Below are 68,552 nucleotides of genomic sequence, written 5' to 3'. Positions count from 1 at the left end.
GATCTTTTGGACACAAACAAAGTTGTAGAAGAATATTATATTAAACTAGAAAATTGTCAAAGACAATTTGGCGGGCTTGTTCACTATAATTAGTTTTTTCACAACACCGTCATTGCCAGGTAAGTTAAGAAGTAAGATAAATGCATGGGTTTTGAATTTGTAACCAATAAAAGACCTGTGTCTTTCAGCCCTGAATAAAAAGTGTTTTAGAGTGAAGATCTGCATGAAGTTTGATCAGCCGAAGAGAACTCTCATCTTAATCCAATATTTCCAAATTCGTTCGAGCAAATGATAACGAGATCGAATGCGCCTTAACGTCATTCTGACTTGCGTTGTTGTTAAGTATATTTAATACCCCGGTAATGTATAATTAAATTCTGGACCCCCTGTGACCTTTAACGTATGAAGACTCTTATCATTTAGGTTATTGGTTGAGTTCATTTAAAGATTTGAACATATTTATGACTCATGTGAACCTTGAATATGGGTCAAGGTCATTACATAGTATTCTGAACTTTTATAGAGCCCATCCCCTGGACCATATTTATATATGAAAATATGTAAGATCCTAGACCTTATAGAACATCAGGAGGAAAAGTTTACAATGTTAATTGTTAAAAACAGCACCTTTAACATTTGATACCTTACCGGAAAACACGGTAGAAAAAAAAAAGTGTGCCGATTTTTGTCGTAATCAAACATTGTAGAGAGAAAAAGTATTTACGCTTAAGATATATCTACAAAAAATATTTATTGGCAAGAAATCTGATGAAAAGAAACTGATTAGATTGAAGTTAGTAAAGCATTTTTGAATTTATAAGATATTGACGTCATAGCGGCCATTTGTTTTATTTGATGAAGATGAAAATCATATCTAACGTTAGAGAACATTAGAGGGGTCCTTTTCTATAGACAATTGCAGAATATATTAGTCATTCAGTTCGACAATATATAATGTTAAACATTTTGGCGGGAATTTAGCAAAGATCAAAGGATTGTTCAAAATGGCATACAGCATTAACCGGAAGTGCTACCGAAAAAAATAAAAGACACAACATTCATCAGAATGACATTCTGCATCGATAATATAAAAAGAAATTTCGCAAAAAACAAAAAAATAAAAAATTCGTGAACTTTGACCTCATTAGCGAACTTTTTTGTTTGACCTTTGACCTAATTGCTGTAATTAAAAATAAAAGTATAGTCTTTTATCTACGATCTACATAAAACAACAAAAATATTTGCTGTATCTTAAAACGGTTTTTGAGTTATGGCTGTTTTAAACTTTTTAGGTAATGACGTCATGGCGGCCATCTTGGTTTTTTTGACCTACTTAAAAATGTTGCGGTCACCCCTTCAACTCATGCCATTACATATAACAATATGGCCATTGGCATACCTCTAACCATTTTTTAAAGAGCTTTTGGACACAAAAAAATATTTGAAGAATATTAATTAATCATAAACTAGAAATTGTCATAGACAATTTGGTCTGGATGATTTTCCACTATATTTAGTTTACAATACCGTAATTGCCAGTGTTAACGTATAAAGGACAACAAAGTATTGCCTGGTGCATGATCTGCCATGTAGGTTTGATCATCCGAAGAGAGACACTCACCTAAAACCAATTCATATTTCCATATTCGTTCGGAAGCAAAATGATATCGTGATTCCGAATGTCTCCTTAACGTCATCTGACAGGCAGGTTTTGTTAAGTATATATACACCGTCATGTATATTTAAACTCGGGACCCCGGTGTCCTTGAACGTATGAAGAACTCTTGTTCAATTTTGGATATTGTTGAGCGGCATATCCGACTTGCTTACCAATATATGAACAAGGGTAATCACTTATAAAGAAATATTACTGTTACATAGGTTTTTAGGGAGAGTTATCTTTCTTTTGCGCATATTATTAAGTTTGATCAGCCGAAGAGGAAACTCCTCATCTTAATCCCAATTAATATTTCACAATATTCGTTCGAATAAATGATAACGAGAATCGAATGCGCCTTAACGTCATCTGATTTGCGGTGTTGTTAAGTATATATACCCCGGTATGTATATTTTAAACTCTGGACCCCTGTGACCTTGAACGTATGAAGACTCTTGTCATTTTGGTTATTGTTGATATCATTTAAAGATTTGAACATATATGAATCTCATGTGAGCCATCTTGAATATGGGTCAAGGTCATTCCTAATATTTTACTTCATAGCCCATCCCCTGGACATCTTATATATGAAATATGAAGATCATAGACCTTACAGAACTTCAGGAGAAAAGTTTTCAAGTTTATTGTTAAAAACAGGAACTTTAACATTTGACCCTTACCGAAAACCGGAAGTTGCAATTTTTGTAATAAACATGTAGAGAGAAAAAGTTTACGCTTAAGATTATCTGCAAAAAATATTATTGGATGAAATCTGTGAAAAGAACTGTTAGTGAGTTATAAGCATTTTTAAATTTTAAGATATGACGTCATAGCGGCCATTTTGTTTTTTTGATGAAGATGAAAATCATATCAAACGTTAGAGAACATTAGAGGGGTCTTTTCTATACCATTTGCAGACTATATTAGTCATTCAGTTCGACAATATATAATGTTAAACATTTTGGCGGGAAATTAGCAAAGATCAAAGGATTGTTCAAAATGGCATACAGCATTAACCGGAAGTGCTATCGAAAAAATAAAAGACACCAAATTCATCGGAATGACATTCTGCATCGATATGTAAAAAGAAATTTCGCAAAATCAAAAAAATAAAAATTCGTGAACTTTGACCTCATAGCGAACTTTTTAGTTTGACCTTTGACCTAATTGCTGTAATTGTATAAAAGTTAGTCTTTTATACGATCTACATAAAACATCAAAATATATTTGCTGTATCTTAAACGGTTTTTGAGTTATGACTTTTTTAAAACTTTTTAGGTATGACGTCATGGCGGCCATCTTGGATTTTTGACCTACTTAAAAATGTTGCGGTCACCCTTCAACTCATGCCATACAATATGACAATAAGGCCATTGGCATACCTCTTACCATTTTGAAGATCTTTTGGACACAAAAAAAAGTGTAGAATAATAATAATAATAATAATAAAAAACAGAACAAAAACAAATAGGTCTTTTCACCACATGGTGAAAAGCCCTAATAATAAAAAACAGAACAAAAAAACAATAGGTCTTTTCACCACATGGTGAAAAGCCCTAATAATAATAAAAAAACAGAACAAAAACAATAGGTCTTTTCACCACATGGTGAAAAGCCGTAATAAAAAACAGAACAAAAACAATAGGTCTTTTCACCACATGGTGAAAAGCCCTAATAACGGATCGATTTAACTGTGTCATGGAATAATAATTATTAACACTATGATAGTGTCAGAAGTATCTGTTGATTAGATCATTTAAGGGGCCATGTCGCAAACTTTGTAAATACAAAATGTATTTTATATCCTAACGTTAATGTATATCAAAGGAAAAGAGCACGTATTAACGGAGCGTAGTGGAGTTTAGACACTGGGTTTCCGAGGGTGAGGAAAAGTCTTCACTGGTTGAATTCGCCTTTGTAAAAGCATGGCTACTATGTAGCCTACAACGTACGCTGGAGACTGGGAAATGTATGGTCTAAATGCTGGTCAAGGGTCATGTTTCTGTTCGAACTGTAATTTCATGGACCGTTTTCGATTATACAGTTTGCTTGGTTGAACCTAATTGTTCATGATTTTGATAAAAAACATCACAAAATTAGGAAATATGATAAATAATGCTGAAACAATAAGATGAAATAACTGTAATGTTACAAAAGACTTTTTTCGGATTATGTGGCGATAAAAGCATCGATACTTAAGTTTTTTTCCACTGGTCCAAAGATTTTTAAACGAAAATATATAAATGAAAGATTTGTTATGGGTCCGAAGTGAAAGACACATCAACACAACATGATAGACATATCAATATATCCATTAAATATGTATGGGACAAGGAAGTAATTCCAACCGTGTGGAATTAAATATGTACATTTGTTTATCAGACGAACCTCAATATCCAAATGTGTAATACACAATTCTTTGTCGTTATGATAACGGAAGATCTTCAGTTAGCATTAAGCAAGCTGAATTAAAGGAGAACATAATGATAAATGAAAGGTTTGAACTTCAATCCATGCCTAGCTCCTTTCTATTGAGCTATATCTATTAATTATATCTATGTATGATCACATTGCCATGTTTGTAATCGAACTGCACCAGTTCATGGTATGGTTAACAAGGTACAAGGCTGACTTATTAATTGTTAGCCTTTGTGCACGAAAACGTTCGTGAAGGCAATGTCATATATCCAATCAAAACATTCATTCGTGTAGATTTTCTAATCTGTAAGATTGAAAAACGAGTGATACATTTGCTATTGTAATATGTTGTCAGGTTTTCGACAACACGTAATGTACTTTTATCCCAGCAAGCAGTATTTCCAGATAGCCCGTATACATCATTGGAGGACTAAGCAACGTATGGTCTTAATAGTGGCCATGTATCAGGTTTGTGTTAAAACTGCAGGTCATGGTGTGTGGTCATGGGGGCAAGAAGGATTAACTATTCAAAACATCAGGATGGCTGTGTGGTCAAAGCCTACATACTACCAAGGTGTATGGCCTTCCCCGCTGAGTCATTTAGAAAGCCTTTGATGTTATTATGAAAAAACAATCACCAGAAACTCATTTATCCATTTCCCCCCCAATGGCAAATGTAAAAAACACTATTGTCAGAAAAGGTATTCGAACCTACGCCCACATACGAGGACCAGAACACTCAGTTGGGGAGGCTATACACATTGAGTCAGGCGCCTAAGACTGCTCGGCCATCCTGACTTCTTACTACATTGTCTAAATCTGTCAAAACCCCCCCCCACTTTTTTCTACGATTATGTACCATAATTGACTGACATTACAACAATTACTTATACTTTCTCCATACTTAAAACATTGAGTGCAACAGGTATGGCGATAGCCTCAAACGGTACAATGTATGTGTGGCAGATAACATGTGTTCCTACAAATGCACCTTTGTTTACCTTAAAATTATATTCAAGACGTAGACTAACTCCAATAGGAAGAATCAACATAATTAAATCTTTACTTATTTCTCAGCTTAATTACTTATGAATCACCTTACCAAACCCATCAGACAAGCTTCTTTCAAATTTAAACTCTCTCTTATTTGAATTTCTATGGGACAGTAAATCTCATAAAATTCAAAAAGATGTTATTATTCAAAACTATAAGGAAGGGGGACTGAAAATGATAGATGTGAAAACCGTCATAGACTCTCTAAAACTAGGTTGAATAAGGAGAACTTTATACTCTACAGAAAAGTGGAAATCACTTTTACATTATTGTATAAATATGGATAAAATGTGGAAATGTGGAAATGAATACATCAAACATTGCCTATCCAACTGCCAAAAACATGTTGGAAAGATGTTCTCCAAAGTGTTTCTAAGTTAAATAATTCCCCAATATCAATCCAATCTAGATATAAACAAGAAACTATATTGTAAACAACATTATGGGGTAATGCAGATTTTATCAACACTGGTTCAATGCTGGTGTAGTTACCCTCAATGACCTTTTTCACGTTCAATGAGTTTTCAAATATTTTTTAACATTAATACTAATTTTCTCCAGTTTCAATGTCTTGTGTATGCAGCCAAGAATTTTCCTTCGAAAAAAAAAAAAGATTTTCAATTGCATTTGGAGACACTCTCTCTGTTTGATTACTCCTACTGTTACATCAACAGGTACAAGAAAGTGGAACCTTGAATTTGATTATGATAAAGAGAAATGGGAAAAATCTATAAACTCCCCTTCGCCGTCACAAAAAAGTTTTAAACTACAGTGGTTTCAAGTGAGAATTATTCATGATATTCTAGCGACTAATACTTTTCTCTATAAAGATTAATTTGCATCCTAGTCCAATTTGTACATTATGTAACAGGGAAAGAGAAACAATAGTACATTGTCTTTGGGAATGTACTGAAGTCCAAACACTTTTTGAGAATTTCGATAATTTACTTGAAATCTTGTTTATCCCCTTCCTAATGAATAAAGACACACTTCTCTTTGGAGTAAATCTCACCACATGCTAATATGGCTGATGATGAAATCTTACTTATTATTAAGCACTATATTTTACAAAACAAAATGTCTCCAAAAACGCTCAATATAAATGCACTTGTAAATGTTATAAAAGATCACTACAGTGTCCCAGAAATATATAGTTTGTAATAAAAGCGATACTCTTCAAAGGAAATTTGAAAATGATTGGAAAAAATGGTTACCATTGTTAGGAATATGATATTTTAAGTTTTTTAGTTAAATTCCTCATATCCATAGTTTATATATCCATACCCCGGCAAAGCACCAAATATTTTGGGAGGTCTCTGATCATACATTATCTTCTTTCTCTTTTTTTCCATTAGTTATGAAATCCCTCTATTATATCGCAAGTTTTATATTAAGATATAATACTCGTTGTACTATATATAATTACAGTACACAATGGATTCTAGTACAGTAAAATATTCAAATCATGCAAGGCATGTAAAGCTAAATATCCCCTTTAATTTAGCGTCCCGTCTAATCACAATCGTAAGTGATAAAAACTATTTTAGCTAAACACTTAGATAACTTAGTTTTTGATCTGCGCAAACAGCATAATCCACAAGAAGTTATAGATTATGGAGTTGAAAGAGCAAAAAAAGAAGGACGTATTCATTTAAGGAAACCGAATAAAGTGGAATCCAAAAGCAATATAATACCTTTTGTCAGTACTTTTAATCCAAACAACTGCAATATTTTTCCAATTGTAAAAGGTTGTGAAGATTACATGAAAAATAGCGACAGAATGAAATGGATTTTATCTAACAAGAAAATAATAAATTACAAGCGTCAACCTAAAAACCTTAAAACGTATTTTATGTGCGACAAAATTTGATTCGAAAATTCAAGATTCTTCTGTCACTAAATGTATGCAAAAAGCGTTGCAAAACATGTGATATTATTATAGAGTGTAAAAAATTATACATTCAAAAATGGTTTTAATTTCAAAATTAAAAACTAATATGAATTGTACATCCAAAAATGTCATATACTGCACTTATTTGTAGCAAATGCTCAGATTTTTATATTGGTCAGACAGGAATGGAATTGAGAAAGAGAGTTACATTACAACCGACAACAAACCAAAACAGACCATCTCAGATACTTAACAGTAAATGAACATTGTCATATGTGTGCTAATGATAACTTTTTTATTTTACCAATATATCAAATGTCTAACTAAGATCTTTTAAAAAGAGAATATAAAAGAAATGTATTTCATTCAACTTATGAAACCTATGCTAAATTCAGAACGGGACAAAGGAACTTCATATTAGTTTTTATTTTGTCCTCATGTTTTTGTTAGTTTCTTCCAGAACCATTCACAATATCTTTATGTACCATGTCATGACGTAATCTTACTATGACGACATTGTACTATGACGTCTTATCGCACATCGGACAGAAATGTCCCCCAAATGATTGGCGGAGAGCCGTCACGTGGTGACCCCCTATCACTTTATAGGGGGTCAGTAAATTTTATTATGGTGCAATATGGCGGCTCTCGCCCTCGATTCAAAATTTTAACACATTCTCTTCAACTAAATATACCATTTCTTTACCGTAAAAATATATTTTACTTATTTTATTTTTTTTGTAAGATTCATTTAAAATCGTTTTAATACTTCAAATTAAATGAAACGCATTTTTTAAATACGAGTTGCTTCCCCTACGTCAGTTCGAAAGTTGATGACGCGCTGAAAGTCAAACGAAAGAATTCAAGCGTTTTCTTGACTGCGACCATAAACACAAATGGAGGGGTTCGTATTATTCATTATTCTTCTGCAGGTTCCTTATACAGTATATTTGAAAATTCTTGAAAGAAATACACAGATAAATATGTAACCTAGGCCAATTATTTTAAAAGTGGCGATTGTTTGTTATCATTCGCGCCAGTATGATTTAAGTTTGATTTCAGATTCTTGACCAAACAGATACAGTAGGAAACAAAGAATTAATGAATCAAATAAATGGTCCTCAATGCGATAAATTCGTTATATAGTCAGTTAATGACCCCTATAAAGGCATAGAGGGTCAGTAAGAAGTATAGGAGGCTCGGGCTACGCCCTCGCCCCCTATAAATCTTACTGACCCTCTATGCCTTTATAGAGGGTCAGTTACTGACTATATAACTAATAATGTTTTACAAATAAAAGAATTCAAACCCCTGAAGACCGGCATGAGCCGAGAAAGCGCTAGGGAGGAAAAAACTGTTTTATAGTAGTGTTTTCTTTTTATGTATATGGAAACCATCACATGGACATGTTTAGCTATCGAATTACATGTGTAATAGTAAAAGTGCTAATAAAGTGGAAATTGAATTGAATTGTAATAATACCCACTCGACAAATGATTACTTAGCCGCTAAAACTTGGTGTGGTGGATGTTTTTTGTCTCGGGGAGTTTTTTTCACCCTTCTCGTGTACAGGTAGAACATGAACTTCACTGATTTTTTTTTTATTCTAGAACCCTAAGACCTCGAAAAATGGTCTGTGGACACTCGGGTGGTCCAAATTGATATAAACTGTAACTTATTCTCGGACCCCTGTGCTCCCACCGCCTCAGACCAAACACGTGTTAAATTTGTTTTGAACATCGGTTTCTCTGTAATATTCAGCAGTTTGATAAATCAACAAGAGGTTTCCAATTAAGGATTGATTGTCAATTTTGTTGCTTGCATTGACTGATGAAGAAAGTTAATCTCGTGCAAATGAAGTGAACTGCGAAGCAGTTCATGTAACATTTGCACGAGATTAACTTTCTTCATCAGTCAATGCAAGCAACAAAATTGATAATCAATCCTTATATTTACGTTAACCAATTTAAATATCCCGCTTTTGAAAAAAAAGTCAAATTATATGTATTCGGTATAAGATTATTATACAATTTGCAACATTGTATCAGTATTTATCGTACATGTATGTACAGCTACGGAACAGCCGCCAGTCAGTTCTTTTCGTCACCAAGGCAACATAAAATGTAGTTCCGAAAATAACTTCATTCTTTGCGCGTTGTTACAATTAAAAAACGGCGATTTTGAAATATAGTTTTTATGTACAGGAATTTAATGGCTTAAATTGTATCATAAAAACATGATCATGTAGCTTCAAATGAAAAAAATACTGCGCAGAGTACTAGCAGTGCAGTCAACGTGTAAATCCGGTTGCTCGATTTAGCAGGGTCCGGTTTTTGAAGAAAATGACGATTGTGGTGAAAATGCTGAATAGTTGGTATCTAAACATAATCAAATCTTTTTAAAAATCAATTGCGATTGTTATGGAATGTACCTGAATGTTGTATTTCCGTCTGGTAATTGTTTGTAGCTGGCAGTTAAATGTTTATTAACTAAACCTGTTGTGAAATCCAACCCCTGTGTCTATGGTATGCGATGCGGTCCAAGAACCATGCTTCAGGGGCTCAATAAAACGTGTTAAAATGTGGGATTTAGTCGCAGATCACTGGAAGACTTGTGTGTTATTCTTGAAATGTGATAACTTCTCTGTCAACTGGGAGTTTTAGGATTAAAATTCTGTATAAAGTAAGTAGAGAAGCATTTATTTGAAATGTTGGTGGTTTCCAACGACCCTCGAATGCCGTGGGTTTTGACACTCGCAGAATCGTTTCGTTAGGCTTATGTCACTGAAATCAGCCTGTTTGGTATTTGAGCGTATTTTTATGGAATCTATCGTTTCTAAGCTTACATGTATGTCACCGTTTCACATATAGTATCTATAATATTGTACATATTATCCTAACTATTTGCGTTCGATTATGCCTACTTCGATGAGTGATGAACATCGCTGCGCTCAGTAGCCTATGTTCAGCATTTTCCGGGGCTTGAGCTTAAGTCATCGTTTCTTCAAAATACGTGTAAAATATCTGTAATATCATATTACCAACAATTTCTAATATCACTTTATCAAACAATTTTCTGTCTGTGTTTCTAAATGTACAGCGATAGGCCACATCCCAGAAAGTTCATTCAAAACTGAAGCGGCGTAAAACTAGGTTAAAATGTAAACAATGTACAAAATGTATTCTCACGCCGGTCAGAGGTCAGCGCGTGACCAAGCATCTTCATTGGGAAATGAAGTGATCGGAGTTTACTAGTTTCATTGAGGCGGAGCGAATGTGAAAATGTAAATATTAAAACATATTTTGTTTTCTCTTCGTGCGCACTTAGGTTAAGCACGACAGTTGTGTAGACTAACTGCCAATATAGGCAATGCACATCTACATGTACGCACATTCGCACGTGAAGTTGTCAATTCAGTTTAATTGCTATTAAAAACTATATAATCTAGAACTGAATGATAATAAGGTCACGCTTAAGCAAAGTACCAAAACGACCCTCGAATGGATATAGCGTTTTGTTTGATAATAACAGTCAAACCTACGTATATGGCTACCTGTGTATAAGGACCATCTGTGTATAACGACCGATTTGTATATAGGTCATCTTTTTTGAGACTGCCTGACTAATGTATACATTGTATGTAGCTAGCGACAGATGCTTTTGGAGCGGCGGTCACTAGTTTCTGTGCTGTTTTTAACGGATATACTTTTGCTTTAGATATAGGCAGTGGAAATACATGTATTCTGTTATGTACATATATTGCAGTTATATGAGTTTGTGGGGGATAGTACCATCTGAAACCCAATGTTTATACTCCACTACGCTCTGTAGGCTGATTAACGTGGATAACCGACTATGGGGGATAGACTATTTGTACGATTCTATATACAGTTTCAGACGCATATCTTGGACCCACTTTTTGACATTCTGATCCTCGACATAACTTTCTGGACCAGACAGACTTCAGAAAAGTGCTCATTCCGCAAATGGCATCTTCTTTCGAAGAATCCCGTGGATATATTCTTCTTTACTCCTAGAAGTTTCTGTATTTGTTTGTTGTTGTTGTTGTTTTTTGTGGTTATTTTTTTACCTTAAATGCGTTGTTAAAGTATTTCCATTTGTTGCCAAATGATTTTTATCATGGTTTTCAACGAATTAAGTTACCAAACAATGCAATACTTTCTGATCATACATACTATTACGATTAAGCGATAGACGTAATAAATATAAAACTAGTTGTTTGATTAGGTTTTATGTCATATTGATTAAAAGGTTTTTTCGTGCAATGTCTCTTTGCTATAGTGGAATCTCTTGTCAATTTATAGTGCTATCTCACTGAAACATGTCGGCTGAGACACATCCCCTCGGTCCATTATACTGACAGAGTGAACTGAATATGCATACCATATTTCATATGACGCCGGTACCGTTTGGCAGTTTCACATTAATATGTCAAAATTTCTTTGGTCTGTAGTCAGATATCATATTCTGTGGACAGTCAATTAAACTTATTTCTTATTGTTATATCCAAGTGAAACGTATATTACCTTAAACTTCATAAAACATAATTATGTACAAAAATGACATGGACATGCAGTATTGTAATACTTTTATGTGATTTTTATTTACCGAAATATTGACTGGTATATATAGTGAATGTATGCCGTTAACGCTATGGAGAATCCATATAATACATGTACTGAGGAATAAGTGTGTTAAGGCCGCGAATTATTAGTTTGTTGTACTGTGACCAAATAAAGCTGAGAATACCTTTTTATTTGCAAAAAAAACACCTTTTAAAAATCATTATATGACAGACCCATGTTTCGGTGCGATCCCCGGTCGTCTTGTAAATATGTCCTCCTATGTCGTTTTATTGGAGAGATGACTAGGAGAATAAAATATAATGCTAGTCTATGTATATATACAGGATAAAAGAGCACCATAGTGTACAGTATATTGATTAGAATATAGTGATATAACATTAATGAAATTGTCTCTCTTATTCTGTTTAATGCATATGAAACTGAATGAAAAACAAGTAATAAGGCTTAAAAACCTGTGGAAATGTCTGGATCAATATGCCGTCTATCCTTTGTAAATGACGTCATGCTACGTCATATTTGACGTCATAAAATGACGTCGGTTGAAAATTTGGAGGATATTTATTTACGATCATTTTACGTTAATTCAGTCACATATAAGGAAATATCAAAATAAAGCAAAATGGAGTCTGGTATTTTTGAGATCGGCCAATCGGCCCTCTGGCACTCACTGGAAACCCGAAGATCGGCCCGATCGGCCCTATGGCATCTCTGGAAACCAGAAGATCGGCCCAAATCGGCCCTACGGCACTATAAGGGTTAATATATGTAAACAAAAAAACCCTTTGAAAAATAAAACAATTAAAAAATTATATTCAATGAGGTCACAGCTACTACAACAGTACAATTTTAGTAGAACACCTTTACATCAAAGATCTATTACGACAAAGCCATCTCGATTATGTCCCTTTAACCATAGCTGCATAAGAACAAACAAGATGGCCGACATGACGAAGAAAGTTCTCACAAAATACAAGTTAAGTGCACGTGGCATGCACGGAGGTGAAACCATAATTAAGATGATACCTTTACAGAGGACAATCGTCTTTGAATATAAATAATTTGAAACTCAAAACGTTGTTTTATATCTTATAATTTAGATGAGCTGAATGTCAACAAAGTTTACAAGTACTCTTATTTGGAAGTCACAAACTTTCTGTAGACCAATTTTTAAACCATGTACATAGATTAAGTAAGGTCTAGAATTAGATTTTGATTTTATGTAAACTAAACTAGACTCAAAATTGTAATATCACATCCTTTATCTCTAAATCTCTTTTCACAGCGCGCGCTCTCTCTCTCTCTCCTTCCTCCTCTCTCTCTCCCTCTCCTAAAAAATATTTTATTATACATTTTGTTTTTTTTGTCGTATTTTGTTGTTATCATATGATGTTTGTGTATTATATTATTTTGTATTATTAAGGTGATAAAACTCGTGTCCAATCCTTTTGTTATTTGACAATGAAAATATGTTTCAATTAAATAATCTAGTACAGCATTGCTATGTACATGTATTTACACTATAATTGAAAATAACCAAGTTTAAATCAATAAGAAACTATAAAATGGGACAATTTTACTATAGATGTTTTACACAGTCAATATTAATTTAAATCTGAAAAACTAAAGCAAGTTGTATTATTTCTTTTAAATATTTACACTTATAAAGTTGAAAAAATAGCACAAAAATTTATTCTTTAGCAGCTTGAAAATAATTAGCAGTTACTGATTACCTACCAGGTGAGTTGATTTACCCGAGTCTAGCGCCTTAGACCGCTCGGCCATCCTGACTTGCTAATTTCATCGCGAAATTACGATATCAAATCTTCTTTATTTTAATGGCAATTATTACCTTGAAGTGTTTCTTCCAAAAATTAATTTTGTTTCATTGTGGCTCATTAAGTCATATCTCTCAAATCGAATACAAAACGTTCCATTCTTCTAGAAATTCATTTATGGTGTTCCTTAGGGTTTCGTTCTAGGCCTCTGTTTTTCTTACTGTTTATACATGATTTGCCCCTTGGATTGCACGCATCCGCAGTATGCTCTAGTAACTGTCTCTAAGCGTTCAAGATCAATCATAATATGATCTATTAATATGCCTCATGTTTATAATACTGCCTGTGATTTGTTGAAATACATCCCATGGCAGGGAAACAAAACGTCGTATTTCCCCCGAGGGAAATAAAAATCGTATTTCCCTGGGCCGCGTGCCCCTATGACGAACGCCCGTCATCCACAAGGAGTTATCTCCCCTTCGGATTGTATGTACGACAAAGACGGATGAAGCGTAAACCGTCATGTTTTACTCCTCGCGGATTAAGGTTGTATTTAACCCTAGAGTAGCGAATCACAAGTTTTCGGTATAATAAGAAATGTATGGCCACGTTGGCAGTGTGATATGGAGTTCTATTTTCCCTCAGATGTAATATTTCCCTCGAGCAATCCCTCGGGAAATATTACACTTTCGGGTATATAAACCTTCATATCACACTGCCACTGGGGCCATAAATGTATAATATAACTACTGTACAGAACAGAAACATATATTAGATCAACCACTCAATCAGAAATATTTCATTTTAGTGTCGCATGTTAATATATACATAAAACGATCAAGCATATTATATACAAATGCAAAAAAAACTAATATCAGCATCCAACATTATAAGACTTACGAGACACTAATAAGCTTAAAACTGATTCTATATCAAAAATGCAAATATTTATATACCATCACGATAAAAAAATACTTTACATCAAATAATCAAAATAGATTGGCGGGAAAAGTATGAATGTTGTTAAGAGCGATCCCTACCGACGATTCACACCATCCCTAATCTTGGAATGAAAAAATAAGAATTGAAGTACTCATTATGATGAATGAGTTTTCAGGAATAGATTTTCAATTTGTTGAGGGTTATGAGGGAATAATGATAATGGAGCACGTGTAAATTATGTAACCCCGGCGAAGCCGGGCTACATAAAATCTACACGGGCTCCATTATCGTTATATACCCTCATATTCTCAACAAAATAAAAAAATATATCCTTATATTTACAGTTTTCACGTAAAGAATATTATTTATTCTTCGGGCAATTGTGCATATTTTTTATTTAAAATATCACTATCATCAACGAATTCGATTGAACAGCTGATTGAATCGAGTCATTCATATGTTCCCACCAAAAGTGGGGTCATTTGCTAAGACCATCGACTATTCCACGTAAAACAATAGAATCGTCCCGCGTGTTGTGCTATCATTATGATATCATTACGAAACGGCTTTCGGCGAACACCTGATCTATACAGTAAATTTTTTATTCGAATCATCGCGTGTTAGTTACATTAAAGGGCCACTTTTAATTAAAATAGGAATGTAAAACGAGATCAATAATTTTGTAGAGTCGCAGAAGTTATTAACTATACATTTACTAGCACACTTATCATCACCTTCAGAACTGTTTAATTAGAATAAATGAAATGTTAATTTTCATAACGCGGGTCGTTTTATGTTTCCCGCCGTCGTCCTAAATGCCGCGCGGTAGTTGACTATCACTGCGCCAGACGGCAAAACAGCGAAATGAATCTCCACTGTTATCGTACATTAGACAGGAAATCTTGCATATGTTTGGTGTTGTAACCTCATCTTAAGCCATCGATATATATTTTCTTTTGTAATTAATGTTTTTAAGAAACCTTTAAATTTTGCTCCGGAAAGGTAGTGGGCCTTTAATTTATTTAAGTAATTTAAATTTATTTTATTACTCATTGGAACAGCAAGGAAGAAAAAATTCCGTGCGAATCGTCGGCCTGCCGAACGACCGAAATGAGACTGCAGAAGCCCTGCATAGACAAGTGTGTGCGAAATTCTTCAGAGATTATCTGAATGTTGGATATTGAATCCACAGATATAGACATTGCACACAGACTTGGCCCACAATCCACCATATGTAAGTTCACAAGAAGGATAAAAAAAGTTCGAAGTTCTGAAGGCGCGAAGAAAACTGAAAGGAAAGAAGATATATATTTTTCGAGGGACCTAACACAGGAAAACCAGAGAATCCTTAAAACGTGCATACGACCTAGACTGTGTGGAAAATACTTGGTCTGTAGATGGTAAACTTTTCGCAAAACTTAAAGGAAAAGAGGCTATACGCAGGATCTCGATGAACACGGTTCTAACGGACCAGTACCTATTAGACGACGGGAACTTTGTTTCGCGTTCGGGCAACGAGAATTAGTGTGAGTAATAAAGGACTCAAACAATCATCTTTACGTGAGTAATACATGTACTTCACGATACACGAACTGTAAATTCATTCAAAGAACTTTTTCGTCTTCTATTTAGCTGCGAAGGCTTACTAAATATAAGTCACTATCAATATAATATGCACAAAAACTTTGATTATGCTTATGTTCCATGTATATATTTTAGTATGTAAACATGTGGTTATATTGTATGTATACAGGTGTATGAAATAATCTAAAGCAGAAAATTGGTGCAGAGATTTAATAAATAACAAAACTGTAGCCGGCACTACGTGTATGAAAACTATGTGGGATTTAAATTCAAATTAATTATATCAATACTTATGGCAAGCAATTAAAATTAATTATAATTAACTAAAAAATTTAAGAAGATTAAAACTTAATTAATAGTCCTCAAAATGAACCGATTTGTAAAATGAGAAGCCAGACCAATGTAAGAAAATATCAGAACATTACTTACCATTTATGCCTAAAAATACGTCTATGTATGAATAGGCGTTATACATATGTAATGAAAGAAATATTTTAATTTACTTACCCACATAGAATTTATTGTCTCAGGTCATTAAATCTATAAAAACGAATCTGTATAAATAGTAATTTTATAGTAATGAAACAAAATTTGGCAAATGAAACTGACAGGAACACCGATGTATATATAAATAATGGGCGGAACAATAGCATTCGTGTACTCAGAATATTTAATTATCATATATGGTTTTTAACACAATGGCATGTATATGCCTTGTGTTTATACAAGCACGTATGGCTGACCTACATTTGTACTCATTTAAATACGGTTGACCTCTCATTTAAATGCGATTTTTTCTTTATCTTACTCTTATTCATATCTAACCTCCATAACACATCTTTGAATTAACAAATATCTATAATGATGATTTAATTTGGGAATAATATACCAATGACTCATAAAAAAGTACGATAAAGTCGCTATTTTACGTAAAATGGTCAAGACAATTTGCATAAATTATGATGACCGGTGACCTTATTTCTGCCCGTCATTTGCATATGTGTACGTATCTGCGCAACTTCCAGTTGAAAGAAGGTCACACTAAAGACAAGATTTTGCTGATATTATTACGTAAATATGAAATAATGTTCAGCAATTATATATAAAAGCAATTGATATAAACAAAACAATCCTGAACGGCCATGAGCGAGGTCTTTGTAACACGTGTGTAAAGGTTGATAGCTTGGATCTGACGCAGTATTCCATACTCAATACATAGGCTACTCGCAGGGCCTACCACGATAAATACCGTACAGTAGGCCTATGTTGTACCGATATTATTTAAGCAATGATATAATGACAATCCTCATCAGACTTATGCCAAAAGAAGTGGAAGTTCTCTGTTATCTTTTAGAATCTCGATCGTTACTAGTAGTTTTCACGATATGCCGGAAAATGTTCTTTATACAATAGACAAAGTTGTCGTACAGGTCTGTGCTGTCGATCTAATATTATTTATATTACGTGAAGCATTATCCAAATAAAACAACATAATGCCTGATAACTGTTCACTAAACAGAGTATTAACAACAAAACTTTTCGGAAGCGACAGTTCTTTGTTTAGAGAGTGTGTCAACGCATTCTTTTGTGACACATATGTGTTAGTCACGTGATTATTCAGTGCGGGAAACACAGGCATGTGTGTTTGTTTACGTATGTCTGATTGCTGAATGTAAACAAATACGGACACAGACTGCTTGGCTTACAACCGATGTTGACCATGCTTATATTTTGATACACTTGAGAACATAGACTTCATGAGGACAGCAGAATAGTTCTTCAATACATCGATGTTTACAGTATAGATGGCTGTTTTAAATTACGACCGGTAGGCCTAGGTATGACATGCATATACGGCAAATTTCACAATAATATTTTGAGAGATGGAGTTATTCACCACGGCTGATTAATTTGTAATTATTGACCTTAGCTTAGATATTTGTGTTTATGATTGTGTCAATTTCCAAAAGAAATAATGTAACTTTAAATAAAATCTGTAATTGAAAGTTTAGTACCTGGTATTTAAACGTATTTAAAAGACATTATAGCATATTTTTTTAATTTTTAACCAGCAAATTAAAATTAAAACTGGGAAAATGTAGAGATAAAAAACAATAAGGCCTCCTACTGAAGTAGACTATATCAAATTCATTTTTATTTTGAAATATTTGTATACATGTATTAATTAGATTAATTTAGTTTTATTGCCATGCAATCTGAGTGAGATATATCCAATTTGATTATGTAGTGTATATCCTAATTATTAAACTACATAAGTATGTCATCATGCAGAATGAGAATACATTCATTCCAAATTTGTCTCATTAATCATGAATATAACAGAGCTACATGTCCTCTATTATGAAGTCATTCAAACAGGTATGACTGTAGTGTGATTCTCAATTGATCCATGTGGAAATTACAAAAAGTCATGATATATGTATATGATGACAAACAATGTTATTTATATTTTGTTTAAAAAAGCTAACTTTTATCAAGTGACATTTGATATTTTTTATCTGGAAATTATTCTGTGCAATTTGAAGTTCAGAGATTTGCTATTTCAAAATTTAATTTGCCTTGTATTTAGAATCTAAATATTTTTTTTTGTACCATGTTATCTTCTAGTCATTGATCATAATATTCCTAAAGGTTTTATTCTCGAAGAAATGAAGAGCTTCCTAAATGTATGTTTTATTGTTTTTGAAGAAATGTACAAGAAATGAAATCTGTATCGCCGGCCTAAAATGGAGACTGCTGGTACAAATATGTAGTCTAATCAACTCCTTAATTTATACTGGGTATAAACTTAGCTGTTATGAAGATGTTTTTTAATTAATAAAAAAATGGTCAGTATATTATAACTATAAGGCCTTCCATTTAGTAATTGATTAAAACCCCTACTTGGGAAATAGTGGCCTTATATATGGCTATATAAATTGAGTCGTCAAATTACCACCACCTGTGTTACAAGTTCAAAACCTGCATTGGGCAGTTGCTTGCAGGTATTAATAGTAGGTCAATGTTTTTTTAATACTCTTGACTCTCCTTCACCTCTCTTCCGACCTGGAAGGTCCGAAAATGAATAAAAAATAAATACCTTTCCCATACTGCCTCTCTACACCCCTTTTGTCAGAGGAATGCCGAGGACCATATTTGAGATATTCATTTTAAGATCAAAGTTGTATGAATTTACAGTCCTTTGAATATCAAATATTATTAGGATTGTTAATAAGAAATCTCAATTGAAAAAAAACCCAACAAATAGTGATGAATACATCTTGTACCGGTATACAAAAATACATCATTCTTCACACATGCAAGAAACTATTAATGTTTTGTTTTTTATAACATGCATTTCAGACACTGAAGTAGACTGCGATGACAGAAAGACATATGCTGTTCACAAAAAGACACTAAAAACAACATGTGAATTATTTTAAAGTTAATGTTAACAAAGAAGAAAGAAACCAAATGAAGAAAATGAAAACTTACGGATTTTGACCAAACTCATCAATTATAAAATATTATTGTGTCTCCTCATATAAAACCTATTCCATCTTTGGATATTACAGAATTACCTCCCTTTCGGGTAGGTACCATTATGATGTCATTATTTTGTGTGCGAAATTCTGGTAGATTTCTCTTAAAAGTATGATATTATGCCTGCAAACACATGACATCACAATCAATACCTACCCGCTAGGGCAGATAACTCTATAATATGCAAATACAGAATATCATTAGTCAATATCTATACTATAAAGTAATGACTGTGCTGTTATATTACAAAATATATATTTTAAATTGAGCATTTAGGGGATTATATGTAGATTGACATGCATGTTGTCCTGTAATTATGGTATTCATTTCTAATTTTTATGTGTACTACCATTCAATATTTTATTTATGAATGTATTTTAAAAAAGAAAGAAATTAGAATGTATATTGATTTGCTTAGATATTCAAACAACACCTGTTACAGCAGTTTATTTCTTTTATGCCAGAAGTTACCAACGATGATTTTAATGAAATAACTCTTGTTAAGCACCACTTGATTTTTAGACACTTTAAATCCCCTAAGTGAGACCCCATCAAATCCCCCTAAGGATACCACTTCAAATCCACTGGTGTCCTCATTAACATATTGTAGACGTTTTTAAAAAATCCCCTTTGTGTGACCGCTTCATATCCCCTTAGCTGGACCACTGCAAACCCCCTTAGTGGGGCCAATTCAAATGCCCTTATCGAAACCACTGGATAACCCCTTAAATGAACCACTGCAAATCCCCCTAGCAGAAACACTGGTAAATAATTTTAATATTTTAAATGCTTAAAATCCCCACTTCAAATCCACTTAAATTACCGTAATTACGTATGCAGCATACATTTTACATTTTTAGGTCACCTGACCATAGGTCATGATGACCTGTGATAGTCATTTGTCCATTCTTGTGAACACAGTGACTTGAGTAAATTTGAACCAACTTAATGAATAAATGAGTTTGAAAATCAGCTTGATTTGACTGTAAGTTACGGAGTTATTGCCCTTTGCACTAATGATTATTACTGGACTTTGTTTAGGAGAAATCCTTGGATGAGTATGAAAATCAGCAAACATTGTGAACACTATAACTTGAGTAAATATGCACCTAGTGTAATGAAACGTTGTGTGTAGACTAACATTGGAAAGATCTCATTGGAGTGTGAAAATCAGCATGATTCTACTCAAAGTTACAGAGTTATTGCCCTTTGCACTAATAATTATTTTTGAATCTTGTGAACATGATAACTTGAGTAATACATGTAGACCAACTTTGGAGAGATCTTTGACAAGTTCGAAAATCAGCGTGATTAGACATTAACTTACAGAGTTATTGCCCTTTGCAATAAAAATTAATAAACATAGTGAACACTTTTAATTGAGTAAATATGCACCGATCTTAATGAAACTTTAAAGGAGACTAACATTAGAAAGATCTCGGACGAGTTCGAAAATCAGCTTGATTCGACTGTAACTTACTAAGTTATTGCCCTTTGCAAAAATAATTGTTATTGGACTTTGTCTTTTTATAGAAACTATCCATTTATTTCTTATTTTCAACTTGTTATACCTACTTAAATGCTTTTTCTCTCTTTCTCAATAACTATTAGCATATGTATAAAAATTGTCTCTATCTAGAATGCAATAATTTTGTGCCAGTCTCGGAAAAGTACATACATTCATGAAAAAATTGTTATCGGCCAATTTACTCCTTTCATAACAATGGTAATGGTATTGCTATTAGAGAACCAACTTGATCAGATAGCCATTGTGTTTCAGTACTTTCAGTACTTTGATTATTTTACATGGCCTAATATCATGTTTTATTAATAATAGAGAAACTTTGTATTGTACTTTTATTGATTTTTCGAAGGCCTTTGATTATCTTGGGTTGGAGAAATACTCGGGTTTTGTTTAATGTTATATTGAAAAATTGGGGCGAAGTTCGTTAGATGCTGAGTGAAGTAGTCAAGTCAATGAATCAATCAGTTAAATGCTATGGTGAAAGTTAATAATAGAACTTCCTGGGAATTGAAGTTCATATGTTAACCGAGGGGAACAAACAATCCAGGAATAGTATCGTGAGTCCCACCTATTTTCCACTTTCTCTCTGCAAAGTATGAAAAATGATCGTAGAAGAAGATCTTATTTTAAAAGGAATTTGAAAGGGTTTCAATAAAATTTTTATGAAAATTATTTAAATTAACATTATTCAGCATGACAATCACTGTTGAATGGCCGTGCACAAGTACAGGATTCTAAAAAATGGGTCGTGTGAAATTCTGCACGGTTATAGTGGATAGATGGACAATTAAAAGTATATGTTGAGAAAACCAAGGTCATGATTTTCAGAAACGGTGGTCGATTACCAGAAGATTTAAAATTCTATTTGGGTGAGGATGAGGTGCAGATAGTTAAAAAGTTTTCTTTTTTGGGCTTAGTACTCTCATCCAGTGGGTCATTTTCCGATGCCCAATCAACTCTAGCAGGACAAGGAAATAAATCACTTTTTCAGCTGGAAAAACAATTGCAAAAATTTATTAACCTTTCACCTAAACATGCATATAATTTATTTGAAAAATTAGTATAGTTATGTCCCGTAATGAGTTATGGGTGTGAAGTGTGGGGTTTTCACTCTGGGTTGGCAGTAGAAAAGGTTCATTTAAGGTTTTGTAAAAGACTGCTTGGAGTGAAAACTTCGACACAGAACAACTTTATTTACGGAGAAATAGGATGTTTGCCACTAAAACTCAAGAGATATTTTAAGATAATTAAGTATTGGCTACAGATTGTCCATCATAAGAGAAAAATGTATTGGTGAAGTCAGTCTATGATGAACTTTACCAACAAGCTGAATCATATAGAATAATTAACTGGGCAAAATTAGTAAAACAATTATTATGTACGTATGGTTTTGGTTATGTTTGGTTAGAACAACAAGTTGGAAACGAAAAGGTTTTTTTTAGAGTTATTCCAAACTAGAGTTAAAGATATTTTTATACAAAACTGGCATAGTGAGCTGGTAGATTCGCCAAGGGCAAGATGTTATTTATTGTTTACAAATGAATTTGGATATAAGAGTTATCTCGATACTGTAAATATTGAAAAATATAGAAAAGCTCTAACAAAGATTAGAACATCATCACATAGATTGTACATAGAAACACTGGTCGGTGGCACAAGCCTAATCCAATTCCAGTCGATTTGAGATATTGTTTTAATTGTGCAAAAATTGAAGATGAATATCATTTTATCTTGGAATGTCCTATTTATGTAGATATTAGATCTATGGCATGTGAAACGTTGCAATATTCATTAAATTTATATTTTTGTTCTAAAAAATAAATATTTGTTCTTAAAAAAATAAATATTTGTTCAATAATACAAAATATATATTCAAAAAATAAATATATGTTCATAAAGAATAAATATTTATTCAAAAATTGAAATATATGTTCATAAAAAAATATATTTATTCAAAAAAATAAATATATGTTCATAAAAAATAAAAATATGTCCATAAAAAATAAATATTTATTCAAAAAATTAAATATATGTTCATAAAAATAAATATATGTTCATAAAAAATAAATATATGGTCAAAAAATAAATATATGTTCATAAAAAGTAAATATATGGTCAAGAAAAATAAAAATATTTGTTCAATCTGTATTTAGGATTATTGAACATATATTTATACATTCAATGTGCCAAAATAAATATATGTTCATAAATGTTGCATTGTGGGACAGTATGTAATGACACCAAGGGCTTTCGTTACGGCGTATTTGATTGGATAAATGAAAACGAAAGTAGTCTTGATCATGGAAGTGTTTGTTTTCAAATGAAGGCTGCAGACGATTTGACGATGGAAGTGGAAATGCTATTTGTTTTGGTGAGTAAACTAAGTAATACCTACGTGTACATCTCAATTAAATGTAACTGTGTGACAGGGCACATCGTTTGCAATTGGCGTCCGACCAGAAACATATATAACGTTACGTAACCTCCCGTCAAATAGTTCAATAAACCACAACATGTCATGTAAGACCAAGACCGTTTTCGTTTATTCGGAGCAACCAGTTCGACCGTTTGTTATTGTCATTATCTAAAATGTAAATCCTGACGGACCTGCAGTTTTTTTTCTGACCGAAGGGTCAGGATGACCTATATAGTCATCATGCACCGTCCGTCGGCGTCCGCCGTGCGTAAACTATTCATTCAAACGACTTCTTCTCAATAACCGTAAGGCCTAAAGTACTCATATTTGGCCTGTAGCATGCTGGGATGAAGAACTACCAAAGTTGTGAAAATGAATGACCTTGACCTACTTTCAAGGTCAAAGGAGTCAAATAGGCTAAAATCTTTGAACAACTTCTTCTCAATAACCGTAAGGCCCAGAGTACTCTTATTTGGCCTGTAGCATGCTGGAATGAAGGCTACCAAAGCTGTGAAAATGAATGACCTTGACCTTCTTTTAAGGTCACAGGGGTCTATTTGGCTAATATATATTAAGTACTTCTTCAAACTAGCCGAAAGGCCCAGTGTATTCATCTTTAGCCAGTAGCATGATGAGATAACGGACACGGGGGTCAAATATTCTAAAATCTTGAATTTTGAATTTCTTATCAAGTTCTTGCCAGTGTAATTTAGCTGACACTTGCATGAAATGAGCCTGACATGGTCCCGACCAAGTGTTGTTATATTTTAATGTTGATCCGAAATCCAAGATGGCCACCACACCTGCCATCTTGAAAATATATTTTGAACTTCTTCTATTGTTCTAAGTTTGGCTGAAACTTGCATGAAATGATCCTTACATTGTCCCGACAAAGTGTTTTTATTTTTTAACCATGACACCATATCTAATTAATTTCCTATACGGCTATTGCCAAGGTAGTCCGAAGACCGTTAAGGCCCTTGGGCCTTTTGTTTTTATACAGGCCTGTGAGGGCTTTGTTAAGGCTCGTCTGAAAACAATATCAGATTAGCAGGTCCCTCTGAAATTCATAAACGAACGTAGCCTAGGTCAAAAACACTCAAACCGTATAATCGAAAACGGCCAATGACTTTGAAGGTTCATAGGTATTGTGATTTTTAACCCTGCTCAGGGGCTTGTACCTTTGACAGTTGAGAAAACAATACACTGCAGCTTTCTTAAAACTTGTATTTCTGAGAGTTTTTCTTAAATTGCGGGGAAAATATTAACATAAAATTGGGAAAATGCAGCAAATATTCAGCCACAGAGCCTAGTTTCTAATGATTAGATATATATATATAAGATAGGTCACGTCTATTTACATACATTACACAAATGTGAATAGATGTGACCTATCTTATATATATATATCATCATTAGGAACGAGGCCCTGTGTTCGGACAGAGAATTGTAAATAGTGTTACGGTTGCCTTCTAGCTTCGTGCTAGGGTGAATTTCCCTTTAGCTCAGTCAATAGAGTGGCGGACCAGTAAGTCTGGGGTCGCGGGTTTGAGTCTGGCTGGCGGCACACTACTCTGCGCCCTGTTACATTTTGTGCCGTAGACCACTCCATATGAGATTGAGAGCCTTTTTTGGAGAGAGAACCTGGGTTGTTCTGTGTTCGGGGGTGAACACGTTTGAAGGGGGGAGTATTAGTGTTGTAAATAGTGATATCGTCGCCTTCTAGTTCGCGCTAGGGGGAATTTCCCTTTAGCTCAGTCGGTAGAGTGGTGGACCAGTAAGTCAGAGGTCGAAGGTTCGAGCCCATCTGGCGGCACACTACTCTCGCCCTGTTACATTAGTATGTAAATAAACGTGACCTATCCTATATATATCGCATCATTAGGAACGAGGCCCTGTGATTCAGCCATAAATGTACATAAAAATCCCTGCTATTTGTTATATAGTATTATATTTTGTAAACAGTGGTAATATTTGCATTATCCGAATATACAACTTTGAATAAATTTCTTGAATCTTTCATTTTGAATATATATTTGGTAGAGTATATTTATCAAAATTAGTATATGTGTTGATATTCTATATTTTGTAGATCTCCTAATAGAAATTGTGACAGACATGAAAGAAAACACAGAAAATTGGCTGAACCTTTTCCTTAAATTTGCAAGCAGAAGACTATCAAGATTTTAGAGATTGTCAGAAACACTTATCTGTTTCTGGAGACAAGCGTGCAGAAACTACGCTCAGCTTATTTTCGGAAGCAGTAGAGAGGTATGGATTACCATCAAGGATATCAACGTAAGAGGTGATCGTTGAGTGGAAAATGTGCTAGTGGAAGAGTTTATGGAAAACTAAAGAGGATCGAACCGAGGCAGTTATATTGGAGGAAGATCAATACACAACTGAACAGTCGCAATAAACGACTATGGAGGGATGTTTATTATTCAGTGATAAAAACTTTTTATAGCCTTTTTTTATAACAATGTTTTTAGAATATGCAAATGTTTTAGAATGTCGAGAATGAAAATGATCTTTTCTGTCTCCATTATGTCTTACCATGGATTAATGCTGCTCCAGCCTCTCGGTTAATTTTCTGAAGCCTACAGTCAACATAGTATTAGAACAAAACATGGTGAACGTTGGAGTCCGTACATAATGTGGATGAATATATTGATTAAACTTACATAGACAGAACAGTGTTGCTGTAAGAGATGTCATGAAGTCAGCTAACATTCAATCATTTGGAATAGACCCCTTTGAAGTGTACACCAATAATGGAGACATGCTTCCACCACATTTTCCAGAAGTGGAATTACAGTTACCTACAGGTAGACAAAGAGAGGAAATCCTCAATGACTTGAGAACAAATGTTAATCCAATGAGCAACGGTCCAGAGTTTGGCATAGATATTTACCTAATTGTCAGACAATATCTTCTTTCCTTGCAGCAGTTGGTGTAATGATTTTTTTATAGCCTTGCAAAATTGTAGTGTTTGGTTGTACTGAAGAATTGTTACTCTTTTTTTGAGAGATACTGTAAGGAAGTAATGTTTTTAAACAACAGGAATAAAGCTATTGTGGCAGGGTAATTAATTATGTAATTAATTAAGTAACTAATTAGTTATGTAATTAGTATTAGTGTATTTATGTATGGTTATAAATTAAGATGCACCCCCTGCTTGTCCCAATACTGTCTATATGTCACCGTCTTGTTTACCTGTATACCTGTATGTTACCTGGAATGAGTGAGTGCATGGATGGATGCATGAGTGCATTATTTAATTATAGGTGAGGGTAGGTACCAGTCAGTTGACTCACCTGGCTAGTCAGCTGATTGATTTTATTGGGTAATAGATATAATAATGTGTTATTTTATTGGTCAAACTTTCCTTCCAAATTTCTATCTTTGGAGCACTTTCCTTTGTCTGTGGACAGTTCACAGAAAGGTTTTAATGAGAGCATGCAGTTGTGTTTTTGGTCTAGCTCTTAGACCTTTTGACTGTTTTGTGGAATTGGAATATAATTCTTCTACTTCTGTAAGTCATCTTTTTATATTTCTTAGCAATATTGTATATCCTGTGCAATGTTCATAAAGAAAACTATGTATATTTATTTGTCTTATTTTGGTAAAATTATCAGAATGTATTTTTGAACAAGTTAAATTAACTTGAAAGTGTAAAAGTATAAGTATATATTTGAATTTAAGTGTAATTGTCTATTTATATGGACCATTTGATGTAAAGGAGTATATATTTGGATCTCTAGCATTATTAGTATAGAGATCGAAAACTAGTGTTTTATATGAAGATGTTATATTAGTTTAGACCTTTTTGTAACATTATGTATTTTATTCATGTACGTGTTTTATATGAAGATGTTATATTAGTTTAGACCTTTTTGTAACATTATGTATTTTATTCATGTACAATGTATAGGACCCTTGGTCGAAATGAAACAGATAAAGTGTATGTAATGCATTGATAGTGTATTATGTTGTAGTGTCTAAGTGGGTAGATTATCTCCCCTTAGACTAGAGTATTTTATTGTATAGTTGTAAAGGGGCGAATTGTCTCACCCTGATATAGCATAGTATAGAGAAGACATTGTCTCCGGGAAAATATTGTCTCCCCTTGTTTTATCATAATATCTATTACATGTATTATAAATGGTTCATAAATGTCTTGTTCTACAGTTACTTATAATATAACTGTATTACTGTATTACTGTATGTTAAATAGATATTTCACATCTGATGCTAATTTACTGTAGGCTACTTAGGGATCTTGTATGTATGGATGGATGTATGATTAGTATGAATGTTATTATGTATTATTGCATTGTGAACATGTATTTAATGAGCTTGTTTTATTTTGTTACAGACATACACACTTACATGTATTGTCAATAAACCATCATGACTTAGAAGACGGATTGTGTCCTCTATTACATCCCACACTCCCACCTTCATCTGGGACTTAACCAAACCCAGTTACACTATAACTGTGGACAGCAGTATACCTGATGAAGTTTAATCAATTATTAAAGCATTCATTACTAAAGTCTATAATTAAAGAATTTCATGTGAAATGTTAAATGAATAAACAATCTAAGTAATTTGAAATAGTACACAGTAAAGGACTGTTAATAATGTTTGTTGCTAAAATTTACCCTTTCAGATTCATATCCTTTCAGATTCATATTTCGATTTTCAGATATAGACACATCTATTATGTGAGAAAATTTAAAGTTTGCATTAACTTGAAAGTTTTCTGATATTTTTAGCCTACTATTATATATTTATGAATTTGCCTTAATAATGGAGGAAATATACAATTTTGTTTTTCTCTTTGTTCAAGTTTTAGAAAGCCCATTCACTTTATTGACTGATCAGGAGTTTTAAGCAAAATGTCCGACACTCAACCATTTTGAATTTTGACATTGACAGTTTATCACCTTTCATGTTTTATTGATCTTTCTCAAATTTCATATGAAGGTTACCTTCTGTCCCTGGTTTATGTACCAGAAGAGTCACATTAGCTTATTCAGGACTTGAATTGTAATTTTTCTTGTCACTTGCTAAAAAATGCAAGTGCCCTAAATTTGTAAAAAAAAATATCATTTTACTTATAATTTAATATCCGTATTAAAATTACAGTTTTGTATTACAGATGTATATCAAAGAACTTATTTTTGCATGATTATGCGAGGTGTATAGGTACCAGGGTACATGTTTATCAACAACATTATAGTAAGAACTGTGTCCTTATATTTTCCATTAAAACAAATTTTCCACAATCATTTAATATCATTTTTAGTCCTTAAGCCTTGCAAGCAACACCTATTATGCTGAGCGTTAAGAAGGAGTAGTACCAGATTTACAGACTTTAGTACCGCGGTGGCCGAGTGGTTAAGATGTACCGACATATTATCACATGCCCTCCACCTCTGGGTTGCGAGTTCGAATCCCATGTGGGGCAGTTGCCAAGTACTGGCCGCTGGTCGGTGGTTTTTCTCCGGGTACTCCGGCTTTCCTCCACCAACAAACCTGGCACGTCCTTAAAAGACCCTGGCTGTTAATAGGACGTTAAACTAATCAAACTAAAAAATTGGTACGTCTCTGACAGGGGACAGAACCCAAATTCTAGCTTCCTCACAAGGGCGAACACTCTAGATCTACCAAAGGCCAAACGTGAGGCAGTGCATTATTCAGCATACTACTAGCCATATATCACATTTTTTTTCTGTCATAGTTATGGAGATGTTGCAATTGATGGACGACATACTACAGCACATGCTTTTCTTATAGTTACAATTATGTATTAAGCTAAAATTTGTAATTTGCATACTTTAAGAAATATCGTTTTATAAAGGAATGCAAACACAAGTATAAACTGACTATGAAAATCTTTATTTATGAAATCAAAGGAAGGAATTATAAATCTTATTTTGTAATCCAATCTCCACCCTAACACAGTAAATGCAGTTGTACATAGCTCATTTCATTAAACAACTTGAATACATGTGCTCACAAAATAATACCATTTATAACATAACAGAATTTACTCCAAATATTGTGATCTTTTGATTTTTTTCAATATCCAAAGTCATAGGAAAACAAGTTATACATGTATTTATAGTTTTGCTCCTCATGACATTACATCTACCATGCTATGAAAGCTGCTTTGAGGATGAAGATGTGCTGTAAATAATTACAGGCACAGAGGCTGAATGGTCATGTGACTATTGGTACAATACAACACACCAAATTGGATGAAAATGCCTACCTCTTCTGCAACTTACAATTTACAATTAAGACTCATTGTATATAACAAGAGGCCCATGGGTCTTAACGGTTATCTGACTATTGGCAGGATAAACCACACCTCAAAGAAAATAGTAGTGGTAAAACAAATTGAGGCAATACAAAACACTCTTTTAACAAAAGAAGTTCATTTTCTGATACATTTGATGAATTAGACCTTGAATGAAGGTCAAGGTCACTAATTTAAAACAAGAGGCTAATTTGGCCTTGATGGTCATCTGACTATTGGCACAATACAACACCTCAAAGAATATAGTAGTGACAAACAAGGCAATGCAACAAACTCTTTAATAGAAGAAGTTCAGTTTCTGATATATTTGATGAAAATTTTTTTACCTTGAATGAAGGTCAAGGTCTATATCTTTAATATACATGTTAGCCCTTCATACAAACAAGCCACAAGTCCAATAACAGGTCTCAAGGACTCTTAGCTATACACAAGTTGTTTAAAGATTTAAGCCTATTTAACCCCTGTGACCTTGAATGAAGGTCTAGGTCATTCATTTGAACAGACTTGGTAGCTCTTCATCCCAGCATGTCACATGCCCAATATCAGGACTCTAGGCCTCTTAGTTATTCAGAAAAAGTTGTTTAAAGATTTTAGCCTATTTGACCCCCTGTGACCCTGAATGAAGAAAATATTACTAAATTGATTGAATTGACCGTTATTAAAAATATTCTATTTTTGTTTTTATTTCATGAAATTTCATGTAAATGGTATTGCTTCATGAAACTTTATTATAACAGTCCATTTGAAATGTGTCACATTATTAAAAATTGATTTTATAACAAAAGTATTATTTGTTACAGGAATGACATGCTCAAACTGATTTAATTTTCCCAAATCCTTGGCATTCTTTCAATGCTCTCATCATAAGATGTTTCAGTTGATCTACATCATAATCCCTGGGAATATGAAAGTTCAATGTGCAAGTTGTCAGTTGATGTTTAAGGTAATCTGAAAACAGGTGGTTCTAAGAGTAGTGGAATTTTGTTGAGAAGCCTGCAGGAAGTATCTCATCCGCTCCAGTTATAAATGTGAGTAGTTCTCCAAATGTGATGTCAACTGAAATGGGGAAAAAAATCATACAAAAAATGGATGTTTTGGAAATAAATCTGGTTCTCAATATAAACACTCAACACTTAACCAACATGCGAATACAGGGTTTTCGAGATCCCAAAACGACGCGAGTAAAGTACAATTTACCGTTCATTACTCACAACATCGCGAAACTCATGATATCATAATAACCGGATGCTGGGACTAATCCACAGTAAATTGTACTTTACTCACATTGTTTTGAAGTCTCGTAAGCCCCGTATTGGTATACGCTTCTATAGTCATTACATAATTGACGGATCGCAAGCTGTCAATCAAACCGCACATGACTTTGTATTGTGTGTGCTATGATGTTTGCTCCGACATTGAATAGAAACACGTGCGTTTGTGAGCACGAGGCGTAGCTATATTACACCTGGCGATCGGTCAATTGCTTTTAGATGCTCATCTACCGTAAAGATATTTTATCTAACTTACATGTATTAAATCTTAACCTCCAATGCTTTATGCAAAATTATTAAACATTTTATAGTACTATATTAAATTTATCACAAAACAAGCTTACAATAAGTGTTGCAAGCAACACATGTACCCTGCCATTAATTAAATTTATGAAGTTTGAACAAATTCTGTTGTTGTGTTCTCAAGTTATTGTCCCGAAAATAAATTTGTGAAACTTTCTAATTAAATTTTAGTAACTTGATCAAGCAAACTTATTTTATCTAAAATAATGATAAATTAAATGAAGCTTTTTACAATTGGGATATGCCATATATACCTATACAATGTAAGTCCACCGTAGTTCATCTCCAGTTCTCCGCTGAACTTTACTACAATTTGCAAACCATTGAAAACACTACCAAGAATGTTCTAAGTTTTACTGTTATTTCTTGTTTGTCGAACATGTGGATCCTGCCTTTCAATTCGTTTATACCTGCTTCAATGCCTTTGGAAGGAATACTGGGTTTATTTCTGTAAAATAAAATTGGAGCATAAATAGTTGGATAACAAAGTCTCTTAAACATTCATCAACATCCTAAAAAATGTTTTAACTCTATGATCAATTACTTGTATACTAGCTGTAAAGTGAATCTGTGGAGTTAGCTGTACATCAGCAGGGTGGAAATAGGCGGTATAACAGGTTGGGACACTCCCTCAAATACAGGACTATTACTCAAATGCAGGACTATTCTGCGTATATATACGGGAGTGTCCCCAATCTGTATAATGGGGGACTACTGTACTGTACGGTACTTGCTATGACATTGGCCAGAATCGCCGAAAAAGACCGCTTTTTTAGACACCGACCTCTATCCGTCATAACAAGGATTTATAAGTATACGTCCTTGGCAGGGACGTAGGAAGAGGGGGGCAGGGGGGTAATCGCCTCCCCACCCCCGTTACCCAGGACAGGGCCAAACATGTCTTTTTGCCCCCCCCCCCCCATTTTAGCCGACTGAAATGTTCTAAAAATGCACATTTGAAAGAAAAATGGGTCCTCCTGCACATTTTGCATACTTCATTTTAGAAATATGAGTACTCTGGGCCTTACGGTTATTGAGAAGAAGTTGTTCAAAGATTTTAGCCTATTTGACTCCTTTGACCTTGAAAGTAGGTCAAGGTCATTCATTTTCACAACTTTGGTAGTTCTTCATCCCAGCATGCTACAGGCCAAATATGAGTACTTTAGGCCTTACGGTTATTGAGAAGAAGTCGTTTGAATGAATAGTTTACGCACGGCGGACGCCGACGGACGGTGCATGATGACTATAGGTCATCAAAAAAACTGCAGGTCCGTCAGGATTTACATTTTAGATAATGACAATAACAAACGGTCGAACTGGTTGCTCCGAATAAACGAAAACGGTCTTGGTCTTACATGACATGTTGTGGTTTATTGAACTATTTGACGGGAGGTTACGTAACGTTATATATGTTTCTGGTCGGACGCCAATTGCAAACGATGTGCCCTGTCACACAGTTACATTTAATTGAGATGTACACGTAGGTATTACTTAGTTTACTCACCAAAACAAATAGCATTTCCACTTCCATCGTCAAATCGTCTGCAGCCTTCATTTGAAAACAAACACTTCCATGATCAAGACTACTTTCGTTTTCATTTATCCAATCAAATACGCCGTAACGAAAGCCCTTGGTGTCATTACATACTGTCCCACAATGCAACATTTATGAACATATATTTATTTTGGCACATTGAATGTATAAATATATATTCAATAATCCTAAATACAGATTGAACAAATATTTTTATTTTTCTTGACCATATATTTACTTTTTATGAACATGTATTTATTTTTTTGACCATATATATTTTATTTTTTATGAACATATATTTATTTTTATGAACATATATTTAATTTTTTGAATAAATATTTATTTTTTATGAACAGATATTTATTTTTTTGAATAAATATATTTTTTTATGAACATATATTTCAATTTTTGAATAAATATTTATTCTTTATGAACATATATTTATTTTTTGAATGTATATTTTGTATTATTGAACAAATATTTATTTTTTTAAGAACAAATATTTATTTTTTAGAACAAAAATATAAATTTAATGAATATTGCAACGTTTCACATGCCATAGGCAGTCCCGGGATACAGCCGTTTGGACACAAACCAAAATACTTACTATCACATATCAAGCTGAATTCATTAAATTTACTGTGTAATGAAGAGCAGGTTTTCATAAAGAGTTATGATTCAGATTTCGCCCAATGGAATATTGAATTAATAGCAAAACTGTTCAAAGGCAGTTCAAGAGTTAAAACTGACCAATCATAGGCCTGCAGTGATTTCCTTCAAAGATTACAGAGACAGTAGGCCTAACGCCCAATTGAAAGTTTTAAGCCGTACAATCAAATGTTGTTCATTTTATTTTGATTTTTTTTTTGTATCACAAGACCAAACCATATGTACATTGTACCTTCTCACCTGATGTCTCCCACAGAGTCTAATCGATTAATTCAGTTTTCCTAGGAAATATTCCAAGGGTGGCTTTTAAGTGCGATGGTAATATTGTAACCCCATGAGTATTGGGGATAATAGATATATTGTAATCAAAGATAGCAGGACTATTCGTAAGAATAAATCATTCTAAATCATCGTTGCATTTTTTTTTTTTTTTGAATATAACCAATAATCCATACGTCCTTGATATAACTTAATAATATACATTTATCTTACTATCAGTAGACTAGATTTCCATTTGACAGATCATACAGTTAATTTATTTACACATGAAAAACAATCATCATGAGATCGACCAATGACCATATTTGTGTCGAATAGTTCGATGTCCGCATTACATGAAATTAATGTTTCTTAAAAATCTGTTCTAATGAAAAACAAAGCAAATGGGTTTAATTTTAGTCTAGGTCAGCTTAAATTGCTGTAGACAGCAAACTCTATAGAAAACACAATTTTTCATTTGTTTTGATCTTAATTGTTGTAATTAGCTAAAAAAATGACAAAATTTCTTTATTTCCAGAGACATAGAAATCAAGATAATTTATAGTTTTTACTATCCAAATCTCTGTTATTTCTTATAACAAGCACATTTCGATCAAAAATACCATTTTTCAGATTAAAGTGTAATTCTAATGTACTGTTTAAAATTGGATATTTTAACGAAAATTTACATTAAAAATTATTTTGCAGTACATAATATATTATTGCTACCATCCGTAGTTGTACATTGTTGTAGTAACTCAGTAACTGTCCGTACATGGGAGATGCTGAAAACAAAATGTCATGGCTTTACTTAACTTAGGAATATTTGTATTAAAGAAACTTTTATTTTTTTTGTCTCGGAAAGGTAGCCTATTAGTGGCCCTATCTAAACTTTCAAACTACAGAACAATATTTCCTCAAGGTAGCAGCGAATAACAGGCGAGGTATTCCGACTGGCTTTAATTCGACGACGACGACTGCTGGATCGTTATAGTGTTTGTTTCTGAAGGACTTGGTGCAAAAGCGTGTTCCGGAACAACGATTTCAAATATTTGGCGCGAATTTTGCACACGGTTCGTAATTAAAACTGCCAAGGTAAGCAATCCATTTCACAACAAAAAGCATGGCGGACGAACGCGATCTTCCTTTCAAGTGCGAGTATGCAAAGAAGTGGCCGATCGTCGTGTAAGGCATGTTCTGGGTCGATCGCCAAAGATTTCACTACGTTTGGCCATCATGGTTCAGTGCTTATATCTTAAAACAATGACACATTGCTTATCAATGAAATCATAGGCTCAATACAGCCTGTGGGTAAGTTGTAATGTTTTGGATTATAACAGCGAGAAGGATTTGTCACATACACAGGAGTTTTGACGTTCTGTCAATAGTAAATAAATAATTTAGAAATACCCCTTTATAACTTATATAAATAAAAGTTTTTTATTTTAATATATATGTATAATATAATATTATTGACAGAACGTCAAACTCCTGTGGTCACTGTAAGGGTCCCTTTACACTACTATCAACTAACAATTTACATGTTACCCAGATTGGCACACGTTTTTTCTTATTTTTTAAGCATCTATTTTTCAGATTGTAAAATAATTCCAATTTTTGTACCAATCTTACAAATAGAGCCTATCATCTGTCTGTTGGTCTATGTTTGGAATTCTTTCTGCACGTGTTTCCATAAATAGCATCCTTGGATACAGGTCTGGAACGCACCTGCTATCAACCAGGTGCGGGTACCCAGATTGGCACACCCAGGTAAAAACAGTGAGCATAGAAAAATCTCGGAATATTTCAAATATGATTTGACTTATATTGAAACTACAATACAAAAATCAACAATTAATGCCATTGAACACTTTTCTCCTTATGTATTATTTGGATGATTTACGTGAAAATCAATGTAGTCATTACGCAGGTAAAATTTCATCTTTATGGTTATCACTTACCTTCCTTACATATTTTTTACGACAATATTTAAGCATATTTTGCCCTTTTAAGCTTTGTGTGTGTTTTATTGTTAAATAAACATATAAATGGCATAAGGGAAGTAACTCTTGGATGTATAAGTGTTATTCGAGCGCACCTTTGTTTCATTTCGCATGCGCACATTATCGCAGATGAAAAAATCTCCATACTAGAAAATCAACATTTACTGAGGATTAAAAAGCTCTGAACTATGAAACTACTTAGTAACTGACAACTAAATTGATTAAATTTGTGTTCTAGACATAGTTTATACTATTTCCACACTTTTTAGAGCAGACTATTGAGCGAAAAGTGGAAAACTAGAGTCATCGCACGGGGCAATATTTACCGTAACACTTGATTTTAGGTATTTTCTCAAGTTTATAGCTGAACAAAATCCCTCCTAGCTATGGTCATGTGGAAATATCACCATTAAAGTATTCCATGATGATCAGGGAATAATTATAGCAACAGCTGAAAGAAAATTTCCAAAGTAAATTAAAAACGGAAGCAAATATTATCAAAAAGTGTGCCATTTTGGGTAGCGTGCCAATTTGGGTAACATGACGTTACAGGTTGGGCACATGTAAATTTAGTGCTATTAACTATTTATAGCTATAATTGCTATTTATAGCTATACAAAACTGACGGTTATCAACATTTTTGAAGATAGAAATGCTTCCGCGCTCAAAACCGACGCCTGAAACTTCAAACTTGCAGTGGTTGTTTATTATGATTATTCAAACTTATAAGCCCATTCATACAGTAATAATTGACGTCACAATGGCCAGTTAAGCTCCGCCCACTGGTGGTCTAATTTTGGTGGTTTGGCTAGCTCTTTGTATTACTGTACAGTGTAAATTTTTAATTAATGATTTCTTCCTTATTTTCGGACCGATCCTTAAATGTCTTACACCAAAATGGAGATGGGATTATTCCCTTTCCAATGATGTCTTCCAATTTTCGCTGACATTTCTGTGTCGGTAGTAATCAACTTACCTGTACTTTTCTCACTATATGTCTACTAAACCCAAGCAAATTTAGACCGCCAGTGGGTGTGGCCTAATCTTTTGTTCTGACCAGTGTGACGTCTGCCTGAATGGCCTTATTCAAAGCAGTTTTGTTTAGCTATAATTAAGCTAATTAAGTTAATTATTGCTCTATTGTTTCGAATGAAAAGTAGTTGCATAGTGTTCAAATTATCCTTATACACATTCCCTGCAAGTTTCAGGAGTCGGTTTTGAGCACAAGCATTTTCATCTCCAGAAATGTTTTTTTTTGCTAGTTTTGTATAGCTATATATCGCTATAATAGCAATAAATTTACATGTGCCCAACCTGACTATTTTTCTCAACAAATACTTGTCTTATAGTCAAAAGAAACACCAATGTCAAGCAAGAATTTTAAGAAATGTCTTAAAGGGTTTATGACAAAAAGTGATATAAGTTGTATATAGATTGACCCTCCTGTAAGTTCACCGAAATATTCAACTCCATGGGGATGGCAAATACACACACCGAGACACCAGGCTAGACATACGTCCATGTGGGCAGCTGACCAATATGCAAAAATTAATTGCGACAACGAGGCTGTCAGCCAGCATGCCGTCACTGTAATCCAATGATATCAGACGCCGGTATTGAGAAACTTTTGATGGGCAATGCCGACGTCTAATCTGGGAAGCCTATACGAGTCTTCACAAGTTCCACTGTTGAAATTGAGCGGAAGTTTGACACTTAATTACAGAGTGAAAACTTATCAGAATGTTATAAAACATGCATAGCGTGAATAAGCAGTTATCCATGCATGAACACGTCCAGCTATAATAAGTGATATGACAAAATATATATCCACAGAATAATCACACATTTTGAAGGTGACCTATAGCAATTATGTCCAGCGCTGTACAATATACTATAGGTTAAATCATTTTCCAATTTCGTCACTTCCGGTTTATCAAAATATAGCATGGTGTAAGAAGTGGAAAGATAGATAACAATGCCGCGCTTAACCAGTATATTGGTATATTGCAATGCACCATAAAAAAAATACATGGATACAGTTCATCTGTACCGGATTTTTACAATTTTTTTTCTTAGTATCATAATTTCATTGATTTGATATAATTAAAATGTCATGCCATAAAAACAACAAACCAGCAAGTCATATTTGTTTTCCTTTCCGTTAATATGAAGCCATGTATCGCTTTCAATATTATTGGATTCTGATATGTCTGTCAATTGTTTGTAGCTAACGTCTATAATTTTCAAGTGATTAAAACATTTGTATGACATTGAATATAAACAATATAGCATTAAGCTAGTTTCTGAAATATTATCAAGCTGATTTGCTGTATCGATCAACAATACCGGAAGAATTCTCGAAACACATTAAAGACCCGAAGAACGGATAGCTTCATCACCCGCCGCCATTTTCGAATTCCTGCTCATGTGTCAAAACATCAAGTCGATTGGTCCTTTGAAGTTTAATCACGATCATTAGCTTATTTTGCCAGGACAAATGTATGTAAATCTATTCGTTATTTAGGTTCAAAATAGATATGTTAATATTTGCAGACACTGTCATTGAGGTTGCAATGGTCTGTAGCGTAGCTTTAAATAGAACCTCACATTGGAGCATGTGAAGGGTCAGGATGACCCTTAGTCATCATGTTTCGTCCGTCGTCGTCTGCTGTGCGTTAACTTTTCACATTTTGAACTTCTTCTCAAGTTCTACCAGTGTGATTTGGTTGAAACTTGCCTGAAATGATCCTGACATGGTCCCGATAAAGTGTTGTTATTTTTCGGGTCAATCCAAAATCAAAGATGGCCGCCACAGCTGCCATTTTGAAAACACATTTTGAACTTCTTCTCAAGTTCTACCGGTGCGATTTTGCTGAAACTTGCATGAGATGATCCTGACAGAGTCCCGACAAAGTGTTGTTACATCTCTGGTTGATCCCAAATCGAAGATGGCTACCATGACACTATATCTAATTAATTTCCTATATGATTATTACCAAGGTAGTCAGATGACCGTTAAGGCCCTTGGGCCTCTTGTTGTTACTCAGCAACACAATTAAAAAGAATTAATAACAATGTATCTTTGTATAATGTAAAGGTTCATTTTATTATGGAATATATATACAAAATAAACACCATTTATGTTAAGGTCAAAATATTGCAATACATATCACAATACAGCTGTTGTGTATCACACAAACTATCGTGGTACGCTTCTGCCGTATCGTGGCAGCCCTAGCACCGGAGGATATCAAAGGAAAATCAGTCGTGATGTCACCCAACGTCACGTCAGTGCACAAATACAAAATTAAAGTGCACACAACATATCTGTCCAAAACCCCAATAGACAAATCCATCCCTCTGGTAAATCCTTTAACCTTGCATATGGGGTCATCGGTCATTTGAGTAACATTTTAATTTAATTAGTTATTACCAATTTGAATAATCAGTATGTTAAATTTATAAAAGCAGCATGGATTATGTAAAATGAACTATCTTGAAATTATACATTTTCTTCATTTCTTACTCGCGATAAACATACAAATGTGGCTAAAACTTGAACAAAGCCTAGCTATACATAGGTAAAATCTTGGCTTAATCCGAGTACCAAGACACGGCACCATAAAACTTTCTCAGAGAAATCATGCATATACATGAATAAAAAATCTAAGAATAGTTTTATAGTCGCCTGTCAGTAATTGTTACTCATTCTAATTCCTAATTAAGACAAAACTTGATCTATTACAGTCTGTATATATATAATGCTAAATTAACTTTTAGAGGTATATATGAGCTGGCAACTATTCATGCTACTTGGATGAATTATACAAATTTAATATAAACTTATTTTTTCTTTCTTTTCAGTCACCGATGTTTGATGGAAAGGTATGTATTCTGTATATTTTATAAAATACAATATAGTAGTAGTAAATGCGAATGAAATAAACATATCAAATGTATGTGTTTTTTCATAAAGTATTCATGTGTTCATGCCTTGGAGTTATATATATATATATCATTATATAAGTATTGTATTTTTGTCTACAATATTTTTTTTTCTGATATTTGTTGAGTGGAAGCTTAAAGGTCGAGTATCTGTAAATAGTTTGTAGTATCAGTATAAACACCTTTACCTTGTATCCATGTAGGCCGCAGTATATTATATTTGCAGGAATGTTAAATTATTAATTAGTATCCAATTAGAACAAGGCTTTTATGATTGATTCTTGGTCTGGATTGAAAGAAACATTTTCTCTTGAAACAAAAGGTAGCTTTCATGAAGACATGGTATAATTTGCTTTCCAGATTCCAAATTGGTTTCATTTTGCCTGCTTTTGGAAGCGTGCCAGAGTTGAAGATGCAAACCATATACATGGATTTGATGCCCTGAGATGGGAAGACCAGGAAAAAATAAAAGAGAAAGTGGGAGGTATGTATATTTATGTTGCATAATACTCGTATCGTTAGTGCAGCAGCCAAGGGAAGTGACTGGATTATGTTTTTGACAGCTGGCCATGGTTTAATCTCTGGATCAGGGGATTGAAGTATGCATGACTGAAGTCATCTTCTTTTCTGGGAACTATGGCTGCTCTCCAAACCTGGCACATCATGAAATGACGTTTAGTTGTTTGTATTTATTTTTTATAGGGTTTTCTCCCCCTACATGGAAAAATGGTGTAAATTTATTATACAAAATAATGACATTACAATAGAGCCCTAAGCTATATTGGTAAGGGCAGATAACTATGTAATATGCAAAAACAGACTAAGACAAAGTACTGTAACAAGGCTGATTCTACTGTACTTTTAAGGCCGTTAAATGGCCCCATTCCCCTTCTAGTGGCCCCATTTTAAATTGCCTGATTGTTCTTAAATTCCTAACAGCTTCCTAAAGTCATAAGATTATCAGGAAATTTTGGTTCCATATTTGATGTGTAGCGCTTGAGTGCAAGCGTCTATGACCAAAATACCAAACACGCTGAGATGAAACAATTTGTGTTTAAAACATTAAAAAGGCAAGTCGGATTTGTAAAAAATGATTTGATGGATTGATATTACAACACAGACACATTGTGTTTTCCTAGAAACATTTGAACGATCATCTGGCAGTCAGCACATAGGGGGTAGGCTACAGTCTAATGTCACATCTGTCACTTCATTTATCACTTTATTATTTGCTATTTAATTGAAATAGTAAGTAAATAAAACGGTAATGACTTTGGGTCATGTAAATAATGATATCTCTACAGATTTTGCAAAATTTCCCTACAACTTTCGTAATGTAATATGAACAGTTCACAGGTCGTCGCATTCAAAGTGAAACTGAAGTCTGAATATTGAATTATGATGACAATTTTCTCGGATATGGATAAATAACTGATTTAGTTGCATGTTTTTAAAAGGTGAAAGCGATGTTGCTTACACCAGAAAAAAATAAAATACTTTTATGTCAATTTGTGATGGATGGCAGTTAAAGGGACAATTCGGTCTAAGAGAACATTAAAATTTGTACATATCTTGGAAAAAACCCCAGTTCTAACTGAAATTAGATCAGCCGGTTTTACTGTGATATGGCAGAAAACCCATGGTGGTGAAATGTGTGTGAAATATTCAAACTCGCTCGCTGTCCGCCATTACATGTTGTGGTCAAAAGTCTTGTATGCCGAACCCTGTCCCTTGCTCGTAAAGTAATGCAACTTTTGTCTAGAACTGCTCAAATCGCTCTGACAGTAGTGTGTTTACCTTATTAGGTGAATTGTCTTGCCTAAAAAACATTTTATCACCTCCTCTCAGTGGTTATGAAGTTCATTTGTTTAACGTGCGTGACTTTGGCTCGGGTACGGGTACAGCGTATACATGTACCTGCTTTATCGTATTGATCAACGATTTGTAATTTCAATGGTATCAATTAAAATACTTAACAATGACGTGGTATTTATCAATATTTTATGTTATATGTTTCATAAGAAATGTAGAACAATACATTTATGCTATATTTTGCTTCTTGGTTATGTAAAAGAATTAGCCTGAGTGAATTGTCCCTTTAAGAAATCTTTCCATTTCTGATGTTTTTACGTAGACAAAATCTTCACTTAATATTCATGACATTATTTCTCCAAAAATTCTTTGATTATATTGAAAATGTTATATCTAAAAGCTTGACACACAAAAACATTATGTTAATAAATATAATTATATAATATTAAATCTTTATTGTAATAGACAAATGTTAGATTTCATTTAAATGAGAAAATGTGGTGAGGTCGGGAAAAAAATTCCCCTAAAAATATGAAATTCCCAATCCAGCTGCCAGGGGTGTCGTTTGAGAAATGGTCGAATCGGCCTTGTGTAACCAAACATAATATTGATTTATTTTTTAAAATGTTGATGATAAATGATAGATGGTAAACATTAAATTCTGTAGATTGCAATAGATGCATTACACTTGTGTACCTAATGTTTAGGAGGCGGAGGTGGAGGGGGAGATGCTGGAGGAGCTGGTGCTGCTGGCGATTATGAAACAGAATATGCAAAGTCTGGTCGCAGTGGGTGTAGGGGATGTGGAGACAAGATAGCACAGGTAAAAAATGTATTAATATGTCACCAAAGAGTGATATAAAATTCTTTTACCCTTCTGTCAATAGGAATTTTTATCAAATTCTAATATTTAAAATGAATGTTTTCTAAGACAGAGACTGTCTTTTAAAGTTATTCTAGTGTTGCAACATGTATTAAAATATCATTAAAAACTAAAAAAAAAACCCCACAATTTTACAGATAAGGGATATTTCAGAGTTTTCTGCGCCATTGTTAGTTCATATGGAAAGTGCACTGGTGGTGCAGGAAGCGTATCATTGGAGCATTACCAAGTAATTTGTGTGTCTGTAATGACAGGGTCAAATTAAATACAGATAAATGTTTTTGTTTTCAGGGAGCTGTGCGTATTGCAATAAAAGACTTTGAAAGTGAAAGAGCAAAACTGTATGGTCCTCAGAATCTATGGTACCATGTTGACTGTTTTGTGTCTGATAGGGAAGATTTGGACTTCACAACAGATAAAAACCCAGAAACGTAGGTATTGTTTAAAAATCTGGCATTTCTAATGGTCTTTAGGTATAACTTTTATGATCTGGTTAATTTTTCACTTAGCCTATTAACTATTGGGCTGGTAAGTTTATGACATGTAATGTGACTTGTGATGATCATTTATCATTCTTTGCTCTATTGATGCTCCTCATTAAAGAATGAATGGATTTTAATCTTTTTGGTCAGAAGCATACTTGAAAAGATTTAGCTCTGGTTACTGCTTGAAATAAACTAAAAATAATGGTTTCCTCCTGACCTTGTTTAATTTTTTTAACTCTTATATTATCTCAATGCTGCCTGTTTACACTTCTTTGCAGAATTAAAGGATTTAAAAAACTGAAGAAAGAAGATCAACTGGAACTATTGACAAAGCTTGGAAAAGGTGAAAAGAGGTAAGCTGAAATTACCTTATTGTAAAGATGCTACAGTGTCGACACTACAGTCAAACCTGTCTATAGAGACCATCCAAAGGACAAAGAAAAGTGATTTTTATAGCCAAGTGGTCTGATACGAGGATTTCAGGATACCAAAATGACATGAGCAAAATAAGATTTACCCTTGGTTAGTCCTGCCTTCCAGTGATTGTGACATCATAAAATTTACATTAATATTTGATGTCAGAATTACTGGACGATGGGACTTTAATTGACCGTAAACCTTTCTTCACCCACGTCATTATGGAATTTTGGAATTGACGTATTGTGTGGTGGGTCATGTTAGTCAACAAAACTGATGTGCCAAATTTTTAAAAAGAGACCAGCATAAGAACAATTACCAGGTCAAATGTATTGAAATAGTCAGTTTGGGACCTAAAGAAATTGATCTTGATAAGTAGGTGGTCTTTATACTGAGGTGGTTCCTGAGACAGGTTGTACTGTACTATAAGTTGGGGTTCATCTACATCTTGAGCCTGTTGTGTATTATTGAAATTCACATTAAAATATATCTTCAGAAAGAAGAGAAACAAGTATCACATATTTTTTTTCTGGTTATTCAGTAAAAAGAGAAAAGCTGATGAAAAAGGTGCCGCTGGTGGAAAAAAAGTTAAGAAAGAAGAAACAACAGAGGAGGAGAAAAATCTTAAGGTAGATATGGCTTGTTCTGTAGAAGTTATTAGTTATTAAACTTTGATGACAACAAATCATATTTATATAAAATGTGTATAGAGGAAAACAATTAATTATAATCATAGGAAATTAAAAAGAAAATTGCTGTTGCCAAATGAAATAACATCAGGATACATTGGTATTTGTTTGTCATAATGTTTTATTATTTTATGCAGGAACAAAGTCAGCTGATATGGAAATACAGAGATCTGCTCACAAACGGAGTTTCTAACAATGCTATGAAAATTATGTTACAACTAAATGGTCAAGAATTACCCACTGGCGAAAGTCGTGTAAGTTTTGTTAAATGACCGAAATAATTAAAATTATAATGAGATAGTACATAAAAATGAATTAAAGATGCTCCGCTGCTGACAAATGGTATTTTTTCACCATCAAAAACAGGAGAAGACGATTTAATATTTTTCTTTGGTTACAAAAGTTACTTACTTTACACCATTACCACCATTGAAAAGTTTGAGCTTCTAATTTTACTTCAAATTAAAAATATGAAAAATAATTAATTGCATCCCGAAAAAATTCCGTGTCACTGTATCCTATCTGGAATGAATTACTGATTGCGCATGCACCAAAGGCGAAATAAACTATTTGTCATAATTTTTTGTGTTAATTAGACACATATATACACGATTAAACATCAATTATTGTTCAAATGATGAATATCATTTATGCTCTGTCGGCGGTGGAGCATCTTTAAATAAAAGACATTTTGCTTAGGGCTGTTCCAGCAAAACATATATGGCACCCAGGGAAGGCACTTTAAAAAATAGTATGTGCCATGGTGGGTTCAAAATAAAATCACTTCTGTGCCAGGGTGGCGTTTCAATAAAATCACTTATGTGGGTGGGTCTATCTGAAGCATTTGTAACCTTTTGAAATAAAATGCAAGTTTTATGTTTTATAATGTTGCTCAGTCATCCTGACTACAAAAATACAAAAATAAATATTTAAAAAAATGTTAATTTCTGACAATATTTAATGTGTAGTTCATCTTCAATAAAAAACAATTATTTTATTTTCTGAGTAGTTTGATATAATAATGAGGACTATTTATCTAAAACATATTTATATTCATTCAAACTTGACAATGGTACAAAGAAACAATAGATTAGTTTTGGCAAAATAACAGATCTTTATTTAAATTCACTGGTATTAAGTCGAGGAAAAAGTTGCAGTTCACAAGCTTAAGTGTGAATGTTCAGATGTCTACTTTTGCATTATGCTTGCGAAACACTTCAGTATGTTTAGAAGATTTTACGCTGGTTCTACAAGGATTGTATACTTATACAAATTTAGTAGTAGATGCAGCATATCAAACAAAAGTTCACTGCACCATATACAGTGCAATTTTGTCCTAGGACTCTTTGGTGATGCTAGAAATCAAAATGTGTAAATCCAAATACAAATCGGAGTGAAATAAAAAATTAAATCGCTTCTATGCCATGGTCTTGTTCACAAAAAAATAGATATGTGTGTGGGTCAACAAAATTGAAAATCACTTCTATCGGTGGGTCTCCCAATTTCAAAGTGCCTTCCCCCCCTACCATATATGTTTTACTGGAACAGCCCTTACAGAATAAAAGAAAAATAATAGCTAAATATATTTGTTTGCATAATCTTTCCATGATGAATGTAAGCATTGCTCCTTTTCTGTTTAAACCTTTTCTTTTGTAGCTTCTTGTTTAAGCTCAAATCAAGATGTCATTGTCTCTTTTAGCTACTGGATGCCTGTGCTGATGCCATGGTGTTCGGAGCACTTGAACGATGTCCAGAGTGTAAAAAGGGTCAACTTGTATACTCGTAAGTCGTGATGAAATGGGGGACATGATAGTGTTAATCATATTTCATATAGGAAAGCAGACCAGAATTTAAGAGAAAAATCTGAAATTCCTTAACTTAAGCAATACTGATGAACCTGGTCCCATTGTATTTAATGAATTTGTATGATCATGGGGCAATCATAGGTATGAGCAGGTCCTGTTAACAATTGTTACATGTGAAATGTTAATAAGAAGAGTTTATTTTCAAAGAATTTGAGGGAAAATTGTAAATTTGAGTAATATATAATGGGTGCTCAAAAACATGAGAGTCTTACTCTTTTTTTTCCATAACCTGTGGCTTAAAAATGTTCTTGATTGATTTTTGATGGATCCCTCTTAGGGCTGTTCCAGCAAAACATATATGGCACCCAGGGAAGGCACTTTAAAAAATAGTATGTGCCATGGTAGGTTCCAAATAATATCACTTCTGTGCCAGGGTGGCGTTTCAATGAAATCACTTCTGTGGGTGGGTCTATCATAATCTGAAGCAGTTCTAACTTTTTGATATAAAATGCAAAAATTTGTGTTTTATAATTTTCGTGTCAGTCATCCTGACTATAAAAATAACTATTGAGAAAAATATTAATTTCTGACAATATTAAAGCATTGATCATCTTCAATAAAAAACAATTATTTTATTTTATGGATGTTTTGATATAATATTCACAGAATATTTATCTAAAACATATTACATTCAATCAAACTAGGCAATAGTACAGAGAAACAACAGATTAGTTTTGGCAAAATACTTTTGTCAACAACAGGTCTTTATTTAAATTCACTGGTATTATGTCGAGGAAAACATGTCAGTTCACAAGCTCAGATGTCTACTCTTGCATTACGTTTATGGAACACTTCGGTATCTTTAATAGATTTTCTGCTAGTTCTAGGAAGATTATACCTTTATACAAATTAGCAATAGATGCAGCAAATCAAACAATAGTTCACTGCACCATATACAGTACGATTTTGTCCTAGGTCTCTTGTTAAATGTTAGAAATCAAAATATGTAAATCCAAAAAGATGTCGGAGCAAAACAAAAAATTAAATCCCTTCTATGCCATGGTCTTGTTCACAAAAAAATAGATATGTGTGGGGGTCAACAAAATTGAAAATCACTTCTATCGGTGGGTCTCCTAATTTCAAAGTGCCTTCCCCCCCTACCATATACGTTTTGCTGGAACAGCCCTTATGATTACACCTCCTGTGTGAAAAAGTTGTATTGATACTTTTAAGAGTTCATTTTATTCTGTCGGAACATAATGAAATTAGGTCATCTTGTGAATGGAAATGTATTGATGACTTCACTTTTGCAAGCAACATTTGTATGTCATTTGACAGAGCTGTAGGGTACAAGTGCACTGGAAACATGACAGAGTGGACCAAATGTATGTATGTCACAAAGACGCCCAAAAGGAAAAACTTTAAAGTGCCCAAGGAATTCCATGATGTGCCATTTCTGTAAGTACCTAGCATCAGTCATAGTAAAGACTGTGCCTTGTACTTGTAAGAGTGGGATGTCAGAATAATGTGAGTTATACATAAGAATTACCCTATTGCAAAGAGTCACAAAATGAACATTTATTATCCCAAAACATTTCACACATGCTACACACTGTATACAAAGGAGGCCTTCCTTACATGAAACTTGAATTCTTTATATACCAACAGATAGCCAAACACTTTTAATGTTAAAATGGAGACCAAAAGTTGATTATTTGGATTCTTTACATTAAAATGGCACTAACTATTCTCAATTAAAATAATTCTTTAAAGATGCTCCAACGCTGACTGATGGTATTTTTCCTCTACCAAAAATGATTTAATATTTTTCTTCAGTTACAAAAGTTAATTTCTTTACACCATTACCACCATTGAAAAGTTTGAGCTTCTAATTTTACTTCAAGATAAAAATATTAAAATTGATTAATTGCATGCCGAAAAAATTCCCTTGCGCATGCACCAAAAGCAAAATAAATTATTTTATATCATATCTTGTGTTAATCAGACATATATATACATGATTAAACACCAATTATTGTTAAAGATTGTGGACCAAAACAATGTAAAAAAATGTACCTGACATATATCTCAGATATTTTTACCTTGATAATAAGACATTTGGAAAAAAAAACAACATTTTCAATAATGCCAATAGCAAGAAGCCTTATTCAATCATATGATTTAAAACTGAATCTAAAACTACTGCCTAAATATGCTCTTTTATCTTTTTTTTTTTTTAGCAAAAATTTTAAGTTTGTGAAGCGAGACCGAGCATTTAGTTCTGCTGCAGTGGTAGGCTCACTAGACAGTTCTATGGACACTGTGGATTCTGGAGCTGGGTAATTATATACTGAGTCTGTTTAAAGACACAGTTGTACACAAAATCCTATTTAGAACACCTTTTCAGTGGCAAGTTTCACTTGGCGCTGAGGAAGTTTGTTTTAATTTTAAGATGTGTAGCAAGCTCAAGCTCTGTATCAGACAGTTGTTGGGTATTGTCATGTTTCCTGTGCTTTTTCTTTTGGACTTCTGAACTTTCTTCATAATGTAATCCTTCGATAGCTACATGTTGATAGAATGTAAATAATTGTTAAAGAAACAAACAACATGACTTTATTATTTTATCAATGATTCAGTTGAACTTGTTTCTTGTTTTAGATCATCGTCGTCTTCACAGTCTCTGGAGGGAATGAAGTTTGTCATAGGGAAAACAGAAAAGGCCAAGGATGAAATCAGTCGAGAGATAACAAAGCTTGGAGGATTCGTTGTCAACAAAATGGCTTCAGATGTGGCAGCTTGTATTTCTACTAAGAGTATGTTTTATAGACCAATATTATAAGTTGACAAATATGATATAGTAAGTTATTAGTTATAACAGCAACCATATAGAGAAATGTTATTAAGTTTTGTTCATATGAATTTAGCCAATCATGACTGTTGAAAATAGCCAATCTAGCCATCTAAAGCATAGAAATATAAAAAGGACCTTGACTATTGTTTTAGAAAATTAGGTTTAATTTTATGGAAGGATAAATTTAACTTGATACTAAGGAACCTCTTGTAGAAATACACTTCCCAACCTTTTTAAAAACAAAAGTGTTTTGATAATGACACTGAGATTTGTGTCAGAAGCAAAATCTCTCTATCCAGTTGGTTTTGAGATACTGACTGTTAATGTTTTACTCTGAAAACTTGACTTTCCTTTAGCACCATAAACGTTACATCCTGAAAAAAATATTTGTTTATAGAATGTAAAACAGAAACAAAGTGACAAAACTAAGACAAATTTTGTTAGATATAAATGAATGTGTCGGGTTGGATAGAAATCAGCACACACTGCCAAAGCCTTAAATTCTCTTGCTAAATCTTTGATTTATTCAATATAATTTTAGTATAGATGAAATGGTTTGTACATTTTGAAGTTGCCTTCACACATTATAGAGGAAGTAGACAAGAAATCCAAGACAATCAAAGATGCAGAAAAGGCAGACATCCATGTTGTTGACGAGGGATTCCTAGACAGTGTGCAGAAAGGCGGGGCCTTGCTCATGATCCAGAGTCACTCTATTGCTCCCTGGGGTGCAGATGTAAGAGATTTTATTTTGTTTTATTGATATTATGCAATATTTCATATTCACAGATGTTTTATAGATATTCTTGAATTATTATATTCACAGATGCTTTATAGATATTTTGGAATAATCTTATTTACAGACTTGATTTGCCATGAGAAATTTGAAATCATTGTCAAATAAATATTTTGATAAATGATAGCATTAGATATAATTGAGCAGTATAGAAAGAAATGTGGATTGAAATGAGTGTGTCCCTGTGTCAGTGGGTATAAAGAATATTTTTGACTTTCAGCCAACACTACGTGTGAGCTTACCTTCTTCAAGCAAGAGTGGTGAGAGGAAGAGTGGCAAGAGTTACGGAGCCTATAAAGCTGCTGCAGGTATGAAACAGGGAAGCATATTAGTTAGTTATTAGTCGTTACTTGTAGAAATACATGGGGACATGTTTTAGGCATCAAAGACTAGCAATTCTAACAGTATAGCTCAACACAATTTTTAAAGGTCATGCACTTACAGTCAATTGATACAAAAAATCGATAAGGATGTATGACTGTGTGAAAAACATTTTGTATGGAAGTAGTCCAGATACACAGCCCTGTTGTATATGACTGGGTTGTCACATTAACTTCCTAGAGCAGAACGCCTTCTGATGACTGCAATGTGTCGAGGAAACCTTGCAGACAGATACGAGGTGAACAAAATTCCATAATGCATTTATTATCACAGATTTCTTTCGAGGTCAAGCAAAACCTCCATAATACATTCATTATGTCAGTAATATTTCAATATCCTTGTTTGTCAATGGACAAGCGCTGGAATATTACAGGTAAATGATATGCTTTGATTTGTATTATTTAGCGGAGAAGATGTATACTAAGAGTGTCCCTAAAACAATGAAGATGACGGTGAAAGGTGGCGCTGCTGTAGACCCTGATTCAGGTGAGTAGTTTTAGAAGCCTAGATATTACTGTATACCAACCTATTTTTGTGTGTGATTTAATTTCACTTATATCATAAGCGATTTCAAATGCAAAAATAAATTGCTAATAGATCGTATCAATTTTTTTTAAATGGGTCAAGTAGAATCTTGTAGATCTAGATCACAAAATCAAGTCACAATGAAAATAATTTTGTTTTCAGGACTTTGTCCAGTAAGAGATGCATTCTTACTAATTTATTGTTATATATGGATTCAACCTGTAGCATGTATATCTGGTTCTATCTGGTAAAGTTTTACATTCATCATTAATATATTATCCTGTTTTGTCTTTATTCTGTTTTGTGTATTTATAGGGCTAGAGAGTTCAGCACACATCTTGGAAGACCAAGGAAACATCTATAATGCTGTTCTGGGAATGGTTGATGTTGTAAGGGGAACTAACTCTTTCTACAAAATTCAAGCCCTAGAGAAAGATGGAGGTGGGAGGTAGGTGATTTGAATATGATTATGTTTCAGGTTACTATATTTTAAAATAGTAACATTACTAACATTTTATACCCCTGGCAAGAATATACTGTATAGGGTTCTTCAATGTCCTCTACTTTAATATACAGTTATTTTAAAATATTAAAAGGCCTAATTAGCCTGAGCAGCAGACACAACTTTGTCCGGCAAACTACTCCTAAACTACCAGACAGATTTCGATAAAATTTGGTACACAGAACCCTGACATAAAGGGGAACTGAGTAAACTATATAGCATTCTGCAATGCCCCCTATTAATGGAGTTATTACTAATTAAAAGGCCTAATTAGCCCTCTAGCGACAGTTCTAGTTGAAATTGCTTCTGTAACAAAGTATTATGATTAGCGTTAGAAATTGGACGTCAATGAAGATTAATTTCTGGATTCTTCTAACAGTGGCATTTCTGATTCAGTAATAGGATAAACATACTGATGCAGAAATAGTCCCAATACATGAGAGTTCTCTCAATTTCTGTTATTATCCCCCGCCCAACGAAGTCCATCCGTCCGTCCGTACGAATGGTTTCCGGAGCATAACTCTAAAACCAGTAGAGACATTTCCACGAAACTTCATACACACATTGGTCTTATGGTCTAGTAGTGCCTTTTGCTATTTTTAGGTTTTCATTTTTTGCATTTTTTCCGTAACCATGGAAACATTGCTGAAAATATCATATTTTTGTACCAGGTTCGTTTCCGGAGCATAACTCTAAAACCAGAAGAGATATTTCCACAAAACTTCATAGACACATTGGTCTTATGGTATTGGTCTTATGGTTTAGTAGTGCCTTTTGCTATTTTAAGGTTTTCACTTTTTGTACATTTTTTCTGTAACCATGGAAACATTGCTGAAAATGGCAGATATTTGTGTAAGAATCGTTTCCGGAGCACAACTCTAAAACCAGCAGAGATATTTCCATGAAACTTCATAGACACATTGTTCTTATGGTCTAGTAGTGCCTTTTGCTATTTTTAGGTTTACATTTTTTGCACTTTTTCTGTAACCATGGAAACATTGCTGAAAATATCATATTTTTGTACCAGGTTCGTTTCCGCAGCATAACTGGAAAACCGGTTGAGATATATGCACTGAAATTTATAGGCACATTAGTCTTATGGTGTAGTAGTGCCTTTTGCTATTTTTAGGTTTTCCCTTACGTACTTTTTAGCTCACCTGGCCCGAAGGGCCGGTGAGCTTATGTCATGGTGCGGCGTCCGTCGTCCGTCCGTCCGTCCGTCAACATTTCCTTTAAATCGCTACTTGTCATAGAGTTCTGCATGGATTGTAACCAAATCTGGCCACAAGCATCCTTGGGGGAGGGGAAACTGAACTTGTATGAATTTTGGCTCTGACCCCCCGGGGGCAGGAGAGGCGGGGCCCAATAGGGGAAATAGAGGTAAATTCTTTAAATCGCTACTTGTCCTAGAGTTCTGAATGGAATGTAACCAAATTTGACCACAAACATCCTTGGGGGAAGGGGAACAGAACTTGTATAAATTTTGGCTCTGGTCCCCCGGGGGCAGGAGGGGCGGGGCCCAATAGGGGAAATAGAGGTAAATTCTTTATATCGCTACTTGTCCTAGGGTTCTGCATGGATTGTAACCAAAATTAGCCACAAACATCCTTTTTGGAAGGGGAACAGAACTTGTATAAATTTTGGCTCTGATCCCCCAGGGGCAGGAGGGGCAGGGCCCAATAGGGGAAATAGAGGTAAATCCTTTAAATCGCTTCTAGTCATAGAGTTCTGTGCGTATTGTAACCAAATTTGGCCACAAACATCCTTGGGGGAAAGGAAACAGAACTTGTATATGATCCCCCTGGGGCAGGAGGGGCGGGGCCCAATAGGGGAAATAGAGGTAAATCCTTTAAATCGCTACTAGTCATAGAGTTCAGAATGGAATGTAACCAAATTTGACCGCAAACATCCTTGGGGGAAAGGAAACAGAACTTGGATAAATTTTGGCTCTGGTCCCCCAGGGGCAGGAGGGGGCGGGGCCCAATAGGGGAAATAGAGGTAAATCCTTTAATGGCTACTTGTCATAGAGTTCTACATGGATTGTAACCAAATTTGACCACAAACATCCTTGGGGGAATGGGAACAGAACTTGTATAAATTTTGGCTCTGGTCCCCCGGGGGCAGGAGGGGCGGGGCCCAATAGGGGAAATAGAGGTAAATCTTTTAAATCGCTACTAGTCATAGAGTTCTGAATGGATTGTAACCAAATTTGGCCATAAACATCCTTGGGGGTAGGAGAATAGAACTTGTATAAATTTTGGATCTAATACTCCGGGGACAGGAGGGGGGACCCAATAGGGGAAATAGAGGTAAATTCTATATATCGCTACTTGTCCTAGAGTTCTGCATGGATTGTAACCAAATTTGGCCACAAACATCCTTGGGGGAAGGGGAACTGAGTTTGTATAAATTTTGGCACTGGTCCCGGGGGGCTGGAGGGGTGGGGCCCAATAGGGGAAATAGAGGTAAATCCTTTAAATCGCTTCTAGTCATAGAGTTCTGTACGTATTGTAACCAAATTTGGCCACAAACATCCTTGGGGGAAAGGAAACAGAACTTGTATGTGATCCCCCGGGGGCAGGAGGGGGGGGGCCCAATAGGGGAAATAGAGGTAAATCCTTTAAATCGCTACTAGTCATAGAGTTCTGCACATATTGTAACCAAATTTGGCCACAAACACCCTGGGTGGAAGGGGAACAGAACTTGTATGAATTTTTGCTCTGACACCCTGGGAGTAGGAGAGGTGGGGCCCAATAGAGGAAATAGAGGTAAATTCTTTAAATCGCTATTAGTCATAGAGTTCTGCATGGAATGTAACCAAATTTGGCCACAAATATCCTTGGGGGAAGGGGAACAGAACTTGTATAAATTTTGGCTCTGGCCCCCCGGGGGCAGGAGGGGTGGGGCCCAATAGGGGACTTAGAGGTTAATATTAAAATTCCTAAGAAACAATGAACCTGTATTCAGAACATTACTTGGCATTACAAACCAGGTGAGCGATACAGGCCCTCTGGGCCTCTTGTTTCTGTAACCATGGAAACATTGCTTAAAATGGCAGATTTTTGTGTAAGAATCGTTTCCGGAGCACAACTCTAAAACCAGCAGAGATATTTCCATGAAACTTCAAAGACACATTGTTCTTATGGTCTAGTAGTGCCTTTTGCTATTTTTAGGTTTTCACTTTTTGTGTTTTTTCCTGTAACCATAGAAACATTGCTGAAAATATCATATTTTTGTAGCAGGTTCGTTTCCACAGCATAACTGGAAAACCGGTTGAGATATATGCTAATTTTATAGGCACATTAGTCTTATTGTCTAGTAGTGCCTTTTGCTATTTTAAGGTTTTCTCGCACATCGGACAGGGAAATCTCACATGATACCCGGTGCTAGATTTTTCTATCTCGTCCGATCTGTCTGGTACCTTTACGCGAATTTTGGCGGAATTTTACGCCATTCATGTAACAGTCCGCGCATGTGACGTCAAACTCTTGAACCGGTGACGTCACAAGCGTCAGCTAGTCAATATTATTAGAAATATGTGCATTCAGTTATTTACCATGCATTGTTTGGTTGTTGTTTTTAATTATGAAACAGTATGTACCGATTGATCATCGTTTGTTTTTGATATAACCGAACTATGTGGTTATCTCGGGCTAAGATTTTGTAACATCCCAACCTCGGCTAATGCCTCGGTTGGGATTATGTTACAAAATCTTAGCCCTCAACTGAGATAACCCGATCTCGTTCACTTACAGGTAACAGATTTTATTATTCCCTTTTGTACTTTTTTCTGTAACCATGGAAACATTGCTTAAAATGGCAGATTTTTGTGTAAGAATCGTTTCCGGAGCACAACTCTAAAACCAGCAGAGATATTTCCATGAAACTTCATAGACACATTGTTCTTATGGTCTAGTAGTGCCTTTTGCTATTTTTAGGTTTTCACTTTTTGCGCTTTTTTCTGTAACCATAGAAACATTGCTGAAAATATCATATTTTTGTAGCAAGTTCATTTCCGGAGCATAACTCTAAAACCAGCAGAGATATTTCCATGAAACTTCATAGACACATTCTTTTTATGGTCTAGTAGTACCTTTTGCTATATTTAGGTTTTCATTTTTTGTGCTTTTTCCGTTACCATGGAAACATTGCTGAAAATATCATGGTAAATGGTAAATGTTAGGCCAGACTTAAAATAATGTTGGTTTGCCCTTTTCCGACCTGGAATTTTCAGAATGGGTCGGTAGGTAGGAAAATTATTTCATTTTATTTTGCAAAACTCAAACTTTTAGTTTTGACTCAATTACCACAAATTGTCCCATCATTGTCAAAACATAGATTTATCACTGGATGTCACAACAATTGAAAATGTCCATTGTCCGCGTGTAGAACAATCAAATCACATGCAATTGTTATGACGTCATAAACAGCTGTGACTCGCACTACACATGATGTGTCAATACAAGTACAAGACGTATAAGAAAAATAATCAAACATGGGCGTTTTGTCTGGGCAGTGTTAGCATTGAACGTCTATACCCTCGGGAAAGAGTCTTTAAATATTTTCTGGACCATCGTACATCAACTGAATTTCAAAAAAAAAATCCATAGTCCGACGGTGGACTTCTATCTTTGACCCTTGACCCCAATATTCTGACATTCGACCATGTTACATTCGACTACCAAAACGTTTGAAGATCCATGGAATGATTTCAACAACGCAAATAAGACCCCCCACCTATTTTGACACATTTTCAGACTTAGGGGGGATGTCTGCAAATAAGACCCCCACCTATTTTTCAGTTTACTGGATGATGGATTTGAGCAATGGAGTAATTAAAAATATCACCAAAATGACTTTGTATCGGAAATTCTTTTTGTTTGTTTTATCGGCATAGAAAAATCACGTAGGAAATAACTGTTTGTGTGCTTGTTATTTTTGTCATTTAATTCAAGTTAATTCACGGGTGATTTAATTTAATTATCAATAACTACGAATTGTGGGTAGTGCTCATATTTACTTTGAGGTTATTTTCGACAAAATACGCCGATATATGTTTTCATGAACATTTCATATCGGCATGGTCAACACGTTTTAGTGTTCGTATGGCTTGTCATTTTTTACATGAATCGGCAAAGATATTCGTCATTGATGCAGATCGTTTCTGCAGTCGTAGATTCTAACTCAATACAATCATTACCTAAAACATCTACTTAAGGCATTTACAGTTTCAAATATGTTTATTTGTGAACGTAACGTACCTGTAGTTCACGATCAGTTGGAGAAACCATGCTTTACTTTTCGGCCGCTATGTTTTGTTTACGCAGTCAGTATAATATGATTAGCCGCAAAGTTTCGTATTTTACTCTGGAAACAAAAATACTTGCTACGATGTTTTAATGCAGTTAATACTTGGATAAATATCTGAAATATTATCAAACTATCGTCGTATCAATAGCAATACCGATCAAATTCCCAAACACCCGGTGTGAAAATGTGAAAGTATGGCTTCAACCCGGCGCCATTTTCCTACACATGTGTGTACGATGTTACAAACAACTGCATCAGTGCATGTCGGCACGTTGAAGTTAAATCACGATCGTTTGCTCATTTGGCTGAGACAAATGTACGTAATTTTGAATTTGAATATTTTTAAATAAGGCGAAACAAAAATTTATACCGTAATTCATCAAAGGTTTTCACACAGCACTGGAAAGTACACGACAATAAAAAAAATTTCACTAGAAATTATTATTATCATAATTATTATTATATATTAATTATTAATAATAATAATTTTCAATAAAATTTTTTGAGTCGGGCCGATTTTCATGGGTCGGTCGGAGGAGGGCAAACAAACAATATTTGAATTTAGGCCTTACTTTGCAAAACTCCACCCATCTTTGTGTATATAGTCTAATATAAATGTCAAGGCTGTATACCTGATTCAACAATTGCAGCCCCGCTCTACTTGAATTATACTCCATCTTTCTTTAGCTCAACTTCCTTTTTCCTGTTTTTTTTTCATACACATAAGTCTCCACAATCTAACTTACTTCAGCTTTGATATCTCCATTGGTGGGGGATCTAAATGACTATGTCCTTATTGTGATCGGAACTCTTGGCTAATATTGTACGTGTTCCTTCCAGGTGGTGGCTGTTCCGATCCTGGGGAAGAGTTGGTACAACAATTGGCAGCCATAAAATTGAACAGTTTGGTTCTCGGGTTAACGCCATGAGAGCCATGGAGAATCTTTATATGGAAAAAACTGGCAATTCATGGGCAAACAGGAAAAACTTTGTAAAACAAGCCAACAGATTCTACCCCCTGGAGATTGATTATGGTCAGGTGAGTTCTCCAATAATGATGTTTTTATACAAGTTTTATCTGTTTGGATATTTACTGTAAACAAACTTATTTTTGTAGGGACTTAATTTGGCATTTTAACTTTTCACACAATTTATAATTTCACGATTGCAAACCTCTTTGGTAAGGGTGCGCGATATATCCAATATACCGGTATATTGCAATATTGTTCACGACGATATCATATCGCGATAAGAAAATTGGTTGCCAATATACAGCGATATTTCTGAAATTGTAATAAAAGGTATTTTAAACATTTAAACTATATGTTAAATGCATATAAGTAGTTCATAAGCTCCAGTCGTGTCCAGAAGTGATAAATCATCGATTTGTATTAGATATGTAAAGTTAATGTACTTCCGGTGGAGCAAGGTTCAAAATTAACAGAAGCTAATGTTGAAAATGCTCTAATACCTGACACTTTTTAAATTAGCGTTTGAAATATGGATCAAGGACGCAAATTGTATATTTAATAAAAAATTCACTAGGCCGGATGCTACCGAAAGTGAGGTCGACGGGTTGTCAGATAGTCCCCTGAAAAAATCAATAACTTATCATGCAAGAAATCACATAGCAGTTGGGCTGAAAACTATAAAAAAATGGATACAAGATTTACTTATTGATATTGGTTACAAACTTAAATATGATGGTAATGAGTGTGTTGCCTGATGTGGTATACAATATGTAAAGAAGACAACACGGACACAAGTTCATCAATAACTTACCATTGACTTAAGCTTATGAATTTAAATTTTAGTTTTGTAGCCATTCATAACAACATCTACAGGGGTGAAGAAGCTAGGAGGCAGTATAACAACACATTAAATCAGGATGTTTGCTTTGCTTTAAATGGCTTGTAACTTTTAAACCTACAAGCATATTATTACTGGTCATTTGTAAAATGATTCAAAAAAGAAATGAAACACATTTTTGTTAGTTTCATGTTTTTATTTGACACTTAATTCTGCAATATATTGCGATATATCGCAATATCATTTTACATGGCAATACTTAACCCTACTCTTTGTTTTTTTCGCTAATACCTATATTTAAAACATTTTCTTCGGGATTTACTCTTTTGACGAATATGGCTGTGTTTTGTAGGATGATGAAGAGGCTGTGACCACCATTAAGGCTGGAGGAAGGTCCAAACTTCCTAAAGCTGTACAAGATCTTGTCTGTATGATATTTGATGTGGAAAGCATGAAGAAAGCCATGTTGGAATTTGAGGTTAGTAAGATAATGAACTTATAACGAAGGATTTATCTAGAGTTGATTTTAAATGACTCTCAGCTGTTGTGGATATGATTTAATGTTATAAGAATAATACAAGATTCTAATAATGTTATTTGCTATGTTGCTTAATATTAAGAATGGCTTTCAAGAATTTGAACTTGATTTACCTGAAATTTAAAGTCAACAAATGATGAACAGCAGAAAATATAGTAAACCATTGATAACTGTTATGACCTAAATTGCAGATTGATTTGAAGAAGATGCCACTAGGAAAGTTATCAAAGCGACAAATAGAATCTGCATATACTGTTCTTACAGAACTGACCGAGGTAAAATGTTGTTTCACTAGATGTTATAAAATAGGTATGATAGGTTTCTGTCTGGTACAAGATAGTCGAGATAACAAAACCACTATAAAACAACTCTCTCTGGTAATGGAACTATAATATCAGTTCTCAAATAATCACATGTGAATTGCTGAATGAAATTCGAAAATAAGTAGTTAATTAGTCATCCTTTGTTATAAAACTTAAAGGCTTCAAATATTCACGATTTTTTTTCTTCAGAAAAGTATATCAACATCACTGGAGAGAAATAAAATTAGTCATGATTGCAGTTTATATCATATATTAACTGAATTTATTTTTCATGGTAATTTAATTCATCATACATTTCCCTGTGTACCTTACCCTAAATTAGATGTAAGGAAGATTTCTTTATTCATTAAAAAATGTGAAAAGATAGATAATACCTATATTATTCATGAATTAGGAAGAAAAAGATAACTTTCTTTATTCTCATATTTTGATAATTCCTATAACAGTGCCTTCTTTCCTATTTATCTTGGTATTAGCTGATATCTAATGGAGGCTCACAAACACAGTTCCTGGACGCTACTAACAGGTTTTACACATTGGTACCTCATGACTTTGGTATGAAGAAACCACCTCTAATTAACTCTCTAGATGTTATAAAGGTAAGAGAACACTCCACCACTCAGATTGTAGTTCTCTTTAGACGAAAGTAAGAAATTGCTAATTAAGATTAACATTTGAATCCATTACGTTGGTTAAAATAAAAATATTCTTGATTTTGAAGAAAAATTTGAAGAATCAATTTAATTGGCAAGCACATCTGATGCATTTGCATTGAGTTGGAATTAAATGATACAGTGTGTAACATGAAATGTGTGAAAACTTTCATTGTTTTCGTGGTTGCTTTGAGACCACAAATATAAAAACAACAAATTGTTTAAGATAATCTTGTCACTGTTGCTTCATCAGCTAACCACGAAATTTTCTACCTGCAAAATTATATCAAAATTCCAATCCACAAAACAAAACAAAAAAACAAAATTGCACATAATATATTTCATGTACAGTATTCAGAATTTAGCTAAATTCATCAAGAATTAGTTACATTAGTGAATGATTGATCAGGGGTAATGGAATGTAAGATAAGAACGGTATAGATTAAACCCAAACAGTAGCTCCAGGGATGTTGTACCTTTAAGAGTTTGTTAATGTTGTAACAGACCAAGACGGAGATGATCAATAACTTACTGGATATAGAAGTGGCCTACAGTATGCTGAAGGGAGGTGACTCTGGCGAGGATCCTGTTGATGCTCATTATAGGAAACTCAACACAGAAATTGAGGTATTCCACTTGAACATTGTCCGAGTTATTCATTTAAACATATTATTTGTCTACATTCAAATTTAAAAACTCTATGAATCGTTGTTAGTAAATATCTGGCATCTTTGAAGCTGTTGATGCGATCATTTTAGAGTTTGATGTCGTAAAGCATGGTTATCATCAAAGCTTCATTTTATCATTATTATTTCAGCATTTAGACCTGAAGTCTGAAGAGTGCCAGAGACTTTTGGACTATGTAAAGAATACTCACGCTTCAACCCATAACCAGTATGACCTTGAAGTGCTTGATGTAAGTTCATTACTGCACGACACAATAATTCTGAATCCAAACTAATTTAAGGGATGTTTTTGCAACCAATATTTAATTTGGAATGCTAGACAAATTATTACTAGAGCTTTAAAAATTCTGATTATACCAACATTTTCGAAAAAGATTTGTTGTCATGGTAAAAAAATAAAGGTCTCTGATTTGTTGAAATTTTAAATGTAGTTAGAAAAAGATAAAAATTAGTATGCAGAGGTTTAATATAAGGGATACCAAACACAATGGTGATTTTTGCAAGGATCTATTGCCATGGTATTACAAAATGCAAGTCTCTTATTGTCAAGAGTTTAAGATGTCAGAAAAAAGATAAAAAAAAATGTTACATTACAGTACCTGAACCGTTTAACATTCCCAAATTTGCGTTTCGTTTGCATTTGCGTTATTTCCGTTAGCAATCGTTAGCGTTAGCAATCGTTTATCGTTAATCGTTATCGTTTGCGTTAGCAATCGTTAATCATTAGTTGCGTTTATAATCGTTTGCATTAGAAATCGTTTGCGTTAATCGTTAGCAGGATCCACTTCCGCTAACGTTAACCACTAAAAATAGAACCAAATGCCGGTGAGACGCTTAGACGATCCGGATTTACTGTTCATTACTTTTCTCCTAAGATATTACGTTTACTGCTTCGTGTAGAAGCGATCATTATAACATTTCTGAAATAAAAAAAATGAATTAAGTGTATTGTATTGCATTTTATATATATCTTTTGGTTGTATATATATTTGTTAGATGTGGTTGGAAATAAAAATTTGTACAGTAACAAGATCGCATACATGACGCTCCAATCCGTAAAAACGTTCTGAAATACTTTGTATTTATATGACATTTCATTCAGTCAATTTACAGAAATAGTAAATGTATTAATTATCAAAACTACAAAACTTAATGTGATTTTCACTTTTTTATTATTATATTATCAGAAGCATATATTATATATGTATATATGTTTCTGTTATTATTATTTCTGCGAAAGCAATTCAAATATTAACGAAACTGTCTTACAGAACATTAATGTCAAAAGCATTATTTCAGAAAAAATCCACGACATTTGAAAGATTACACACGAAAATAGCTAAAACAGATAATAAAAATATAAAAACGATATTATTGTTAGATATTATCAATGTACAAAGAATGGAACTCGGCAGATTTGTAAATAAATTCGTGAAGTTTAAAAATCATTAACATGACGAGTTTGAACACGGGAAGAGGTGAGATATTTGCCATCTACATGTAAATATTTTTTAAACGCAATTAATAAGTACTTGTATTTATATGAAAATGGAAAAAGGGAATAAAAAGATGTAAACGTTTGCATTTCTTCACATACAAGAATGTCCGTAATGTACGAGCATACCTACATCTACATATGCACATGTAGAACACGTGTACAGAATTCGAACTGAGCAGGTACGTTACATTGTAAGCCTTCACACGTACTGTACGCGTGTCAAATCAGACACGGATATACGTTTCTGCTCATATCACATAAAAAAACTGGACAATCGACTTCTCACACGTGTTCGTTGTTATTTGTACCTGGAATCACTTCAATTCCCAGCGTGACGCGCAGGGGTATTTTACCTGTACAGGTATATAGGTCACGACAGGTTTTACTTTGTGGAGACCCCCTGTCGCTGGCCAAGGGGGGAGTTCACCTGTAATTAACACCTTCTTGGGAGGAAGATTAACTCTATACCAAACTTACCTGTGCCCCGTACAATGTGACAGTACATGTATTTCAAAGTTTTAATGTTTACAATTATACTTTCTTATAGATTACGTTGGAATGAATTAGCTTATTACACTTATACATTGTATGAATAATTATTTGTTTGTAACTGTAAATTGCAGAGTTGCTTGATGTGTGAAATTTGATCAAATCACTTTGTTTCTTACACCGGTTACAAATATACGTAGAAAATTGTCGCAATAAAATTTTACAGTAATCTTTAATGTACATGTACATGTATATACATGTATGCATGTGCATCAATATCTTAATCAATGTTGTCATCAATGATTATGTATAATTGACTTAATTTGAATTTAGATAACTGGAACTGAAATATTTTCATTATTTATATCTTTATTATATGCATGAACTATATAATGAGAGAACCGCAAATGACGAAACACTAATTCAAATGTTTAATCTTTATTACAGTAGCTGTGGCGTACATGAATGTAGTACGTACATTTGTAAACATGTGCGACCCTAAAATCGATGCCTAGTCAATGAACTTTTATGTACACATATACTGTATATCTATGATCATGAATGCACATCCTAGTAATATAATCCGTTATGAAAAATCAGTGAAAATCTTTTATTCGTTATTTCAATACCATGATACTATTTAAAGTACCGGTATACGCCTGCTCGCTTCACTAAAATTATGACATTGTGACGGTAATATTATAAATAAAATGTTGTTGTAACAATTTGTTTGTTATTTCTTAAAATATCGGATAAATATGACTCTTACAATAATACAATTCTCTCTTAATACATACACGTAATTTGTAAACGTACGTGTAAAGTGGAAACCTCGTATCGAGTACAGTCGTGTTTGACTTCATTGTGTTATTATCAGTAAAGAGATGTTGTAATAATTTCTTATTCTTAAAATGTCGGGGTGAATGAGACACTTTAGAATAATACAATTCTTTCTTATACATACAGTTGCACATGTAATTCATTTTGTAAACGTACATTTTGTACCTGTAAAGTGGAAACTTCGTATTGAGTACTGTCGTCTTTGACCTCATCGTGTACGTATGTCCATATAGTTTTCATAGGCAAATGTTTATATGGTATACAGAATTTTTTAATCCTTAACATACTCCCGTTGTTCTTATACTCTCGTTTGTATTTCAGAACGTCAAGATCCGTAATTTATTTATCGTCAAGCCATTTCCGTGATTATAACAATGGTATTTCCGGTCTATGCTTTTTTTGATCGTTTTGCGTTTTGCGTTAGTCGTTAATCATTAGCCGGTATTGCGTTAATCGTTGATCGTTAATCGTTAGCGTTAGCAATCGTTAGCGTTAGCTAACGGACGGATTTTTTGCGTTGCGTTTGCGTTAGGCTGGGAACGTTAAACGGTTCAGGTACTGTAGGGGTTAGGATGGTATAATGTGGGACATCTGTAATGGTCCTCCATTACAATCAGGTCCTTTTTTTCATTTCCAGATTTACAAAGTGCTATTAAAATGTTTTTTTCCAGGTGTTCCAAATCATTCGAGATGGAGAGAAAGCAAGATATTCACCGTTCCGCGACCTTCCTAACCGCCAACTGTTGTGGCATGGTTCTCGCACCACCAACTACGCTGGTATCCTATCTCAGGGCCTGAGGATCGCCCCACCAGAGGCACCTGTGGTAGGTGGAAATATTGACAGCTTTTTGAAGTATTTTATTTAAGATCTTTTGTTTAACTATACACTAAGCTTAAGCCTGTTTCAGACATCAAGTTCAGGTGCTCATGATATGATATTCCCTGTTAACTTGTACATTCTATGAAAGGAATGAGTTGTGAATTTTTGTCTTAAAAGACTGGGTTTTGATAATTTTAGATTGCAAGGTGATTAATTAACAGACTCTTGTTTTAATTACATATCAATCATCATGCTTTTATCATACATTAGATTACTGAATATATTAATCATTATCATGAGTTTTTCATTCAATATTACTCCCTGTAAGCCAATTGCGCTGTAAAACATGAAGCTTAAAGATGCTCCATTGCTGACAAATGATTTTTTTTTTTTCAATATTAAAAAAAGGAGCAGACGATTTAATATTTTCTTCAGTTGTAAAAGTTACTTACTTTACACCATTACAACCATTGAAAAGTTTGAGCTTCAAATTTTACTTCAAGATAAAAATAATAAAAATAATTAATTGCATCCTGAAAAAAATCCGTGGCACTATGTCCTTTATGGAATGAAGTACTGTTTGCGCATGCATCTAAAGCAAAATATATTATTTTATAATTTTTGTGTTAATTAGATATAAATGTACACGATTAAAACAACAATTTTTGTTCAAATGATGAGTATCATTAAATGCTTTGTTGGCAGTGGGGCATTTTTAAGAATTATCATATCACATTAGTGATTTGTTTATAGGATTCTGAATGTAGAGTCAAAGGGCTGGGGTTAACTTCATAATATTGATTTTAGAAAATTTACCACAGTTTATTCTAGATAGAAAATTTATGAAATAATTTTTTCTCTTTCAGACTGGATATATGTTTGGTAAAGGTGTTTACTTTGCTGACATGGTTTCAAAAAGTGCCAACTATTGTCGAACATCTAAGAATGATCCTGTTGGTATAATGTTGCTATGTGAGGTAGCTTTAGGAAACATGTAAGTAAACAATTATGTTTGTAGGACAATTAACCAAAGAACTGATAGATCACGCTTTTCATAGTGAATTCTTTATGTTGGGCAATAGTTCATATCCTGGTTGAAGTAAGAGAGGATCCAATAGTGTTGTATATATCCATCCCATCCTGTTCTGCTTTGAGATATATGGAGATGGGGCATTTATTTCTTATAGATATTTTTAGTTTGCTGAAATCTGTGATGTGCTTAATTCACGTCTCAAAAGCTAAGAGGACTTTCAAAGAAGTTTATCTATGGAAAAAAAAGTTCTTTATTCCATTTCGAAAAAAATCATCTGATGAATGGCTGTAACATAAATAAAATATGAAATGTAATCTGGTGATTGTAGTTTTAAGATTTTTAAAGGAAACAAATATTAAATAGAGTTGCTTCCCTTTGTTCTCTAGGTATGAGAGGTTTGGTGCTGATTACATCAACAAACTTCCTAAAGGCAAACACAGTTGTAAAGGTAAGTAGTTTACTTATTGATACATGCTTTTTTATCCTGTCTGCCTCAAAATTTATATGTCAACTGTTCTGGTTCAACTTAAAAAAAAACCTAAACAGCTGACTCAATGGTAATTTCTGGCGAAAGCAAATTATTTGATAACAAGTTATATGTTATACGTTTTGCATTACAGGCATGACGCATTTGATTCTTGGATTTAGTTATTTAGCAACTGTTAGTATGATTAAGAAAATGTATTAGAGGTATGGTGTGCTCGTCGAGACCAGTGTTGATAAAAAATTTTTTTTTTATTATTACAGGTGTTGGTATGACATGCCCTGACCCCACGGGATCCCACACCCTCCCTGATGGTACAGTGATCCCCATGGGTAAGGGGATAGCATCTACCCAGGGCGATCTAGTCTCCTATATAACGAGTATCCTTTTTGTCAAGTTTTTCAAGTGACATTAAATATAAGTCAATGTCTGAAAAAGGAAATCCTTGTTTCTATACTATAGTTTGATCTTTTTAGGTTACCTGACCCAAAGGGTCAATATGACCTATTCATATACTCTTAATGTTTTCTTCCGTTGTTGTCCGCCGTGCGTAAACTTTTCACATTTTGAACTTCTTTTCAAGTTCTACCTGTGTGATTTAGCTGAAACACTGCATGAAATGATCCTGTCATGGTCTCAAACAAAGTGTTGTTATTTTTTGGGTTGATCTGAAATACAAGATGGCCGCCACAGCAGCAGCCATTTTGAAAACAGATTTTGAACTTCTTCTCAAGTTCTATCTGTGCAATTATGGCTGAAAACTTGAATAAAAATGATCCTGACAGGGTCCTGACCACAATTAAGGATTGAGATCTTGCTTGGGTCGCGATTTCATGGGGGGGGTATGAATTGAGTTGCTCTTGAAACAAATGAATGAACTGGGGGAGCAGTTTCATGTGATTGAATCTTGCTTTGGTCGATTTCATTGGGTGATGAATTGAGTTGCTCTTGAAACAATAATTGAATGAATTGCGAAGCAGTTCATGTTGAATTTGTTTCAAGAGCAACTCAATTCATCACCCCATGAAATCGACCAATTGCAAGATTCAATCCTTATATTTCAATTCAATCGTATTAGATTTTTGATTTTTGTTGATTTTTGTTGCAAAAAAATTTGTGAGTTTCTGGGCTTGTGCAAGTCTACAATGAGAGACGTAAGAAAATAGTTCGTCATTAGAATACAAATAATTAGAAATAAATAGCGCAAATATTACAATTTGCCATTCATTTATTTAGAAACAACTTTATTATCAATGTTATTCAGATGAAACATAAACATTTATGATAGATTTAGAAGTGATTACAAAAATCGGTCCGCCGCCGAGATGAGGAAGGATAATGTATAGACTGTGTGATAGGGTTGTCTCCCCGCTTCGATTCATAATGGAGAGTCACCGTAACGTGATGGGAACGGAAAGTTTCTAGTTGTTTATGTAGCCTTTAGCCTTGATACAATTTAAAACAACTGATTAAAGGTAAACCAACACACTCGTTGACTTTTACCATAGTATTTTTTATCGCAGTTTAGGCTTCATGACTTGTTTGTAACTGAGACGTTCTAACGTAGTTTCGACACACGTCACACAGGGACATGGCACATTTTTATTTTGCTTCGGTAGGCAATGTTGCTGACTCGAACGATACAAAGAGTCACAGAGTCAGTGAAACAAGAGTTCATAAAAAATGCTTTAAAAATTGTAGAAATCTGTCCGTAATATTTGAATAATTTTTTTAAGCCATCGCTGTTTAGATCTATGCCTAGGCCTTGTAGGAAGCTTTTTTTAGGCAATAGTAGGTCTAGATGAAATATTTTCTTGTGTGAAAACCGATGTTAAGATACCCAAGTTCATACCCAAGTTCATGAGCAAATGAAACCAGATTTTTTAAGTAGTTTCATTGAGTCCAACTTCAGTGAAAATTGAAAATATTTCCGTTTTGTAGCTCCCCATCTTTTAGTCACAACCATTACAATCTTGTGTAACACCCCATCTTCTTAGTTACAACCATCACAAACTCCGTGTAACTCTCCATCTCTTGGTTACAACCGGATCACAAACTCCGCCTCCCTTGGCATCGCCTCACTTTTGGCCTGTGTAACTCTGGGTTCCCCCTGGCCGAGACACACCATCTATAAAAGTGGTAGTATCTCTTAGTTACAAGTGGGCGATGGTTCGCCATCCGGGTGGGGTGGTTGCCTTGTGTCTCGCGGCACAAAAGGGCCATAGTTCCTCACTATACAAGAAGAACACACGAATCCCTCTCCCAAACATCCCTGACATCTTTAGTCACAACCATCACAACTCCGTGTAACTCCCCATCTCTGTAGTCACAACCATCACAATCCCCTAACGTAACTCACCAATCCCCATAACTCCCCATCTCTTAGTCACAACCATCACAATCCCCTAACTCCCCATCTCTTAGTCACAACCATCACAATCCCCCAACTCCCTATTTCTTAGTCACAACCATCACAAGATCAATTCATCCCAAAATCTCTCCCCATCTCTATAGTCACAACCAACACCAACCCCCATGTCTACTCCCTACCTCTTAGATCACAAGTTTTGATGCTCAGGGAATACTAAAGATCTGACTTATCTTGTTAATTCACTGAAACCCTGACAGAAAGGTAATTTAAAGGAAAGTGTCTTGATGGAAAAAAAGGGAAAAAATACCAAGTAAATTTTCGAGAGTTGATTGATGCTGGCTGTTTGTGTTTGGGTTAATGTTGTATAATGTAAATATACATTTGAGTCTCCCTTTAATCGGTTTGTTCAGATTTATCTGTCTATTGATTGGGTGGGCACAGATCAACATGAAATACTTGCTCAAGGTCAACTTTAAGCACAAGTGGTAATGGATTTGTGATAACCTGAAGAAGACGAGATCAAGACAGCTAATCTATTGAACTGAATATTAGTAACAGGGGAGATAACTTCCTTTCAGTGACACTATGAAAGAGGTACATGGTAGCTGATGAAAGGGGAGACAAATGTGGCAACATACGGGAAGAAAATCTTTACTATACTACCTGCTGTATGGATTTGATATCTCAAAAGTTGTGACTTTGAAAGACCAAGATTGGTTGTTTTTTAAAAAAGTACAAATTTTGGTGGAATTATAAAAATAACAAGGATACTCAATATATTATGAACAAAAGAAGCCTGGTTAATATCATCATTCTAAGTGTGTCTG

General features: G+C 34.1%; 1 protein-coding gene, 2 long non-coding RNA genes and 1 other non-coding gene across 4 annotated transcripts; 3 read left to right on the top strand and 1 right to left on the bottom strand.

The window, feature by feature from the left end:
• Window positions 1-22,642: 22,642 nt before the first annotated feature.
• On the top strand, window positions 22,643-27,835 carry LOC138312092 (uncharacterized). Its single transcript, XR_011206853.1, has 2 exons — window positions 22,643-23,366; window positions 25,504-27,835. It is a non-coding gene; the product is annotated as an uncharacterized lncRNA (long non-coding RNA).
• A 1,462-nt stretch (window positions 27,836-29,297) lies between these two features.
• Window positions 29,298-33,091, bottom strand: LOC138312093 (uncharacterized). The gene is made up of 3 exons (XR_011206854.1): window positions 32,821-33,091; window positions 31,571-31,764; window positions 29,298-30,798 (listed from the first exon to the last, which is right to left on the bottom strand). It is a non-coding gene; the product is annotated as an uncharacterized lncRNA (long non-coding RNA).
• A 6,497-nt stretch (window positions 33,092-39,588) lies between these two features.
• LOC138312091 (poly [ADP-ribose] polymerase 1-like) lies at window positions 39,589-65,759 on the top strand (the record flags this gene model as incomplete). The annotated part of the gene is given in 26 exon segments (XM_069253148.1): window positions 39,589-39,665; window positions 40,086-40,209; window positions 42,245-42,360; window positions 42,712-42,851; window positions 43,184-43,258; window positions 43,864-43,951; window positions 44,149-44,265; window positions 45,711-45,793; window positions 47,155-47,274; window positions 48,057-48,155; window positions 48,475-48,629; window positions 49,258-49,403; window positions 49,684-49,771; window positions 50,250-50,330; window positions 50,685-50,817; window positions 57,022-57,220; window positions 58,343-58,468; window positions 58,720-58,803; window positions 59,328-59,450; window positions 60,009-60,131; window positions 60,322-60,420; window positions 63,689-63,841; window positions 64,704-64,831; window positions 65,257-65,318; window positions 65,618-65,713; window positions 65,716-65,759. Coding segments are annotated over 26 exon segments (2,817 nt in total), but the record flags the coding sequence as incomplete, so codon positions are not given.
• LOC138312094 (small Cajal body-specific RNA 8) lies at window positions 49,963-50,092 on the top strand. Its single transcript, XR_011206855.1, has one exon. It is a non-coding gene; the product is annotated as a small Cajal body-specific RNA 8 (non-coding RNA).
• Window positions 65,760-68,552: the final 2,793 nt, after the last annotated feature.

The sequence above is a fragment of the Argopecten irradians genome, unplaced genomic scaffold, assembly GCF_041381155.1.
Source record: "Argopecten irradians isolate NY unplaced genomic scaffold, Ai_NY scaffold_0204, whole genome shotgun sequence".
In the NCBI taxonomy this organism is placed as follows: Eukaryota; Metazoa; Mollusca; class Bivalvia; order Pectinida; family Pectinidae; genus Argopecten; species Argopecten irradians.
Note: the sequence above shows the minus strand (reverse complement) of the source record. Positions and strands in the feature narration are given on the sequence as shown.